The sequence below is a fragment of the Podarcis melisellensis genome, assembly GCF_964234715.1.
Source record: "Podarcis melisellensis genome assembly, chromosome: 17".
Taxonomy (NCBI): Eukaryota; Metazoa; Chordata; class Lepidosauria; order Squamata; family Lacertidae; genus Podarcis; species Podarcis melisellensis.
In genome coordinates this window covers 6,218,415-6,289,009 of record NC_138534.1, presented here as the reverse complement: position 1 = coordinate 6,289,009, position 70,595 = coordinate 6,218,415, and the positions used below count along the sequence as shown (strand labels likewise).

At 44.1% G+C, this 70,595-nt stretch overlaps 5 protein-coding genes and 1 long non-coding RNA gene across 8 annotated transcripts; 2 read left to right on the top strand and 4 right to left on the bottom strand.

The window, feature by feature from the left end:
- Positions 1-10,558: 10,558 nt before the first annotated feature.
- LOC309360538 (olfactory receptor 1J1-like) lies at positions 10,559-11,494 on the bottom strand (the record flags this gene model as incomplete). Its single annotated transcript, XM_081895097.1, has 1 exon — positions 10,559-11,494. One exon carries the CDS (start codon positions 11,492-11,494, stop codon positions 10,559-10,561), a length of 936 nt encoding a protein of 311 aa, XP_081751223.1.
- A 13,152-nt stretch (positions 11,495-24,646) lies between these two features.
- LOC309360112 (olfactory receptor 1E5-like) lies at positions 24,647-25,582 on the bottom strand (the record flags this gene model as incomplete). The annotated part of the gene is made up of 1 exon (XM_081894704.1): positions 24,647-25,582. The coding sequence occupies one exon, from the start codon at positions 25,580-25,582 to the stop codon at positions 24,647-24,649; it is 936 nt and encodes a 311-aa protein (XP_081750830.1).
- Positions 25,583-29,947: 4,365 nt separating this feature from the next.
- Positions 29,948-31,113, bottom strand: LOC309360117 (olfactory receptor 1L4-like). Its single transcript, XM_081894709.1, has one exon. The coding sequence runs from the start codon at positions 31,069-31,071 to the stop codon at positions 30,145-30,147; it is 927 nt and encodes a 308-aa protein (XP_081750835.1). The 5' UTR covers positions 31,072-31,113; the 3' UTR covers positions 29,948-30,144.
- Positions 31,114-37,663: 6,550 nt separating this feature from the next.
- Positions 37,664-51,139, bottom strand: LOC309359804 (uncharacterized protein). 3 transcript variants are annotated; one of them, XM_081893943.1, is made up of 4 exons: positions 42,771-43,677; positions 41,534-42,190; positions 40,103-40,228; positions 37,664-39,817 (listed from the first exon to the last, which is right to left on the bottom strand). In XM_081893943.1, exons 1-4 carry the CDS (start codon positions 42,772-42,774, stop codon positions 37,920-37,922), a joined length of 2,685 nt encoding a protein of 894 aa, XP_081750069.1. In that variant the 5' UTR covers positions 42,775-43,677; the 3' UTR covers positions 37,664-37,919. The 3 variants fall into 3 exon arrangements, with proteins under 3 accessions (XP_081750069.1, XP_081750070.1, XP_081750068.1); XM_081893942.1 differs by lacking the exon at positions 42,771-43,677 and adding an exon at positions 51,062-51,139 and having other exon boundaries at positions 37,704-39,817; XM_081893944.1 differs by lacking the exons at positions 40,103-40,228; positions 42,771-43,677 and adding an exon at positions 51,062-51,139 and having other exon boundaries at positions 37,703-39,817.
- LOC309360469 lies at positions 51,071-52,811 on the top strand. The gene is made up of 2 exons (XR_014164179.1): positions 51,071-51,151; positions 51,546-52,811. It is a non-coding gene; the product is annotated as an uncharacterized lncRNA (long non-coding RNA).
- A 10,031-nt stretch (positions 52,812-62,842) lies between these two features.
- Positions 62,843-67,885, top strand: LOC309360098 (olfactory receptor 1L4-like). Its single transcript, XM_081894681.1, has 3 exons — positions 62,843-62,999; positions 63,611-63,792; positions 66,281-67,885. Exon 3 carries the CDS (start codon positions 66,290-66,292, stop codon positions 67,253-67,255), a length of 966 nt encoding a protein of 321 aa, XP_081750807.1. The 5' UTR covers positions 62,843-62,999; positions 63,611-63,792; positions 66,281-66,289; the 3' UTR covers positions 67,256-67,885.
- The last annotated feature ends 2,710 nt before the right edge of the window (positions 67,886-70,595 follow it).

Here is a 70,595-nt window from a genome sequence, read left to right as displayed (position 1 = left end):
CCGTTGGTACTATGGTGTTCTGTTGATGCCTGTTATTAACTGATAAACTGTGGACCTCTTTGGATAACTGGGTTATCTGAGAGGCAATACCTCTACTTTGTTGGAAGATATGCTCAACCGTTCTTGCAACTAGAGTTAATTGGGTGCTCTCCCTACTTGTTATTCCTTCCTCTCTGAGCTGCACAGAATCAACTTGCCCCATTGCTGGATCCAGTTCCATGCTCTCACCTTGAATACTCTCCCCACACTCACAATCATCTTCAAGAGGAGAAAACTGTTTTTTTCTTGGAACTATAAAAGCAGATTTGTTTTTAAAGTCCTCTATTTTAGATTGTTTGGGAACCGGTGAGAGAGCTACATCCTCTGGGTCCCTGTGGCATTTACTAGCAGGCATAGCGTCACCATGGGGAGTAAACAAGGAGAGGTTTCCCCAACCAAAAAAGAGAGAAAAAATAGAAAGTGCTCAGTTTGTTCAATTTAAGAGCTTCTTTGTGTGGAGACTGCCGGGAGTTTCAGGAACAAAGTATAGAAGGGAGTTGGTGGTTAATAGCTAGCAGCTGGCGGCCTGCCGAAGATGCTTCACAGAACTTGCCCAATATGTTTCTCATAGCATAGACAAGAAGGTGCTGTTAGAATCTCAGTAGGTTGGTAAGTTTAAAAGTAGAGAAGTAAAAAAGGAAAAATTACGTCCCTGGGTGGCAGTCAGTGCTAATTACAGTCCTGTTATCTGCAGAGCTCCGAAGCCTGCTTGCTAAGCCATCGCCATCTTGGGTTCCTCCCTCCATGCAACTTGACCAGGCAAGGCTCTACCACTCTCCCGCCCCAGCACTGCTCCCACGGTGGTGTCTAGCTCCTTCTGAATATGAGTGATTTTATCTGCAAAAAACTTTGCAAAATCGTTGCAGGAGATCTTGGGGTCTTTACAAGGCCTCGGTGGTAAAGGTGGTTCCGTTAAATTGCGGACCACCTGAAAGAGTCTCCTGCTACTATTTTCTGCAGATGCAATAGAGGCGGTGAAGAAAGCCTTCTTCGCCATCACTATTACCACTTGGTAGGCTCGACGTTGAGCTCTAACCCGTGTCCGGTCAGATTTGGAATGAGTTTTCTGCCACCAATGCTCTAGCCATCTCAGTGATTGTTTCATCGCCCTCAGCTCCAAAGAAAACCATGGGGCTGTCCGGGCTCCATGCAATCGGAGAGGGCGCTTCAGAGCCAGACAGTCGATAGCCCTGGTTAACTCCACATTCCAGCGGGCCACCAGGGAATCAGCTGAGAGGCCATCAACATGGGATAAAGCATCCCCTAGCACTCTCTGGAAACCATTTGGATACCTTAAGTGGTGGGGGCGGACCATTCGAATTGGTCCCACCTCCCTGCAGAGGGGAAGGGTCACAGAGAAGTCCAGTTGCACCAGGAAGTGATCTGACCATGGCACTTCTTTTGTTTCATTTTTACTTAGTGTCAGATCACCCACGTCACTAGAGGTGAACACCAGGTTTAAGGCATGTCTGTGACTATGAGTTGGGCCAAACTTATTCAGGGACAGCCCCATGGAGGCCATGCTTTCCATGAAGTCCCGAGCAGCCCCTTGTAAGGTCGTCTTGGCATGGATGTTAAAATCCCCTAGGACAACCAAACTAGGTGTCTCCAGGAGAATATCCGCCACGACCTGAAGCAGCTCGGGCAGGTAATCCTTGGTGCAGTGGGGAGGTCAGTACACCAAAAGGAATCCTGTACTGCCCCTATTGCCCAACTTCCAGAACATGCACTCAGAAAACTGGGGCTTCCCAGTAGGACGCCTGATGCAAGCTAATGACTTATTAAAAATCACTGCAACCCCCCCTCCCCGCCCACATGACCTGGGTTGCTGTGCGTAAGAGAAACCTGGTGGGCAAACAGCGGCAAGGACAGACCCATCTGCTTCATCCAACCAGGTCTCTGTCACACATGCCAGGTCAAATCCTCCATCCACAATCAGGTCGTGGATGGCAGTGTTTTTATTTATCATTGACCTGGCATTACACAGCAACACCTTCAGGCCATGTGGGTTTCCCCTGTTGATTCCAGTATCCCTCCGGAGATATTGAAACCTGACCAAGATAGTTCAGATGTAAAGAATTACAGACCAATCTCACTACTAAATATAGATTATAAAATATTTGCAAATATTCTGGCAAATAGACTGGAAAAGGTTTTAACAGAATATATACCGTATTTTTCGCCCTATACGACGCACTTTTCCCCCTCCATGAAGGGGAAATGTGTGTGCATCCTATGGGGCGAATGCAGGCTTTCGCTGAAGCCTGGACAGCGAGAGGCATCGGTGTGCACTGACCCCTCTCGCTCTCCAGGCTTCAGGAAGCTATCCGCAAGCCTTGGGAGCCCGGCAGGAGTGCCCGCCAGGCTCGCAAGGCTTGCGGGCAGTAGCCTGCAGCCCGAAGCATGGGGCACACTCCGGAGCGTGCCCTGTGCTTTGCGCAGATGTCCGCAAGCCTTGCGAGCCCAGAGGGAGTTCCCGCCGGGTTCGCAAGGCTTGCGGGCAACAGCCTGTTCTGGGGGCTGGGGTCGGGGAAAGCTCGGGCTTCCCCCGCCCCAGCCCAGCAAGATCCGGGAGCGATGGCAAGGTTGCGCAACCTCGCCATCGCTGCCGGACCCCCAGCCCCGAGGCTAAAAACTAAGCCAGGACAGCTAGCGGGATCCATCCTGCTCGCTGTCATGGCTTCTTTGCTCTTTGGAGCTCGGGGGGGGTAGTTTTTTTTCTTCATTTCCCCCCCCAAAAAAATAAGTGCGCCCTATGGGCTGGTGCGCCATATAGGGCTAAAAATACGGTACATAAAGACCAGGCAGGCTTCCTGCCTGGAAGACATGAAAGAAAACATCAGAAATATAGTGGACATTTTGGAAAGATTAGAGGCTAAAAGAGATTGCAAAGCATTATTAATGTTTATTGATGCAGAGAAAGCCTTTGACAATGTTTCTTGGTTTTTCATGGAAAAAAATCTGGAAAGTATAGAGGTTGGCCAATTTTTAAAAATAGTATTAAGGTGATCTATTCTGAACAAAAAGCTAAAATTAATGTTAATAATGTGGTATCGGAGGAAATTAAAATTGAGAAAGGAATCAGGCAAGGATGCCCACTTTCCCCTCTATTATTTATTTTGGTCCTGGTGGTATTGCTGAATATGTTGAGGAAAGAAGAGAAAGTAAAGGGCATTGTAGTAGGATCCAAGAAATATAAATTAAAAGCCTTTGCTGATGATTTGGTTATAACCTGTCAGGGAACTGCCATTGGAGAGTCAGGTGGTGGAAGGGCTCAAGGAGGCTAGGAGAGCCTCGGATGCAGAGGAAGGAACCAGTAGGGGGAGAGGGAGAGTTCCTGCAGAAACTCAATCGGAGGAAGGGCTCCAAGATGTTTCCAGTGAGAATAGCGGGGAGGGCTCAGGACCTCCGCTGGGGACGCCCACTCCGCAGAGGAAACTGTCACGCAGAGAATCCAGAAGAGTTTCCGTCAAGGAACTCTTATGTTGGAGTAAATTCCGGAAACGCCCACTGACGGATTCTGCCAGCGATTGAGGTAGCCACGCACCCATGGCTCCTCGGACTGGGAAAGTTTAGGAACTGATGGTAGAGCTTGGAGGCTTAAAACGCTTACGCACGAGCAGCCCCCTTTTCCCATTACATAACCTTACAAGATCCAGGGACCAGTGCATTGAAAGCACTGGACATGATTCAGGAGTATGGGCAGCTGGCTGGTTTTAAATTAAATAAGAGCAAAACCAAAGTATTGGATAAAAATTTAGATAAAGATGAAAGAAAAACCCTTGTAGAAAAAACAGCCCTGGTATTCACGAAGAAGATTAAATATTTGGGTGTGAACTTAATAGCGACGAATTTGAATTTATATAAAGATAATTATGAGAAAGTATGGAATGAAATAAAAAGAGACTTAGAGATTTGGTCAAATTTAAAATTCTCACTTATGGGTCGAATATCGATGGTTAAGATGAATGTATTGCCGAAAATGTTGTTTTTGTTTCAAACTTTATCCATTATTGATAATGTCAAATGTTTCAAAGACTGGCAGAAGGCCTTGTCCAAATTTATTTGGCAAGGGAAAAACCGAGAATTAAGTATAAATTACTTATGGATATAAAAGAAAGAGGTGATTTTCCCCTGCCTGATTTAAAGATATATTTTGAAGCTGCAGCCTTCTGCTGGATTAAAGATTGGATTAATTTAGAAAATGAAGATATTTTGGATTTAGAGGGATTGGACAATAGGTTTGGTTGGCATGTATATCTTTGGTATGACAAAATAAAGGCCCATAGTGGTTTTAAGACCCATATAATTAGGAAGGCACTTTATAATGTGTGGAGTAGATAAAGTGAATTGGCTTCACTATTACCAAATTAATGAACTATTTAAGATTGACAAGAAAAAAGATTTTGCAACTGAAAAAACCAAATTGGAAACGGAGTTGTTAGATACTAATGTTAAGAACATGTGTGAGATGTATAGTTTGTTACTGGAGTGGCATACAAAAGATGAGCAAGTAAAGTCGGTTATGATTGATTGGGCACAAGATGTGGAACATAATATAATAATGGAGGACTGGGAAAGACTTTGGAAGAAAGGGGTTAAGTTTACTGCATGTACAATGTTAAAGGAAAATATTATGAAAATGATGTATAGATGGTACTTAACCCCTGTTAAGCTGGCGAAGATCTACCACAACTGTGATAATTTATGCTGGAAATCTAAAGAAAAGGAAGGTACCTTTTATCATATGTGGTGGACTTGCTCCAAGGTAAAAGACTTCTGGGGGAAAAATTATAATGAATTGAAAAAAATGATGAAATATACATTTATGAAAAAACCAGAAGCCTTTCTCCTTGGAATAACAGGTTCTGAATTGCCCCCCAAAAGATGTAAAAGTATTTTTGTATGCCACAAATGCTGCACGGATTTTACTAGCCAAAAAATGGAAAACACAAGAACTACCAATGGTAGAAGAATGGCAGATGAAGATGAGGGAGTTTATGAAGCTGGCTGATCTCACCGGGAGAATCCGCGACCAGAAAGAAGAGGAACACCAAGAAGATTGGAAGAAATTTAAAGACTATTTGAATAAATATTGTAATATTAAAGATATGTAACCACTTGAAAGAACTAATTAGGCCTAGGATTAAATTAGGATTAAATAAATAAATAAGAAAATGTATGATAGAAAAGTTAGGAAATTTGATTGACTGTAATATGGTTTTATGAAATAATGATATTGGAAACTGCTACATTTAATGACAAGGAAATTCAGATGGAAGAGATTAGAGGAAGTCAATTAATATGTTTATGAAGATGGATTTTAATGTAACTAATCGAGTCTTAGTTTATGTGGTTATATATGGGAACTTTGAAGTATTTTATGTTTCATATTCTTTCTTTTTTATTCTTTTTCTCTTATTATTGTTTACCGGTATTCTCTTTTTTGTTATGCTTTTGTATGAAAAGCACATCTGAAAAACATAGTAAGTCTCCCCCCCACCCCAAGAATTCTGAGAACCATAGTTTGTTAAGGGTGCTGGGAATTGCTTCTCTGTGAGTGGTAAAATACAGTTCGCAGAATTCTTTGGGGCTAGTCATGTGTTTTAATTGTATTGGGTGAATTCAGCAGATACTGATTAGTAACCATTAAATAATCCTCAATAGGTTTCTTGGATGTTAGAAGCTTTTAAGTGGGTAACACATTGCTTCACCAATCTATGAGCAGTGAGAGATTCCAGAGGTACCAGGCACGCTTACCAGGGTCTGTGTTTACTTTTGGAACAATGAGGCCAAGTGGAGTGCGTGATCTCTTTATGATACAGGGTTTATTTACATATCTATGCAACCCGTGTCTAGATGGAGAGAGATCAGAGCATCCACATCCCAAGAGGGTCCTGTTTCTTCCATTGCTGCAGCCTCAGATTCCAAGAGACTCCAAATATCATGTCTGACCTCCTCTGCAACTTGAAACGGACTGCCTGCTTCATGTTTTGCCCCCCTCCAGCTTCAAAAAGTGACAATTCTTTCCTGTTTGCTTCCCTCATTGCCCACTGCAGTTCTGCTCCCCCCTCCTGAAACTCGGTCCTTTTGTCTCTGTTAATCATCTCTTACCTCAGCGAGGGCTTTCCCCATTTTCTCTCCAGCCCAGACAGAAAATGGCCTTCTTAATGGGTCTTTCCTGGACATGGAAAAACCACTTTAAACTCAAGCCCCCATTAGGCCCGGGAATTTAGGGGTTTCCTTACATTCTAACCCTTCACTGAATCCAGACATTTAGGGGAGTCTTGCTCCCACCCAAAAACATAACAATATTCACACTTACTTAAGTAAAGGCACTTCCTGTTTGCTCTCTTGCTCCTGTCAGTGTGAAGAACAAAGAAAGTGGACTTGCTCTGCATAGGAGGAAACTGGCCTCCTTCATCTGCCGAGGAGATTAGCTCTGTCTTCTCTGATGCAAGGGAAGCTTTTGTTCTTCTCTGCTTAAGGGTGGTGATCTCCAGGGTCCAAGGAAGACTCAACCAGGTTCCCCCTCCAGAATTAATAGAATGCAATAGCACAAACTCTGGAGAATGATCATTCAGAGACCCAACCCATCATTCAGCTTAACAAATTAGCTCGTCCTCATTAATAAGTGTTAGGAAAGTTTTTCCCTTTGAGTATGGATGTTGGAGGATTCTGGTTTGCTCCACAACTGGGAACAAGTATGAAATATACTCGGAGTCAAGTGTGAATTTTATGCTCTTTATTCAACTCATAGTAGCGATGAATGAAACGTTCCCCCAAATATCTAGCTATATATACAGTAGTACCTCGGGATGCGAACGGGGATCCGTTCTGGGGCCCTGTTTGCATCTTGAATAGAACATAAGACGCGATGGCGCATCTGTGCGTGCGCGGGTCGCATTTTGCCGCTTCAGCGCATGCGCGTGATGTCATTTTGGGCGTCTGAGCATGCGCGAGCAGCAAAACCCAGAAGTAACGCGCTCCATTACTTACGGGTTGCTGTGGAGCACAACCCGAAGGCGCTCAACCTGAAGCAAATTCAACCCGAGGTTGAGAGCTGATGCAACAGGCTCATGCAATCAGCCTCCAATACTTTCTATGGAGGTGCTGGGTCAGAATGACTGAGCAGTAATGTGCTGACAGTTGATTGGCTGTCATCGGTTTAAAAGGGAAACCTGTCCAGCAGTAAGGTGGTGGGGTAGAGGAGTGTGGTCAGAGAGAAAGAGTCTTCGATATTTGCCTTAAGGTGCAGCCAGGTACTCTGTCTGACTGTATGAACTGCTTCTGTAGATATTTGTATAAAAAGCTCACAATAAATAACACTGCACTGAAGAACCTGGAACTCTGAGCATTTCTGCTAAAGCACCGCGAAGAATTTGCGACAGGGTTACGGACCCAGGACACTTCTGCTGCGCAAGAGTACAGGTGGCAGTTATCTAGCCGTGGGTGCTGGAGGTGAGCTGCAGGTATGGAGCAGTCCAGAGCTGGCATGTTGGTGAAGAAGCTGATGGCCATGAACTACAGTATCTGGTCTGTCTGCATGCAACACTTCCTGAAGCGTGAGGGCCTGTGGAAAGTGGTGGAAGGTCCACCACAGCCCCCTGAGGAGGATGAGAAGGTTGAGAAAGCCTTGGCTACGATAATCCTTGGAGTGGACGATAGCCAGCTGGTCTACGTAGCAGATAAGATGACGGCAAGTGAGGCATGGAATGCGCTCAAGGCTCTCCATGTGCGATAGACAGCTGGCTCGCTGATAACACTGACCAGGAGAATGTACCGGTGTCGGAAGAAAACGGGGGACTCCCTGGTAAACCACCTAAAGTTCCTAACAGGCTGTTTCCAGGAGCTAGCCTTAAGAGGGAGGCCTGTGGGGAAAGAGGACAAAGTCTTTATAGTCCTGAGTTCCCTTGACGACAGCTATGATATGCTAGTCAATTCCCTCGAGTTGGTAGAGACTGATAAACTGACTCTGGAATACGTTACCGGACAGTTGTATGCAGAGGAGGACAGGCGTGCAGAGAGAAAGACGACCTCAGCCCAGCTGTCGGAGCATCCCAGAGGGAACAACAGCTGGGAAGAGCAGAGGTGTTGGGAGCCGGAGAAACAGCCAGGAGGAGCTGCTGCAGACCAGCCGGTGGTCAACAAAGTAAAAAGGTGGTTTTGCTGCAAGTCCAGTGGTCATCTGCTTCGGAGCTGTCCGAGAAAACAACAAAAACAGCAGAAGCACAGGAGGCAGCAGAGAGAGTCTACCGCTTGGGTGTCTGCAGATGGCCAAGAAAATGAAGAGCTGTGGGTTCTGGACAGCGGAGCTTCTCAAACTTTTTGTAAAAGAAAAGCATTGCTGACTGATGCTAGGGCTTCAGACAAAAAGCATGTAAGTCTTGCTACAGGCCAGAAAGCTAATGTGGTCTGTGAGGGTGAGATTGTGTTCCCACAGCTGGGACACACATTCAGGAATGTGTTGTGTGTGCCTAGTATGCAAAACAATCTCCTGCGTATTCCTGACGGCAAAAGCAGGCTTTGAAGTAAACTTCATGGGAGATCAGTGCCAGATAAAGCAAAATGGGGCAGTGTTGGCAAATGCTAACCTTAGAACTAATATGTATGTACTATGGTGTGTGTCTAAGGTTGTGAATGTGCAACCCACGATATGTGTATTCATGTCCTGCACAGGCGTCTGGCTCATGCTAGCTTTAAGGTGCAGCCAGGTACTCTGTCTGACTGTATGAACTGCTTCTGTAGATATTTGTATATAAAGCTCACAATAAATAATACTGCACTGAAGAACCTGGAACTCTGAGCATTTCTGCTAAAGTGCCGTGAAGAATTTGCAAAACGCTGGGATCCGATCTTACGGGAGTCAGCCATTTCCCACCGCCGGAAACAGGAAGCTCAGTTTGAGGGTCTTCAAAGCCCATGACACCTTTGGTAAAGGCGGTTCTCCAACTGGAGCACTCACAGGCCAGTGTTTCCCAGTTTTCAGTGTATATACTACATTTTTTAAGATTTGACTTGAGACAGTCTTTAAACCTCTTCAGTTGACCACCAGCATTACACTTTCCATTTTTAAGTTTGGAATAGAGTAGTTGCTTCCATAGACATCTGAAGGCAGACTTGTATTGGGAAGCATTTAATGTGTGATGTTCTGATATTCAAAACTTGCTACACACACTCTAGCTGGCAAGATGTTCACACTAGGGCTGGCCCACCCATGAAGCAAGGTGAGGCATGGAAGATGGAGCAAGCCTGTTTTATCCTACTCCAGGGGGTACAATCTGAACCAATGGCTTCAAGTTACAAGAGATTCCAGCTAAACATCTGGAAAAACTTTCTGAAGACAGTGGAACGAACTTCCTTGGACGTGGGTGGCCTCTTCTTCTTTGGAGGTTCTTAAGCAGAGGTTAGATAGCCATCTCCATGAATGATTTAGTTGAGATTCCTGCATTGCAAGGGGTTGAACTAGATGACCCTCAGGGTCCCTTCCAACTCTACATTCCAGCAATTCTATGATTCCATGATTCTAAATGGGTGCTGTCTTGGGCAGGAAGATTACACATATATGGGCAGCAATGCAATCATTAAGTCAGTGTTTCTCAAACTTGGGTCTCCAGCTGTTGTTGAACTAGAATTCCCATCACCACTGACCACTGGTCCTGCAAGCTAAGGATTGTGGGAGTTGTAGTTCAACAATAGCTGGAAACCCAAGTTTGAGAAACACTACATACAGCACATATACACAACTTATATCTAAAGGGTAAAATAAGTCCCCAGTGAACCAAACGCCCCACCTAAAGCGTTGGTGTAACAATATGCCACAGACACATGCTAAAAAAAGAGAGAACAAGGGAGACGGTTATTTTGAATCCAGCTATACCCTATAGAGAAGGGGGAAACTTCCTGCGTGAGTGAATCATGCAAAGACCGTTTGGTTGCCTATACTATTACTGAATCATATATCTACTCTTGACAGATTTAATTATCTATTTGAAGTCTGGTTACTACTTACAGGGGAGTGATAGTTAATATAAGGCAAATATAAGATTATGATGCTGATCTTTACTGTAAGTATTAGGATTAAGATATTTGCTTATGGTAGTTCAGCTAATCCTAGCACATGCAGGCCCCAAATACCTGAAAGACAGATTGCAGTCCGTTTCTCCATTACAGATACCCAACATTTGGGCCCAAGTTTAAAATAGCCCTGAAAGCACACACTCCATCTGTGTGCTCTGCTATCCAAGTGATGTTGGCTCCCACTTCTGCTACTATAAGGCGTGACCCTGGGAGGTAGTGATAGAGGCTTCTTTTAGACAGGCTCTGAGTTCATTCTTATAGTTGATACATTCTTTATCAAACCAATTATACTTATTTGAAGGGTTTTTTTTGCTGAACTGGAGATTTCAAAAGGAAGAAAATAATTCCTGAATTAGTATTAGGGTTAATATCTTTGTTCTGCTATCCAAGTGATGTTGGCTCCCACTCCTGCTACTATAAGGTGTGACAGCAAAAGGCACTAATGAAAATGGCGCCTAATGAGCCTCTTCATGGCTGCTTTCATTTCACTATTCCTGAGACTGTAGATGAAGGCATTCAGCATAGGGGTCACCATGGTAAACATGACAGCGGCCACAATTTTCTTGGGATCTAAGTTGTTGGAACGTGGCTTGAAATAAACCCAGCTCACAGAGCCATAAAACAAGACAACCACAGCAATGTGGGACCCACACGTGGAGAAGGCCTTTTTCTTGCCAGAGTTGGATGGAATCTTCAGGATGGTGTAGAAAATACCCATATAGGAGATGACAACCAGCACAAACGGCCCCAGGATCTCCACCGACCCTTCAGTCGGAATCAGCATTTCTATGACACTGCGGCCTGAACAAGAGATCTCCAATACAGAGGGAAGATCACAGAAGAAATGTGGGATCTCTCTAGAGTCACAGAAAGAAATGCTGGTCATCAAAATGGTATAAAGCAGAGAGTGGGCAATAGGGATAGCCCAGGACACTGCTGCGAGGAAGTGGCAACGCTTACGGCTCATCAGGGCAGAATAACGCAGGGGGAAGCAGATGGCCACGTAACGGTCGTAGGCCATGGAAGCCAACAGGAAGCTGTCTGAATTGCCAAAACACATGAAAAAGTACATCTGGACCAGGCAGGCATGATAGGAGATGGTCCATTTCTGAGACAACAAGTTTTCTAGCACTTTGGGGATGGTGGTGGAGATGAAGCCCAAGTCAGCTAAGGCAAGGTGGCTGAGGAAAAAATACATAGGAGCGTGGAGGAGTTGTAAATCAGAACGGATCAAGAAGATGATTGTTGCATTCCCCAGAAAGGCCAGCAGGTACATGGAGAGGAATAGCAGGAAGAGGAGCCGTTGAAACTCTGGCTGGATTGGGAAGCCACGGAGGAATAATTCAGAGAAGTCTGTTGCATTCCCAGGACTCATTAGGCTAAAGAAGAAGAAGAAATGGTTAGGTTAGTAAATTCTCCACCCTCACAAAAAATCAGAACTGTGGGAGAGAAAGAGAGATATCTGGAGAAAAACACAAAGGAACCTGGCTTGGAAAGTTCTCCTCCTTTGGGTGTCGGGGCAGGAGGCCCCTAAATAATCAAGATGTCCTTAAAAATTTACTCCTGGAATGTTAATGGTTTAAATTCTCCGAAAAAAAGACTCCAAGTTTTTCATGTTTTGGCGAAACACAATTTGGATATTATTTGCCTACAAGAAACACATGTTACTAGACTGCATAGAAAAATCTTACAGAAAAAAAAACTTGGACAGGATTTCATCTCATCAGACAAGATAAAAAAAAGAGGAGTGGTTTTTTATAGTAAAGAAAAATGGAACCCCAAGTGTTGTTTAAGGATGAGGAAGGGAGATACATTGCTGTAGAAATTACAGCACAAGGCGATAAATACCTTCTATTGGGAATTTATGCACCAAATGATGGAAAAGTGGATTTTTTTAGAAACTTGGACTTAAAGCTCAATGAATATCTGGATTATAAAATAATACTAATGGGGGATTTGAATGGAGTAGTCTCTACACTTATGGATAAACCACAAGAGCAAAAAGTACAAAATGCAGGCAGACTTCCAAAATTGTTTTTTGACATGGTGGACAAATAAGATCTGTCAGATATATGGAGACTATGAAATCCTACAGAGGAAGATTACACTTTTTTCTCAAATTCGTCCCAAACATTTTCAGGATCCGATTACTTATGGATTTCCAAAGATTTAGCTCCAAGGGTATCAAAAATTCAAATATGCCCTAGGACATGCTCTGACCATAATGCAGTGTTATTGGAAATGAAATTGTATCTGCAGGGTTCCTTCAGATGGAGAATGAATGATGGGCTGTTGAGGAATGAACAGGTGGTGGGAAAGACCCAAAAGACTCTAAAAGATTATTTTAAACTAAACATAAATACAGAGGTAGAAACAAGAGTCATTTGGGATGCTAGTAAAGCTGTTATGAGAGGTTTCCTCATACAAAAGAATTCCATAAAGAAAAAGATACAAAATGAAAAAAAGGAAAAAATTCTATCTCAAATACAAAAAGACAAAAAGCTCACAAGGCTTGCGGGCAGTAGCCTGCAGCCTGAAGCATGGGGCGCACTCTGGAGCATGCCCTGTGCTTTGCGCAGATGTCCGCAAGCCTTGCGAGCCCAGAGGGAGTTCCCGCTGGGCTCGCAAGGCTTGCGGGCAACAGCCTGTTCTGGGGGCTGGGGTCAGGGAAAGCTCGGGCTTCCCCAGCCCAGCAAGATCCAGGAGCGATGGCAAGGTTGCGCAACCTTGCCATCGCTCCCGGACCCGTTCTGGGGGCTGGGGTCAGGGGAAGCTCGGGCTTCCCCCGCCCCCAGCCCCCAGCCCTGCAAGCAAGGTCCGGGAGCGATGGTGAGGTTGTGCAACCTCACCATCGCTCCCGGACCCCCAGCCCCGAGGCTAAAAAGGAAGCCAGGGCAGCTAGCGGGATCTATCCCGCTTGCTGTCATCGCTTCTTTGCTCTTTGGAGCTCGGGGGGGTGTAATTTTTTTTCTTTATTCCCCCCCCCCAAAAAAATAATAAGTGCGCCCTATGGGCTGGTGCGCCGTATACGGCGAAAAATACAGCACATAAAGACCAGGCAGGCTTCCTGCCTGGAAGACATATGAAAGAAAACATCAGAAACTATTTAAGATTGACAAGAAAAAAAGGTTTTGCAACTGAAAAAACCAAATTGGAAATGGAGTTGTTAGATACTAATGTGAAGAACATGTGTGAGATGTATAGTTTGTTACTGGAGTGGCATACAAAAGATGAGCAAGTAAAGTCGGTTATGATTGATTGGGCACAAGATGTGGAACATAATATAATAATGGAGGACTGGGAAAGACTTTGGAAGAAAGGGGTTAAGTTTACTGCATGTACAATGTTAAAGGAAAATATTATGAAAATGATGTATAGATGGTACTTAACCCCTGTTAAACTGGCGAAGATCTACCACAACTGTGATAATTTATGCTGGAAATCTAAAGAAAAGGAAGGTACCTTTTATCATATGTGGTGGACTTGCTCCAAGGTAAAAGACTTCTGGGGGAAAAATTATAATGAATTGAAAAAAATGATGAAATATACATTTATGAAAAAAAACAGAGGCCTTTCTCCTTGGAATAAGAGGTTCTGAATTGGCCAAAAAAAGATGTAAAAGTATTTTTGTATGCCACAAATGCTGCATGGATTATACAAGCCAAAAAAGGGAAAACACAAGAACTACCAATGGTAGAAGAATGGCAGATGAAGATGATGGAGTTTATGGAGCTGGCTGATCTCACCGGGAGAATCCGCGACCAGAAAGAAGAGGAACACCAAGAAGATTGGAAGAAATTTAAAGACTATTTGAATAAATATTGTAATATTAAAGATATGTAACCACTTGAAAGAACTAATTAGGCCTAGGATTAAATTAGGATTAAATAAATAAATAAGAAAATGTATGATAGAAAAGTTAGGAAATTTGATTGACTGTAATACGGTTTTGTGAAATAATGATATTGGAAACTGCTACATTTAATGACAAGGAAATTCAGATGGAAGAGATTAGAGGAAGTCAATTAATATGTTTATGAAGATGGATTTAAATGTAACTAATCGAGTCTTAGTTTATGTGGTTATATATGGGAACTTTGAAGTATTTTATGTTTCATATTCTTTCTTTTTTATTCTTTTTCTCTTATTATTGTTTATTCTCTTTTTTGTTATGCTTTTGTATGAAAAATAATAAATTTTATTGTGGCGGTGAAGCATTTAAAGCACATCTGAAAAACATAGTAAGTCTCCCCACCTCCCACCCCAAGAATTCTGAGAACCATACTTTGCTAAAGGTGCTGGGAATTGCTTCTCTGTGAGTGGTAAAATACAGATCCCATAAGTCTTTGGGGATAGGCATGTACTTTAATTGTACTGAGTGAATTCAGCAGATACTGATTAGTAACCATTAAAAAAATCCTGAATAGGTTTCTTGGATGTTAGAAGCTTTTAAGTGGGTAACACATTGTTTCACCAATTTATGAGCAGTGAGAGATTCCAGAAGTACCAGGCACGCTTATCAGGGTCTGTGTTTACTTTTGGAACAATGAGGCCAAGTGGAGTCCGTGATCTCTTTATGATACAGGGTTTATTTACATATCTATGCATCCTGTGTCTACATGGAGAGAGATCAGAGCATTCACATCCCAAGAGGGTCCTGTTTCTTCCATTGCTGCAGCCTCAGATTCCAAGAGACTCCAAATATCATGTCTGACCTCCTCTGCAGCTTGAAACAGACTGCCTGCTTCATGTTTTGCCCCCCTCCAGCTTCAAAAAGTGACAGTTCTTTCCTGTTTGCTTCCCTCATTGCCCACTGCAGTTCTGCTCCCCCCTCCTGAAACTCGGTCCTTTTGTCTCTGCTAATCATCTCTTACCTCAGCGAGGGCTTTCCCCATTTTCTGGGAGTCCATTTTTGGGAGTCATTTTGGACTCACAGCTGTCCATGGAGGCACAGGTCAAATCTGTGTCCAGGGCAGCTGTTTACCAGCTCCATCTGGTACGTAGGCTGAGACCCTATCTGCCTGCGGACTGTCTTGCCAGAGTGGTGCATGCTCTGGTTATCTCCTGCTTGGACTACTGCAATGCACTCTACGTGGGGCTACCTTTGAAGGTGACTCGGAAACTACAACTAATCCAGAAAGCGGCAGCCAGACTGGTGACTGGGAGCGGCCGCCGAGACCATATAACACCGGTCTTGAAAGACCTACATTGGCTCCCAGTATGTTTCCGAGCACAATTCAAAGTGTTGGTGCTGACCTTTAAAGCCCTAAACGGCCTCGGTCCAGTATACCTGAAGGAGCGTCTCCACCCCATCATTCTGCCCGGACGCTGAGGTCCAGCGCCGAGGGCCTTCTGGCGGTTCCCTCATGGCGAGAAGCAAAGCTACAGGGAACCAGGCAGAGGGCCTTCTCGGTAGTGGCGCCCACCCTGTGGAACGCCCTTCCAGCAGATGTCAAAGCGATAAACAACTACCTGACATTCAGAAGACATCTTAAGGCATCTTAAGACATCTTAAGACATGTTCAGGGAAGTTTTTAACGTGTGATAATTTACTGTATTTTTGGTTTTTATGGAAGCCGCAACAGAGTGGCTGAGGAGGCCCAGCCAGATGGGCGGGGTATAAATAATAAATTATTTATTATTATTATTATTATTATTATTATTATTATTATTATTATTATTATTATTATTCTGTCCAGCCCAGACAGAAAATGACCTTCTTAATGGGTCTTTCCTGGACATGGAAAAACCGCTTTAAACTCAAGCCCCCATTAGGCCCGGGAATTTAGGAGTTTCCTTAAATTCTAACCCTTCACTGAATCCAGACATTTAGGGGAGTCTTGCTCCCACCCCCAAAAATAACAATATTCACACTTACTTAAGTAAAGGCACTTCCTGTTTGCTCTCTTGCTCCTGTCAGTGTGAAGAACAAAGAAAGTGGACTTGCTCTGCATAGGACGAAACTGGCCTCCTTCATCTGCTGAGGAGATTAGCTCTGTCTTCTCTGATGCAAGGGAAGCTTTTGTTCTTCTCTGCTTAAGGGTGGTGATCTCCAGGGTCCAAGGAAGACTCAACCAGGTTCCCCCTCCAGAATTAATAGAATGCAATAGCATAAACTCTGGAGAATGATCATTCAGAGACCCAACCCATCATTCAGCTTAACAAATTAGCTCGTCCTCATTAATAAGTGTTCGGAAAGTTTTTCCCTTTGAGTATGGATGTTGGAGGATTCTGGTTTGCTCCACAACTGGGAACAAGTATGAAATATACTCGGAGTCGAATGTGAATTTCATGCTCTTTATTCAACTCATAGTAGCGATGAATGAAACGTTCCCCCAAATATCTAGCTATATATACAGTAGTACCTTGGGATGCGAACGGGGATCCGTTCTGGGGCCCTGTTTGCATCTTGAATAGAACATAAGACGCGATGGCGCATCTGTGCTTGCGCGGGTCGCGTTTTGCTGCTTCAGCGCATGAGCGTGACGTCATTTTGAGCGTCTGAGCATGCGCGAGCGGCAAAACCCAGAGGTAACGCGCTCCATTTCTTACGGGTTGCTGCGGAGCGCAACCCGAAGGCGCTCAACCTGAAGCAAATTCAACCAGAAGGTAAAGGCTGTTCTCCAACTGGAGCACTCACAGGCCCGTATTTCCCAGTTGTCAGTATTTATACTACATTTTTAAAGATTTGCCTTGAAACAGTCCTTAAACCTCTTTTGCTGATCAGCAGCATTATGCTTTCCTTTTTTGGAATAGAGTAGTTGCTTCCATATGGAGGTGAGAGCTGGACCATAAAGAAGGCTGTTCGCCAAAGAATTGATGCATTTGAATTATGGTGCTGGAGGAGACTCTTGAGAGTCCCATGGACTGCAAGAAGATCAAACCTATCCATTCTGAAGGAAATCAGCTCTGAGTGTTCACTGGAAGTTGAACACTTCCAGTTCACTGGAAGTTCACTGGAGTGTTCACTGGATCATGAAGCTGAGACTCCAATACTTTGGCCACCTCATGAGAAGAGAAGACTCCCTGGAAAAGACCCTGATGTTGGGAAAGATGGAGGGCACAAGGAGATGGGGACGAGAGAGGACGAGATGGTTGGATAGTGTCTTCGAAGCTACAAACATGAGTCTGACCAAACTGCGGGAGGCAGTGGAAGACAGAAGTGCCTGGCATGCTCTGGTCCATGGGGACACAAAGAGTCGGACACGACTAAACGACTAAACAACAACAACAAGTTGCTTCCATAGACATCTGAAGGCAGCCTTGTATCGGGAGGCATTTAATTTGTGATGTTCTGATATTCAAAACTTGCCACACACACTCCAGGTGGCAAGATGTTCACAGTAGGGCTGGCCCACCCATGAAGCAAGGTGAGGCGATTGCCTCAGGCAGTAGGATCCACGGGGCAGCAGATCTGGCCTCCAATGAATGAATTGGCCACTGCCGCCACCGCTGCCACAATGGTTGGCAGTTGTGGCACACACCTTAAGAGACCAGATCTGCTGCCCCCCCCCCCCCCCGCTTGTACATTGGCCTCTTGATGAATACGAGGCACTGCTGGTCTCTTCCAATCCATATATTTATTCCCTTTCCTTCCTGGTCTAAATCTTCACTCATTCCTTCTTCCCCAGAGGGGGACACCATTTTGTGGTTTACTTCACGTGCCCAAAGGTCTTGCACTAGCCCTGGCTCACGCATTACAAATATTTTAATTGTACAACTCTGAGAAGTTTGGAATCTTTTCTGTGAAGTTACTGCCTGCATCCATTTAAAATGGGTGTATACTTTTACCCTCATGCCCAACAAAGAATTTACACACCAGGAAATAGAGGAAAATTGGTTTATTACAGAGAAATGAAAGCAGTGCCTAGCAATGCAAGGAGGGAGCTGAAGAACAAAATAGGAATACGGTAAGTCTGGGAACACCTAGCTACTTGAAATGAATTCAAATCTCCAGGGAATGATGAGCTGCACCAAGGGTCCTAGAAGGAGCTCGAGGATGTAATCTCAGAACCTCTGTCTATAATCTTTGAGAATTCTTGGAGAACAAGTGAGGTCCCTGCTGTGTGAAGGTGAGCAATTTTTGTCCCCATCTTCAAAGTGGGGTGGGAGGAAGACCAGTCAGCTTGACATTGATACCAGAAAAGGTCCTAGAACAAAGAATTATCATACTTGATCAGTCTGTGAGCATTTAGAAACGGATGCTGTGATTACTAAGATCCAGACTTATCAGATAAATTACAGGTTGTTGTTTTTTGCAAGATCAGCAACTAGTGAAGATCCCAAAGCGCTGCATCATAATCTGCTGAAAGAGACAAGGTTTCATAAATTTTATAGACCTTATAACCCATTACTGGAATAGCATTCCTGCTGCCTCTGGAAGAGTAACATCTAGAGAGAACTTAATAGTACATAATATTATTGCATTGTACATTATTAATTGAAAATACTCCCCAGCTCTTCTCCTATTATTTATATATACTTTTCGTATTTTCTTTCCCCTCTTTATTCCTTTACAATTTATAAATAGCATTATTATTATTACTTTCTCTTGCTTTATTTTTCTTTTACCCTCCCATCTTTTTTTTGTTTCTTTCTTTTGTAATTTTCTTTTTGGTTGTTTTTTTTGCTTTGTTTGTTTCGTTTCTGTTTTTCATTTTTGTTGTTTTTCTGGTTATGTTTTTGTGTGGTCTTCGACTTGTGTGGTTTTGTCTTGTGTTTTCCCCCTTGTTTTTTGTTTTTGTCTTTTGTTGCTGTTTTTCTGTTTTTGTTTGTTTTTCCTTTCGCCATCTATTGGTAGCTGATATTAGCATCAGATGGCATTAGTTTTGTTGTAAGGTGTTGTAAGGTGCTGATTAATTGAGCCGCTAGCCTGTTTAAAGATTTATATATATGATCTATCACCCTGAATGAGCAAGTGAACACAAGGATTGCAATCATTTATTGTATTTATTTGATCTGATGAATTTGTGATATTGCTGTATTGATGATAGGCTGTAACTAATAGATAATTGTTCATAATCAATTTTAAATATATTTAGTGAACTGGTGAATATAAAGAATTAGTGAATACATAGGCCGGAGATTATTATCAGATTGGTAAAATTGTTGTGATTGTATTAAGAAAGATTGAATTTAATTGATATCCAGTCTGTAAGACAGAAAGAAAGAGAACAAATTACCTTGTGAGCTAATTGAATTTCATAGTGATGTTTGGTAAAAAAACAACTGTGTCAGGTTCTGCGGCAGTTTCAGCCTCACAAATCAGGAGAACTTTTGTAATTGACATGGATCAACCGCTAGATACGAGAGAATTAATTTTATGTTTGAAGAAAGATATCCAAGATTTTAAAAACAATGTAAATGAAAAGGCAAAAGCAACAGAAGAAAAACTTACTTCAATGGGAGTTAAAATAGATGTGAAAATAACAGCTGAGTTATCAACTTAGGTCAACAACTTAGTACAAAAAATTCAGAACTGACGAAAATAGTGCTAGACCTTAAAGGTAAAACACAGACTCTAGAGGAAGCTCAGAAAAAATTACAAAATGAAAATAGAGAGTTGAGAAGGGAATGCGATAAGATAAGGAAAGAAACAGCAGTTCTGAAAGTACAGCAGGATTCAACTCTGGATTCTGTTGTGATATTGCAAATGCAGAGAAGGGAGAATACCCTAAGATTCAGAGGATTAACAGAGGATGCAGAGGAAATAACTGGAGGGAAAATCTCAAAAGTTCTAGCAGCTTGGTTAGACCTAGAAGAAGCAGAAGTAGCACAAAAAATAGAAAAAGCATTCAAAGTCAAATCTAATGTAGCAAAAGCAAATAACTGGCTGGCTGATAGTTTAGTCTCTTTTAACTATGGATTTCAGAAACAGAATTTTACAAGCTAGTAACAAGAAGAAATTCCAGTCGGAAAGAAATGATATTATCGTCCACAAGATCAATTGATAAAAAAGAGAGAAGCTTAGAAACCTCTGGCCGAGGCACTAAAGGCAAAGGCAGTGGACTATAGGTGGGAGTACCCTGAAGGCATCTCCTTTTTCTTTAAAGGGAAATGTAGAAAGTGCTTGTCGGCATTAGATGCGGACAAGTTCTGGAGAAAGTACCAGAAAGAGCTCGGAGGAAAAAGGCAATTGTTGGGAGAATCAGAGGAAATTGAACAAACAGTTGAGAGTTAGGAGACAGATCTAAGAAGGGAATTTATTAAAAGTATATTGAGACCTTGAATGTGTAATTTATTTATTTATTTATTTAACCTGTTGACTTATCATAAGAAATAAAGTATGGATTATAAATCTATTACTTGGAACATAAATGGTTTAAATGAAAAATCAAAAAGGAATAAGGTGGAACATATTCTGGTTAAAAATGTAGCCACAAAAGAAAAGGACAACTTAGAAAAAAATATTGGGCCTGAAAATCTCCTCAAAAGCGAAATACCTGGGCATTTGGATCACCCCCAAGAATATAAACTTATTTCAGGATAATTACACCAAAAACTTGGTTAGAGATTAGAAAAAAGTTTGAAACCTGGAGTAAATTAAAATTAACATTTCTGGGTAGGATTTCCATTATAAAGATGAATGTGCTTCCAAAATTAATCTTTTTATTTCAAATGATTCCAATACTGGGCGAAGCGGGTTGTCTCAAGATATGGCAAAGAGAAATTTTCAAATTCCTGTGGGAAGGGAAGAAACCTAGGATTAAACACCTGATCTTAATAGACATAAAAGAGAGAGGAGGCTTTTCTCTACCCGACCTAAAACTTTACTATGAGGCAGCCTGTTTCACCTGGCTAAAAGATTGGTGCATGTTGCAGGATCTGGACCTCCTGGACCTGGAAGGTTTTGACAACCATTGGGGATGGCACGCCTACCTGATATATGGAAAAGCGAAAATTCACAAAAAATTCACCAACCATATAATAAGAAAGTCACTCTTTGCTGTATGGGAAAAATATAAAGACCTGGTGGAGCCTAAAGTCCCGTGGTGGACTTCTCCAATAGGAGCCATAGCAGTAAAACAGAAAAATACCCAGGGAAGCTGGTCAGCATATAAAACACTTCTAAAAAATGAAGATAACCAAATAAAATTTAAAAACTTCGAGGAAATAAGAGAACATATCTCAGACTGGTTCCAATACCATCAGTTATTTGAAAAATTTAAATCTGACAAACAAAAGGGGTTCTCAACAGAAATTTCCTGATCTTGTAAATTCTAAAAGAAAAACTCTTTCCAAAACTTATTGACTCCTCCTTGATTGGACTATAAGCTTCTTGCCGTGCAGCAGAAAATAGGGCGTGTCCCCTACAACAGAAGAAAATGAGCGATTCTGAGAAAGTGACGCGCAGCGCCAGGCTTCAGCCCAAAAGTGCTGTGGGAGCCCAGAATCAAACAGCATAGCAGCCATGGCCTCTTGCAGTGTTCTGTTCTTGCCTTCAGCAACACCGTTCTGTTGAGGACTGTGTGGTGCTGTCAACCTGTAACCAATACCCTTCTGGCGGAAGAAATTCTGCAGCGCAGACCCAGTAAACTCCACCCCTCTATCACTCTGAACGTTGCGGACCTTCGTAGAGAATTGCAATTCTACAGCAGAGACCCAGTCTTTCACCAATGCAGCAGCTTCCCCTTTGTGTTTCATCGAGAAGACCCAAGAGTTCCTAGAAAAATCATCCAAAAGAAGCAAAATAAATTTTGCCCCACCCAGACTGGCTACTGGCATAGGGCCACACAAGCCTGCATGCACCAGCTCAAAAGGCTTGGCTGTTTCTCTGCTAGACTTGGGGTATGTGCACGTTTTTACCTTGGACTGCTTACAAGTTCTGCAATCTAAAAACTTATCACATGCCTTCATTTTACACCCCTCTGTACACCCCGGGGCCCTTGTGACATAATTCCAATTCAAATGTGCCATCCTGCAATGCCATAGGTGGGAACAGCCATCATGTGTTGGGACATTTGCACACTGCACCTGTGCTACCTCTGTGGGCTGTTATTTGCAATAGGCATTTCCACCACGAACAGCCTGTTCTTGCATTCAACACTGAACAGTTGTCTCCCACCCCTGGAAAAAGAACACGTTATTCTCTTTTTTTATAATCATGTTTTATTAATTTTCCATACAATCATTCCACAATACAATTTCTATTAAACTTTTCAATTTTTTGACTTCCTTCGGCTTTTCTGACAATCATTCAAATTTAGTTTCTTTAAATGCACATTTCCAAATTTGTATATTGCCTTTATATCTTCCCCCTCTTATATTTTACTTTTTTACAATATTTCTTATTTTATCACAGAGCTTCTCTAAATGCCACTAACGTTATTTCATTATCACTTAAACATTCCCAATAATCTGTTAATTTCCCCCAGTCCTCGATGAACTTTTGATCTCGTTGATATCTGATCTTCCCAGACAGTTTATCCAGTTCTGCATAGTCCATCAGCTTCGTTCTCCATTCCTCCAACGTTGGTAAGTGTTCTTGTTTTCATTTCTGAGCCAAAGAACACGTTATGCTCAAAACAAATGCTGAAGCCGTCAGCGACTAATGCAGAGACAGACAAAAGACAGCTGGACATTTCTGGAACCACATAGGCTTGAATCTCGTGCTCCAAGAACGGACAATAAAGAGTCCCAGCATGACAGTTCGACCATTCTTAACAGCGTTGCAATCCCAAAGAAGCCCAGCAGATGGAACCAGAGAACGCGTTGCTCCACTGTCAATGACGAAGGTCAGCCCAGCTTCCTGTTTACAGCCTTTAACCGTTGCCATGGAAGCTGCAAGGTGATACTGAGAAGACCTATCTTTGCTTTCACCTCGGTTGGAACTTTTGGACATCTTCCCTCGCCTCGCTGCTGTGGAAGAGCCCCTTATCTGTATCTGTTGCTTGACCTTGCATTCCTGAGCCTCTGCCGGACAGTCTCTCATGAGATGGGAAGGGGACCCGCAGCAGTAGCAGCGTCTCAAAGCAAAGGCTTTTACAGACTCCTCATTGCTTCTTGCTGCACCCCCACTCCTCCTTGGGGCACATCCTGCATCTGCTGGCCCAGCTCTCAGTCTCTTCTCCTGTTCATCAACTAATCTCCCAGTAATATACTCCAGAGAAAGCTGGTCCAACAGCATAGTCTCCATCGTCAGAACCAGGTTCTCATAACTCCTGCTCAAAGAGCTCAGCAGGGTGTATGCCTTGAGCTCATCAGGGAAAGGTACATTCAGCTGACGCAGCTTAGTGAAAATGGACAGCATCTGTGTGATGTGATCTTCTCAAAAAGATAGTGTATCACATGGATCTTGGCACCAGCTGTGGTTCTTTGATGCATTCTGACCAAAGCCGTCCAAATCCCATGGCAAGACAATAACCCATCAATGTGAGGTAACTGAAACGCCTCAAGAGCCATTACAATATGGGACATAGCTTTCTGGTCCTTCTTAACTGTGGCGTTAACGCTCTCAATCTTAGCAGCGTTTGCCCCAGCAGCTGCCACTGGCGGCTCATTTTGGGTGCACTCCCAGAGTTGCTTGCCCAACAGCCAATATTTGATCTGCTTCGACCAGTCCTCCCAATTGTGGTCATTCAATTGCTCAAAAGGGACATTGAAAGTCTCGTGCGATTGAGATGGATTTTGCTGCACCATCTTCCCGGGGCTATAAGCTTACTCATGCTTTCTGCCGGCCAGTTGCTTCAAAGATGCTTCCTGCAGCAAGCTCCACTTTCACCAGCGAGATCACGACTGCCTCTGCCCCTTTCCCAGCAGCAGGCAGGATCTCAGAGCTGGACTCTGCTTTGTCTCATCCTCACACTCAGCACAAACGTGGCCTGGGTCTTCCATAACCTGTTGGACAGCTGACTGGGTCCAGTACGTTTCCACTGCTCCAGAATTCCCAGCCAGTAGCAGAGCTGCGCCATGTGCTTGATGTGTAAGTGAAGAGAGAGTCCATACGCTGTTTCTTTCTAATCTAAACAGCTTTATTTACACAGACAGATAAAATAACAAACACCGTCCGAGACAACAGACATTGCGTGTGTCTCTCTTTCTTCTCCGTTGAGAAATGAAAGTAACTCACAGACAAAGAACTGAGCTCCCGGATGTAGGAAGCTCCTCCCCAGGTGCAGGACACATAGAGGTTAACCTTATAAGCACCAAACCTCACACAAAGACCATTTGGTTGCCTATACTATTCCTGAATTATATATCTACTCTTGGAAGATTTAATTATCTAATTGAAGTCTGGTTACTACTTACAGGGGAGTGATAGTTAATATAAGGCAAATATAAGATTATGATGCTGATCTTTACTGTATTAGGGTTAATATATTTGCTTATGGTAGTTCAGCTAATCCTAGCACATGCAGGGCCCAAATACCTGAAAGACAGATTGCAGTCCGTTTCCCCATTACGGATACCCAACATTTGGGCCCAAGTTTAAAACAGTCCTGAAAGCGCACACACCATCTGTGTGCTCTGCTATCCAAGTGATGTTGGCTCCCACTCCTGCTACTATAAGGTGTGACAGCAAAAGACTCTAATGAAAATGGCGCCTAATGATCCTCTTCATGGCTGCTTTCATTTCACTATTCCTGAGACTGTAGATGAAGGGATTCAGCATAGGGGTCACCATGGTATACATGACAGCGGCCACAGTGTCCTTGCGATCCGAGTTGTTGGAACGTGGCTTGAAATAAACCCAGCTCACAGTACCATAAAACAAGACCACCACAGCAATGTGGGACCCACACGTGGAGAAAGCCTTTTTCTTTCCAGAGTTGGATGGAATCTTCAGGATGGTGTAGAAAATGCCCATATAGGAGATGATGACCAGCACAAACGGCCCCAGGATCTCCACCACCGCTTCAGTCCGAAGCAGCATTTCTATGACACTGCTGTCTGAGCAAGAGATCTCCAACACAGGGTAAAGATCACAGAAGAAATGTGGGATCTCTCTAGAGTCACAGAAAGACATGTGGGACATCAAAATGGTATAAAGCAGAGAGTGGGCAATAGGGATAACCCAGGACACTGCTGCGAGGAGGAGGCAACGCTTACGGCTCATCAGGGCAGAATAATGCAGGGGGAAGCAGATGGCCACGTAACGGTCGTAGGCCATGGAAGCCAACAGGAAGCTGTCTGAGTTACCAAAAGACATATAAAAGTACATCTGGACCAGGCAGGCATGATAGGAGATGGTCTTTTTCTGAGACAACAAGTTTTCTAGCACTTTGGGGATGGTGGTGGAGGTGAAGCCCAAGTCGGCTAAGGCAAGGTGGCTGAGGAAGAAATACATAGGAGCCTGGAGGAGCTGTAAATCAGAACGGATCAAGAACATTATTGTTGCATTCCCCAGTATGGCCAGTAGGTACATGGAGAGGAATAGTAGGAAGAGGAGCCCTTGAAACTCTGGCTGGATTGGGAAGCCACGGAGGAATAATTCAGAGAAGTCTGTTGCATTCCCAGGACTCATTAGGCTAAAGAAGAAGAAGAAATGGTTAGGCTAATAAATTCCCCACCCTCTGCTTGCTAGCTGCCCAAACTGAACTATGCGGAAATCTCTCTTTCCTCTCCTCATATCATATTCTCCATGTCTGTTTTTGAGATACTGCCAGACATTGACCTAGCAAGGGACTTTAAGACTCTGGATTAGAAGCTGAAGGGCCTTAGGGTACAGGTGTTTTTTTCATCCCTGCTTCCTGTTGAAAGTTGTGGCCCAGGAAGAGAGGGGAAGATACTGGGGGTAAACCAGTGGCTGCTCAGGTGTTGTTGTCAGGAATGATTTGGCTTCTTGGACCATGGTTTCTGCTTCCTTGAGGATGGACTTCTGGCAAGAGATAGGTTATACCTCACAGTGGTCAGCAAGAATGTGTTTGCTCATCAGGAGAGCTTTAAACTAAATCCTAAGGAGGAGGGAGACAATATTACAGACGAAAGGAAAACACCTGGTAGTGGGGTTAATAGCTTTGTTGATGTACAGGAAACTGAGGTGGTGCTACAGAAACCTGCTAAAGGGCAGGAAACTACAAGAAGGAAGCAGCTGGACGGAACATCTTGTGGTTTCAGTTGTCTCTATACAAATGCACAGAGTATAGGAAACAATGAAGACGAATCTGAACTCTTAATAAAGGGTGGCAGACATTGTTGAAAGCTTATAGACATTATTGAAAGCTGGCGGGATAAGACACATGATTGGAATGTAGAAATTGAGGGTTACCGCCTATTCAAATGGAATAGACCAAACAGAAAGAGTGGAGGGGAGGAGTATTATATGATGTCTACACTTGTGAAGAGATCCATGACCTGGAGCATGGAAGGCAAGTTGAGAATATATGGGAGGAAATTGTAGGAGAGAGGAACAACAGTGACCTTACTGTGGGTGTCTGTTATAGACCTCCACTTATAGAGACTTGGATGATGCAGTCAGCAGTATGCTTAAGCAGAGATATCTGCACAAAACATCCAGCCCCTGGCATTTATTTCTTTTTGCTATGAAAGTTTTAGCAAGCTATCTCCATCATCAGAAGATGCCAAGAGGTCATATCCACACCAAGCATTTAAAGCACTTCTGAAAAACATAGTAAGTCTCCCCCCACGCCAAGAATTCTGAGAACCAAAGTTTGTTAAGGGTGCTGGGAATTGCTTCTCTGTGAGTGGTAAAATACAGATCCCATAAGTCTTTGGGGATAGGCATGTGCTTTAATTGTACTGGGTGAATTCAGCAGATACTGATTAGTAACCATTAAAAAATCCTCAATAGGTTTCTTGGATGTTAGAAGCTTTTAAGTGGGTAACACATTGCTTCACCAATCTATGAGCAGTGAGAGATTCCAGAGGTACCAGGCATGCTTACCAGGGTCTGTGTTTACTTTTGGAACAATGAGGCCAAGTGGAGTCTGTGATCTCTTTATGATACAGGGTTTATTTACATATCTATGCAACCTGTGTCTAGATGGAGAGAGATCAGAGCATTCACATCCCAAGAGGGTCCTGTTTCTTCCATTGCTGCAGCCTCAGATTCCAAGAGACTCCAAATATCATGTCTGACCTTTCCCCATTTTCTGTCCAGCCCAGACAGAAAATGGCCTTCTTAATGGGTCTTTCCTGGACATGGAAAAACCGCTTTACACTCAAGCCCCCATTAGGCCCGGGAATTTAGGAGTTTCCTTAAATTCTAACCCTTCACTGAATCCAGACATTTTAGAGGAGTCTTGCTCCCACCCAAAAACATAACAATATTCACACTTACTTAAGTAAAGGCACTTCCTGTTTGCTCTCTTGCTCCTGTCAGTGTGAAGAACAAAGGAAGTGGACTTGCTCTGCATAGGACGAAACTGCCCTCCTTCATCTGCCGAGGAGATTAGCTCTGTGTTTTCTGATTCAAGGGAAGCTTTTGTTCTTCTCTGCTTAAGGGTGGAGATCTCCAGGGTCCAAGGAAGACTCAACCAGGTTCCCCCTCCAGAATTAATAGAATACAATAGCATAAACTCTGGAGAATGATCATTCAGAGACCCAACCCATCATTCAGCTTAACAAATTAGCTTGTCCTCATTAATAAGTGTTAGAAAAGTTTTTTCCTTTGAGTATGGATGTTGGAGGATTCTGGTTTGCTCCACAACTGGGAACAAGTATGAAATATACTCGGAGTCGAGTCTTTATTCAGCTCATAGTAACGATGAATGAAACTTTCCCTTAAATGTCTAGCTATATATACAGTGGTACCTCGGGATGCGAACGGGATCCGTTCCAGAGCCCTGTTTGCATCCTGAATAGAACATAACACGCAATGGCGCATCTGCGCGGGTCGCGTTTTGCCGCTTCCGTGCATGTGTGTGACGTCATTTTTAGCATCTACAATGTGCAAGCGGTGAAACCCAGAAGTAACCTTACTTCCGGGTTGCCGCAGAGCACAACCCGAAAGCATTCAACCTGAAGCACATTCAACCTGAGGTATGACTGTACATTATTTTACGCAATGGGCCCCGCGTGATTGGCTAATTCCGGGCTGCTCCTGTAGGCCAATCAGGACCAATCATACTGCTCCATTCTGGATCCTGTTTTTCTAGGACTCAGCTCAGTACACAACAAAACATAATCTCTGGGGGAGGTCTTTGCAAAGATCAGAGCAGATGTGAGGGATAATCTATAAATCGATACCCAAAGGAGATTGACAGCACAACAGTACACAATGGTCTAAGGGCTGCATCCTTTTTAAACATTTTACATTGGCAAGATTTTGATTTGGAACAGGAGATGGGATGGACTGGAACGGACTGGGCCCCAGAAAGAAGATTCTCCATGTACCAGAGAGGAAGCAACTAGCATCCTGGAATTGTGTTTGAAGCAGCTACAGAAATTGTCAGCAGGTGTTCAGCTTCTGCACTACTCAGTGAGTTTTGAGGGATACAATGGAGATCTCTTCCATGACTTGCATAAAGGAAGGAGTAGAGAAATGAGAAGAGAAGACTGGGGGATATATCACCCTCCCTCTTACCCAGTGGTGTGCGGTCATTGGAATAGGGGGACTAGGCTAGTTCCCTAAACGTTTCCCTTGCACCTCCTTCCTAAAGCCTGGGAAGCTTCTGCCTGGCTTAGGAAGAGAGGTGCGGTGCTCCGAAGGGTCCAAGAGCCCTCCCGCCACCTTCCCAAAGCCCACGTAGCTGTAGGAAGGAGGCAGCAGAGCTCCAGCATCCTGTTAGAAGCCTGGTGACTCATTCCCAAAGCCCAGGAAGATTCTGCCCAGCTTAGGGAAGGAGGCACAATGCTCATGGTCACAACATCAACACCCCTCATCTCCCTGGCAAGCTGGTGCCCCTACGAAAAAATTCACCGCACGCCACTGCTCTTACCCCAAGTATAATTGGAGCCACATTTTTCACCAGCTGCAGCCTCTGGACCATCTTCAAGGGCAGCCCCACATAGAGTGCATTAAAGTAGTCCAAACAGAATTGTCCATTAGATAAATTTTGTGCCCAGCTCCATTTTTTGCAAGACTTGAAATAAATATCTCCATTCTACTCTATCAAACACTTTTTCTGCATCTATAAATAACAGTCCGTATGGATTGCATTGTTTTCTAATTATATAATTAATATTCAGCTAATATTCAGTTAGATGCCATTTTGATGTTCATAAGAAATGTTGTCTGATCATTCTTTATAGAGTTGTCAAAAAATGTAAATCTTGCCACCAAATACCTGCCCAGTGTTTAAAATATTGGTTAAGTTATATGATAGGCTGTAAGACTAAGCTAAAACTCCATATATCCCTGGTGTGGCAATCTTTGCTTTGCTTCCCCCTCCCCCATGACTGTATTGAGAGATTTTAATAGATGATTAATAAAATTATCTGGAAAATTCTCATAATACTCAGCTTTAAAGTCATCTGGGCCTCAGCCAGGAGTTTTGCTGCCCCTTTGTCTTTTAATCAACTGAGTTAATTCTGCTATTGTAATTAGGTTTTTAAGAATTTTTCTTTCATCAAAAAAGATTTTAGGTAAAACATTTTCGTTACACAGAATATTCATTATTTCATAATTGATATCAAAAAGTACTGCTTCGTCAAATCTGCACAAAATAAATGAAGTCCAATTTTGCTATTAAAAAACTTGGGTTCTTTTCTCTTGTAATTGTCATAGCTAGTAATTTTATTCAGTAGGATGGTGTTCCAGTTCCTTCTCAACCACTGATTGGTTAATGACTCATAACATTTTGTTGTATCATTAAATGTACAATACAAATTTTCAAAAGCACACGCCTGAAAACCAACCGATGCAACATTGGTCCATGATTGTCAAAGATTGACTTCTACCGTTTTTTCTTCTTATTTCTGAAATCACACGTCATGGTCTAAATCTGAATGCACTTTTAACTTCTGATGAACTCTGAAAAAGTCACACTACTGCAGGTGTTCTAAAGGAAGGGATAGATGTCTCGTGGACTTTTGAAATTAAATTTGCTTGGACTGCCGTGCTAAAACTATTGATAATTAACATCTTTTGGGTTGAGTTTTAAAGACATCTGGGGATTTCAAAGCTCATCTTCCACCTTTAATCCCTAGATACTTCCTCAGAGACTGCTGAATCTCAGAATTCCTCAGGCTGTAAATGAAGGGGTTCAGCATGGGAGTCACAACTGTGTAGGCCACAGACATCACTCGGACCTTGGAGCCAGAATAGGTGGAGGACGGGCGGACATACACAGCTATAACAGTTCCAAAGAACAAAATGACTGTGGTGAGGTGAGCGCTGCAGGTAGAAAAGGCCTTTCGCTTCCCAGCAGCTGATGGGATTTTGAGAACCTTGGAGAAAATGAGGATGTAGGACAGAAGAGTGACCATGAAAGGTCCCACCATGGTCACAGTGCCCTCAGTGAGGGTCGTCATCTGGATTGCTGAGGTGTCTGAGCAGGAGAGCTTGATCAAGGGATGGAGGTCACAGAAGAAATGGGGGATCTCCCCGGAGGCACAGAAGGAAAGGAAAGACATCATCAGGGTGTAGAGCAACGAGTGGAGAAAGCCTAGGACCCAACAGCCTGTAGCCAACAAGAGGCAGTGTTTTGCGTTCATCAGCACAGCATAGCGAAGTGGGTGGCAAATGGCTACAAAGCGATCATAAGCCATGGAGGCCAGGAGAAAACTTTCAGTGTTTCCAAATCCCAGGAAGAAAAACATCTGTGTCAGGCACCCTTGATAGGAGATGTGCTTGGTATGAGTCAATAGGTTCTGCAGCATCTTAGGGACAGTGGTGGAGGAAAACCCCATATCGGCTAGTGAGAGATGACTGAGGAAGAAATACATGGGGGAGCAGGAGAGCCGGACATCGCGGTAGATGAGCAGGACAATCACTGAGTTGCCCAGTAGAGTCAGCAGGTACATGAAGAGGAAGCCAGGGATGAGGAGACACTCATATCCTGACTGGTTGGAGACAAGACCCTGCAGGATGAATCCATCAGGATATGTCATGTTGCCCCGAGGCTGAGAAAGAGTGGGGGAAACAGAACTGACGGCATGTTCCCACTGTACACTTGATAGTAACAAGAATACAAGAGGACACTCCACAGAAGGAATGACCCCTTTCCCCATGCTTCCAATGTCAGCAGTGGTGAGGAGGCAGGTGAGTTCCCCTGGTGTGTTTGCATCTCCCAACTGCAAAAGCCTGGGGACAAGAAATGTAAAATAATTTGTGTTTTCCTCTCTCAATTTTTCTGAGGAACACACCTAAATCTGGAAGTAGGGTTTGAGTAAGAGGTTCTCCTAGTCCCAATTGTGAAAAAGGTATATATTAATCAAATGGCACACTTGTAGGTCACACCAAAGATGGTAGTGTGCATGGGAGATCACACTCGGTATGTGCAGAATAGCAGGAAATGTGGTGATGGGGCACTTCAGTGATTCTGGGGCCCAGAATCATTGATACTAGGGCCCGTCTATAGATTCTGGGGGCCAGAAAATGTCTAGCCTTGCCCACTGCTGGTGCTGGTCACTTCTGAAGTTGCGTTGGGGGGAAACTGGTATAAAACAGGTGGGGCCAGGATGGCTAATAAACAGGTATGATGGGGTTTGTAGTGTAAGAGCATCTGGAGAACCACAGGCTAGCTGCCCCCTCCCCGTTTTATAGCAAAGTGAGTTTGGGGGGTTACTTTTTACCACAAATGGACCACACAGGAAAGGCAAGCAGAGGCTTTCCAACCCCCCATTTTCTCTCACCGTGCACTCCATTGCATGCAGCACTTTTTGACCCCATCCCGCAGCAATTTCTGGGATTGGGTCAGGCTGGGAGGGTTGGGACTTGGGAGTCTGCAGCAAAGGAATGAATGGGGGTGGAGGAGATCCTAAGCAACCCTGTTGAGGTCAAGCGCCAGCCTCCTTCCTATTTTAGATGTGAATGGGGAGTGGGAATATGAGAAGAGCAAGAATGGCTTCCGCCATCCGTCTCAGGTAAGCGATTCAGAGCTTTCCCATATTCCAAGAGAATATTAAAATACAATAGTCTGTTAAACATTAGAAGCTTCCCTAAAGAGGGCTGCCTTCAGATGTCTTCTAAAAGTCTGGTAGTTGTTTTTCTCTTTGACATCTGGTGGGAGGGTGTTCCACAGGGAGGGCGCCACCACCGAGAAGGCCCTCTGCCTGGTTCCCTGTAACTTGGCTTCTCACAGCGAGGGAACCACCAGAAGGCCCTCGGCGCTGGACTTCAGTGTCCGGGCAGAACAATGGGGGTGGAGACGCTCCTTCAGGTATACTGGACCTGAGTAATAATATTTTACACCAGCAGTTCTATGCAGCTGTTTCTTTAGTAGCCAGCCAATTTAATGATTGCTCTGTATTGCTTTTCATGGCTTTTAAAAAGATTTCACATTACTGAGGACTTCCCTGATTATTCTATGAGAGGAAGGTATATAAATATTTTAAGCAGACAAACAATTTTTCAGTTGAAGTTAAAGTGTTTCAAAAATCAGAATTATTAATCATTTATGCTTATTAGAACTAATTAATCATGCTTGATTTGCTTTTGTACTAATTGCTTGCTTCTAAGTATATTTTTTCTAAAGCACAGGACAGTCATAGAGGGAATGAAATGCAGGCTATGTGTAATCAGATAATACCAAGAACAGAGCTGGCAGAACCAGCTAGCAGAACAAGGGTTTGCAACAAATATGGCTGGCAGAGAGGAATTGGCAGTGCAGTGCAGGATAGATAACATGGCAAATACTCCTTTGTTTAACACTATTTCTCTGGAATGCATTTTTTATATATAAACTGTGATTTCTTTCTGTACCACGCAGACCCTTTTTCTGACCTGAGAAGTCAGCGGTCTGTCCCTTCTTTGGGTAAAGGTAAAGGGACCCCTGACCTTTAGGTCCAGTCATGGCCGACTCTGGGGTTGCGGCGCTCATCTTGCTTTATTGGCCAAGGGAGCCGGCATACAGCTTCCAGGTCATGTGGCCAGCATGACTAAGCCACTTCTGGCAAAGCAGAGCAGTGCATGGAAATGCCATTTACCTTCCTGCCAGAGCGGTACCTATTTATCTACTTGCACTTTGACGTGCTTTTGAACTGCTAGGTTGGCAGGAGCAGGGACCGAGCAACGGGAGCTCACCCTATCGCCGGGATTCGAACCGCCGACCTTCTTATCGGCAAGTCCTAGGCTCTGTTGTTTAACCCACAGCACCACCCGAGTCCCTTCTTTATTCAGCTGAATAAACCTGAGTTCTGCCTCGAAGAAGTCTGACTCCCTTTCCTTGAGTGGAAAATCTGGAACACCTATCCAAGGGAAGAACAGCATAGATTTCTGCAACAAAGGATTTATAGTGTGATCCTAATCTCCCAAATATACCAGCTGGGAGAGTTTAGAGTGTGGGGTGAAATCTCCCTTGATCCTGGCCACCTTCACTTGCAGAGGAGATCTGCTGGTGGATGCAACCCCTGACATAGCTGCCTCCTTAGGTTTGTTCTGCAATGAAACATTTTGGGGAGGTTAAGATAATGGGACTCACCAGGGCAGGAGACGTTGACATGGTCAAACAAGTAGTTCCATCACATCCTGATGTTGTGATCTGTGCAAAGAACAGAGATTTTGGAGGGGGAAACTAGGTTGAAGCAAACCGTTGACAGTGGCAAGAAGGGAGGATTCCTTTGCTGGCTGTGATTTTTGATGCCTTAATTTATAGTGAATCGTCCTGAGAGAGCCCTGGGTATAGGATGGTATATAAATTCAATAACAGTAATAATAATAATAATAATAATAATAATAATAATAATAATAATAATAATGGAAACCTGGTAACTTTTAAAAACTAACCATTTCAGAGGCTTCATAAGTGAGGAGTATTCCTACAATAATGATATTCCCAACTGGGAGAGGAAACATCCCTAAGTTAATATATTCAATGTCTATTGCAAGAAGTGATCATTTCATGGCAAGATCACTCTGTTGGTTTCCCTGTTCTAATGAATCAGTGGCTGCAGCATGTCTTTCTCCTCCTTAGTTCTCTGGTCAGCAGACTCCTTTTACCCTCTTGAGTCCCAGGTGGATTAGAACATGACCAGAGCCCTGCTGGATCAAGCCAAAGCTCTTTCGAGTCCAGCATCCTGTTCTTAAAACATCCTATCAGATGGCTGGGGGAAGACGACAAAGAGCAGGCTCTGAATGTAACTGCACTCTCCGCACCAGTAATCTCCGGCAACTGGTATCCAGAGATACATGACTGGTATTCTGAGCCGGACCATTAATCCATCTGGTTCAGTATTGTCTACACTGACTGGGTGCAGCTTTCCAGAGTTCGAAACAGAGAATTTCCCCAGTCCTACCTGGAGATGCTGGGGACTGAACCTGGGATCTTCTGCATGCAAAAGAGATGTTCCACCACTGAGCTATTGCCCTTCCCTTAGTTGTGTGAACCTGTCGCTATTTCAATAGTGTGGGAGGTTTTCTCCAGAGGCAGCAGCAGGTGCCAGCTGGGTGCATGTGAGGCTTGTTAATCAAACCACTTCTCCCCTCTAGAGAGCTGTACTTTCTTAGATAAACTCAAGAGAGGGCCCAGACATAGCTGTCAACTTCCAGATTTGAAAATAAGGGATCAGCAGCCAAAATAAGGGGTTTTGCTTAGCTTATACATAAATCCGCCACTGATGGAGCCATGCTGCTTTTGCTGCGACTGACTGTGTTTTGCAGTGGGTTGGACTAGATGATCCGAAGAGTCCACAACTCCAACCAAAGAAGAAAGGCACACAAAACTGATGAACGATGTCGACATGGCAAAGCTTACAGGCAAACCAGGAAGACGACCTTTTTAATAAAGAATGGGGAAAGTTTATAATTTATTTGAAAAGCTATTGTAAAGAGTTTCATATATTGGTTGGATTGACAGGAAACTTGTAGTAAAAATTTGAACTATGGGTGGACAAATGATTTATAAAAATAGAGTTATGAAAGGGATGCAGAGGGGGAAATCACTACATTAAGATGCTGCACAGGTTGGAGGGGATGCTAAGCAGCACGTCGGGGCTGCCATCATCCTGGAGCGAGGAGTTCCATCGGCCCTTCCCTGCCCGAGAGAGAGGGAGGGAGGGAGGGAGAGAGACTCTTGCCCATGCTGCCCACGAGCCCGGCATGAGGCGGTTACGGCACTGCGGCGGTCACTGAAGCGCCGCCCTTCTGCGTCCCTCCCCATCCCCTCCTCTTCCTCCTCCCTCAGGCCGCCTCCTCAGCCACCGCCTCCGCCTCAGGCTTCCCCTGGCAGCACGGCGGAAGTGTCGCAAGAGAGGGGCTGCCTGCCCACCCGCCGCCACCCGTCTCCTCACAACACACCCCGAGGGGGAAAAAGGAGAGATGGAGACGTGGCAGCTTGTGCCCATGCTCTCTCGAGACGGAGGACCCTGAGCCGCTGCTTCCCTCCCGAGCCAGGCGAGCATGAAACCCGGGAAATTTAAGGGACATCATCAATCCGGGACAGCAGTGGGAAACGGCGCTGGGATAAGGGAGTTTCCCGCAAATAAGGGACGGTTGACAGCTACGGGCCCAGATCAGAAGGTTTGTTATCACCAGTGATGCAATTTTGCATGCACTGGTGATGGGATGCAAAGATGCTTTGCATGGAACCTCCTCTCTCAGGGCAGCCTCTGAGCTATTGCTGAAGGCAACCCCCCCCCCCAATTTATGTAACTGCTATTAATTTGAACAATCCTATCTTCATTGTGGCCTTTCCTAGCCTATTCACATGCAACAAGTGCTCAAGGCTGCTGGCTTATGGGAATTTCCTGGAACATTAACGCCAGCTTTTCCTTTACTTAGTTCCAAGGTGAATTTTTTAAAACCACGTTATTTAGTCCTCCCACATTGATTGACATATAGTCTGATTCAGCTCGAGTTGTCAGATCCTGTGTGTTGTAGTTGCTAGTGTTGAACGAGAAGCTGGGAGAGCAGACAATAGAACACACATGGCCAAAAAACAGGTAGTCAAACACATTTACAGCTTTAAGCCAACACAAGGGCAGTAACAGCTTGTTCCTTTCAACCAGGTTTTCAAGCCACCTGGATCTCTTCAGGCATTGCCCCTCTTCCTTCTTGCGCACTCCCAGTCACTCTTCTGTATCCAAGATGCTGACCCCATCCTTGGCATGCCCAAGATGAGCTTCCAACACGTTTAAGCCTAGATGTAAACCTAGGAATTCTAATCTAGGAATTAGAAAGGAGTTCAGGCTTACAGCCTTACCCCCACCCCAAATTCATAACAATATATTTATTCTGAGACCATCTGGTTAATGTGAGTGTTCCATAATGTTACCTGATCCAACGGGGTCATAAGAAGTGTCCGTTGATGTTAATATGTTATAAATGACCACTGTGCTATGTCAAATTTGTATTTCTTCTTCTTCTTCTTCTTCTTCTTCTTCTTCTTCTTCTTCTTCTTCTTCTTCTTCTTCTTCTTCTTCTTCTTCTTCTTCTTCTTCTTCTTCTTCTCCTCCTCCTCCTCCTCCTCCTCCTCCTCCTCCTCCTCCTCCCCCCCCCCCAACCACTTAGTTGTGATATGTTCTGAAAGTGCTACATACTGTATTCTAACATGCGAAACTTTCACGATGAATCCTTTAGATCAGGGGTGGGCAACCTAAGGCCCAGGGGCCGGATGCAGCCCAATCACCTTCTCAATCCGGCCCGTGGACGGTCCAGGAATCAGCCTGTTTTTGTATGAGTAGAATGTGTCCTTTTATTTAAAATGCATCTCTGGGTTATTTGTGGGGCCAGCCTGGTGTTTTTACATGAGTAGAATATGCGCTTATATTTAAAATGCATCTCTGGGTTATTTGTGGGGAATAGGAATTTGTTCTCCCCCCCCCCAAAAAAAAATAGTTCGACCCACCACATGGTCTGAGGGACGGTGGACTAGCCCACGGCTGAAAAAGATTACTGACCCCTGCTTTAGATAGGGCACGTTAAAAACCATGTCTGAAGCACAGTGTGTTTGAAGAGCATGCTCTCCTTTCTTTTTGAAATGCGATCGTAATAGCCAATGAATTTATTTATTTTTAGGGTTAAAGGATTTGTGCCTTTGGCACCACCAGGGGAGATTCCACTTCCATGGGCTGTGATTTGAATGAAGAGAGAGATCCTGGGTAGATCCTTTAGAAGACTCACATAGAAACAGTCACTGTGCTCCGAAGCCCAAATTGAGTATTTATGAAGTGTACAAAGAGCTACTCTGATTTTCTCTCTCTCGTTTTTAACCCCCTGAAAGCTCCCTGGATATTGACTTCAAAGAGTGGGATCTTTGCTACTCAGGATGAATGCTTTTTAAAAAACGAGAACAGCCATAATTTAGTATGTAGAGCAGACTAACAATGATGAACACCCCTGATACCTTCATATTCATCCCAATTTCTTCCCTTCCTGATTTGATAGCTATGTAGCTTATTCTTTATATATGTCTGTTCATTATAAATGACCCAGCTGCTAAATGAGCACCTTTTTTACTTGATTTATAATATTGCCTTATTCTTTATATATTTCTATTTTTATTTTCATATATAAATTCATTGCTAGATAAACAAAATATAATTACATTTTTCAAGTTAAAGCAACTGGCAAGTTGCACTGTAAACATTTTTATGTTTAAATAGAGTAACTTAATTTAATCTAATTAAATTAAATTAGAGCAATACAAACTATAGTAAACTCACACTGTGGAAGCAGTGAGGTTGCTCTAGAATAACCTTACACTTATTCCTAAAAAACATATGTTGGGGCAAAAAGTAAACACTACTTTCATCAATAGTCTCTGACTTGCCTTATTCAATGGAGGGAACCTCTACACCCCTCAATGACGCCATGGATACCCATAGCGATTTGAAATGTTCATTTCTTTCTCCCTCTCCACAAAATACTTCACCCTCCCTATGGAAGTCCAATGTGATGCCTCCTCCCTCTCTCTCTGAGCTTGCCTTTTCATTGCCTCCCGGATGGGCCGTTGTTCTTCGGTTATCGGCAACGATTCCTCGAGGTCATCTGGAGGTGTCCTCCAGGGAATAAAAGTATCCCCTCGGTATGGCGGAGAGGCTGGTGGTTGCAAGGGCTGAGCTCTTGTTACAGATGGTCGGATGTTGCTTAGGAACCTGGAGCTTTGACGTGGCACAGCTGGTGGGTGAGGTCGGGTGGGCAGCCTCCCAGCATTGGTGGGATGTGGTCTTAACCAGCTGGTGTGGGAAAGCTGTGAGGTGGGTGGCCATCGTTCATATGTAGCTGGTGGCTTTGGCAAGGGTTTGGGCAATGGATGTTCACAATGGGTGGGCAATCTCTGGGAAGAAGAAGAAGAAGAAGATTGCTGCCTAGGCATGGAGAAGGGTGCCAGCCTCCGCGCCAAGTGGGGTGCTGCCCTTGGCAAGGAGGGGGGCTGGGTAGTGGGCACTGGCTTATGCAGGGACTTCAGGAGAGGTACCTCCTGTGGAGCCTGTGAGTTCCCAGAGCTACTGCTGGTGGCAGTTAGTGGAGGGAGAGTTCTGGCCGCCATGGATGTACTCTTCTTCTTCCCAAGGGGATGGAAGACTTGCACAGACTCCATCATGTGCCAAGCCAGATTGGTCCTTGGGATTGGCACCAAGGGGCGCTCTTCCAATTTGATCTTTTTCCCTTTAATACCTGGTGTGCTCCCTTTCACTGTGGTCTTCTCTTTGGTTTCAGGTCCCATCTCATTTTTCTCCAACCCTGTCTGGCAGTGTTCGGAGTTTCCTCTATCCAGATTGTCCTCTTCGTTTTTTAAACTTCCCTCCTCTTGAAATGGAAGCTTTCTCTTTTCCTTACATTTTTTCTCCTGACTAGGATGACTTTCCTTAGAGCCCGTTATGCTTGTTCCCTCTATGCTCAGAATACACTTGGGAAACTTGGGGGAAACTTCTGCCTTTGTCGAAATGCCTTTCCTTTTCCCCTTAATCTCTGGTAATGCCTTTGGCTTCATGGACTTTTCATGGGTGGGCTGGCATTTGCTAGAACCCTCTGGGATAGGTTCCAGAGTGATTCTGGGGAGCTTGATCAACGTCTGGGACTCAGCAACACCCCACTTTCTTCTCCCTGTCATGCTGATGGGTTTGCCTTCAATTTTCCCATTCCCCTCGTGTTTGCCTTTGCTTTGGGTGGCGTCACATTTTGACTTCTGGGTTTTCTTCAAGGATTTGGGTCTCAGAGGATCTGGTGGAAATGGAAACCCGATATCTTTTAAGATGTAAACTGGGCGCTGGATCAGTGGATTGCCCGAGGGCTTATTCAGTTTTGTATCCTGCTCATCTGTTGGAGGAAGTGATGCCTGTCCTTGTGTTGCTGAGCCCTTTCTGAGTATGGCCACCTCTGTGCCCTTGATGTTTAGATCTTTCACAAAGGAATGTGGGTGCAGGGCTTTTGGCACCTCTTTGCATGGCTCAGGGGCATCCGGGATTGACCTTGCCTCTACTCTGAAAGACCTTGTGGACACTGGTGTTAATGACTGGTGGCTCCCCAGGGCTTCCTCTGGAAGGCAGGCCTCCGCCAGCATTCCTTCACTGCCTTTGGTTGTCTCACTGGAAGCAAGAGGTGGAAAGAGGCCTTCTGGAATAAGCGGCTCCAGTGAAGCAATCAGGGTCTCTATCTCGGGATACTTGGAGAGGAGGTCCTCTGGCAGCTGGAACTCGTCTCGGAGGAGACTTTCTTCATCGGCTGGTTGGGGAGGTGGCGGCGGATGTTCCACCACTGAAAGAAAACAAATGAAAAGCATAGCACTGACTGTTTGAAGACAAAGAATCTACTCCAGTTGGCTGAGACAAGCTTGAGGAAGTCCAAGACTCCCATGACTATGTGTTAGAGCATCTCCATATTAAATAAAGTTAAAAAGTGGCATATGGATCTGGATCCATGTTTATCATGTGTAGATTCTTAACTGACCTATCAGAAGTGCTAGATCAGGCCATGACATCTAGCCCGGAAAGTCCACTTGGAAAGCACATGGTCTCAGTCACTGTATGTTCCCACACTTACCATTCAGCCCAGCATTGTTGAGCTGGGTTCCTTCCAGTTTTTCTTGTGCGATAGATGCACCTAGGACATCTGTCACTTGGGCACTGACTGCTCCTGTCCCCTGAAGTCCATGTGGGACTTGTACCACTGAAAGAAATTAATCAGGAGGGATCAGTGATTCTACAGCCAAGGAAGACCATTAAATATTTAATTCAGTTACTCTTTCTTCTGTCCAGAGGAAGGTAAGTGAAGGCCTTGTTCTCTGTCCTAGGGAGGCTCAGCAGCCATAGACTTTCCAACTAGATAATGCACACAACTGTCTAAAGGTGGGCAGGCAGGCTGCCTGAAGGTGGGTTCAGGGGCTAAAGTGGCCTAGTTGCACTACTGGGCTCAATGTGTTATCAGTGATATAAACTGGGGTCCATTTTTATATACCTCAAATTTCAGTGTTCAGTGATGAAGTGAAAGCGGGGAAACTGAATAGTGTAAAGTACCCTGAATCCAACATTGTCCCAGAGGATTATGGGTGGAGGAATATGGTGTGTGGTATGCTCACATGACACCCTCTTTTGGATTAAGAACATAAGCCTATGAGAAGAGTCCTGGCTAAAGGCCCATCTCGTCCAACATCCTGTTCTCAGAGTGGCCAAGCAGATGCTACAAGGAGGACCTGCGTGCAACAGTGTCTTCCCTACTTGTGATTCTCAGCAACTGAGAATAGGGAAGGCAGAATATGGCAGGTTGAGGCCAGTAGCCATGAATAACTTCAGCTATGAAATTGGATTGTTTTTCTATACAAACTTGTCTCTCTGCTGCGATAAGAGGTTGTCCCTTGCTATCATAATCTTGCCGGAATTGTGCACTGCACAGTATTCCAAATGTGGTTGCACTGTAGATTAGCATAACAGCTTTTGGATATTGGAACTTACTTTGTTCCATAAGAATATACCCAACGCTCACCCACATTGCAGATGCAGGTGGCGCCATGGATTAAACCACAGAGCCTAGGGCTTGCCGATCAGAAGGTTGGCGGTTTGAATCCCCGCGACGGGGTGAGCTCCCGTTGCTCAGTCCCAGCTTCTGCCAACCTAGCAGTTCGAAAGCACGTCAAAGTGCAAGTAGATAAATAGGTACCACTCCGGTGGGAAGGTAAACGGCATTTCCGTGCGCTGCTCTGGTTTGCCAGAAGTAGCTTACTCATGCTGGCCACATGACCCGGAAGCTGTACGCTGGCTCCCTCGGCCAATAAAGCGAGATGAGCGCCGCAACCCCAGAGTCGGTCACGACTGGACCTAATGGTCAGGGGTCCCTTTACCACCCACATTGCAGGGCCATGTGGAAATGGTACTAGGAAATGGTACCTACTGAGGCTAGGTTAACTGCCTGATGAGTTAGAGGGTCCCAGACACCCATTAGAAAGCAAATGATTCCTTTACAAAGATGAGCACAAACCTTGTGAGGCTGGAAAGTACCCAGTGGCTGGGGCAGGTTCCAGGGTGGGCTGAGGTTCCACCTGCTGGAGGACCAGGAGCATTTCATTGTTTGCAGCTGGTGGCATAGGGACAGTGCTACCAATCCGGACGATCGGGTTCCTCTGCTCCAGTGGGATGGGAGCTAATGTTCCATGGTGGTAGAGGCCCATCCCGTCCTGGAATGTGGTTGGGCGAATGGGTCCAAGACCAGGAGGCTGCACCTGAACCAGCTGGAGGTGAGGTTGTCTATATAATTGATTCATAGGTCTGGCTGTTGCAAAGTCCCTGTGCTGCGTCTGCAGTGGTGCAAACAAAGGCACTGAGAGATGTCCAGTTGTGCCCCACCCATGGAGAGAAGGACGGAGAGCTATTGGGGTGAACATCTGCTGCGGATCATTCTGTACACCCTGCAAGAGAGGTATTTCACCATGAAGGTATCCCTGGGTGGTGCTGCTGCCTTGGTTTGGTTGAAAGGGCAGAGCTGATCCTTGAGCCTGCAACCAACCACAGTTCTCACATGGTGCAGATGAGTGGGAGATGCTGTGTTGACATTCTCCCACTGTGGAGCTGGTAGTCACTTGGGTGCTCTGAGGCTGGCTGTCGCCCCCTTCAGTCCGCCTGCTGTTCGGAGCCTGATCTGCAATGCAAACAAAGTGAGCAGGAGTGTAAAGATCCCTTCAGTTCCTGATCAGCCTTCGCAAGAATCAGCCCTTCCTTAGCAAAGTGGTTTTCTTATTGTTAGGTCAGCCTCTTTACCACTTCTAATTGTTAGGTATTTTAGAGACCCTTTTCTCCAGTTCCTTCTCTACTCTTCAGTTGCTGCTCTCCATCCCTCCTTCCTTTGGGCCTTAACCCCGCATGAATGCATGCTGTGCTCAATAACGCACACCTTGTTTGACTTTTCCCCAACTCCTGTTGCTGGAGGTTCTAAACTACTGGATCTTTGAAAAGGGTTGTGTAAAACGCTGATGAATGGCCTTCTTTTGCTGCCTTGAGGTCTTCCTGCTATTCTATTATCCCCTAGTATCTGGTTGCTTATAATCCCATTGGGGAGGAATCTGTTCCCCATCCTATTTCCCTCCCTCTTTCTTCCATGGAGAAATAGTGTGCCACCCTGCTGATGTTGCCATAACACATTCTGTCTTTCGTGATGCTCTGCTATGTCCCCCCCCCCCCCGGGTAAACATGAGGGTAAATTTTTCCCCAGTGTTCCTCACCCATGCTCAGTGTCAATTCTAGTCAGCATCCCTTAGGGTGAACCTATGGATCTGGGATCATTTGAACCTGTTTACTGCTGTCACCACAGTAACCAGCAAGATTCTAACTGGCCAGAGAATGTTATGATGCAAAAGGCAGAGCAGAGTCATGGGCAGTTGGCCTGAACTGAAGGTGGCAGGAAAACAAAGATGTCTGTTAGGGGAACTGAAGAGTAACTGAAGTTATGGCCAGTTTGAGTCATATTAAGCCCTACCACACTCTCCACCCATTGTAGGCATCCCTCCAGTGTGACCAGGTTAATCTGGATACCTAGTGAAGTGACGGGCACCAGCTACCATAAATCTTACACCCTTTAAAGCTACCTGTTTATATAACTTGCCGAGATAGGGGTCACAACAGCAACAAAGAGCATCATTCATCTAAGGACGCCGCTCCTCTCAAAGAACAATTGCTGTTTCTGGCTCTCAGATGAGAGCAGAATCAAACCAAACTTCATTTGGCTCTGGATCAGTGGATAATTTATGGATATGTACTTATTGATCTATAAAAACCCGTAAAAGAAATGGAGTGGCCCTCATAGTCAACAAAAGTGGTGAAAGGTGTACTGGGATGCAATCTCAAAAATGATAGAATGATCTCGATATGAATCCAAGGCAGACCTTTTAACATCACAGTAATCCAAATTTATGCACCAACTACTGGTGTTGAAGAAACTGAAATTGACCAATTCTATGAAGACTTACAACACCTTATAGAAGTGACACCAAAGAAGGATGTTCTTCTCATTATAGGGGATTGGAATGCTAAAGTAGGGAATCAAGAGATAAAAGGAACAACTGGCAAGTTTGGCCTTGGAGATCAAAACAAAGCAGGGCAAAGGCTAATAGAGTTCTGTCAAGAGAACAAGCTGGTCATCACAAATACACTTTTCCAACAACACAAGAGATGACTCTACACATGGACATCACCAGATGGGCAGCATCGATATCAGACTGATTATATTCTCTGCAGCCAAAGATGGAGAAGCTCTATACAGTCAGCAAAAACAAGACCTGGAGCTGACTGTGGCTCAGATCATCAGCTTCTTATAGCAAAAGTGGTGGACAGAGTGCCTGAAGAACTATGGATGGAGGCTTGCAACATTATACAGGAGGCAGCAACGAAAACCATCCCAATGAAAAGGAAATGCAAGAAAGCAAAGTGGCTGTCCAACGAGGCCTTACATATAGCGGGGGAGAGAAGGCAAGCAAAATGTGAGGGAGATAGTGAAAGATACAGGAAATTGAATGCAGATTTCCAAAAAATAGCAAGGAGAGACAAGAAGGCCTTCTTAAATGAGCAATGCAAAGAAATAGAGGAAAACAACAGAATGGGAAGAACCAGAGATCTGCTCAAGAAAATCGGAGAAATGAAAGAAACATTTCGTACAAAGATTACCATAATAACAAGGCTAGTGGAAGTGATGGTATTCCAGCTGAACTATTTAAAATTTTAAAAGATGATGCTGTTAAGGCGCTACACTTAATATGCCAGCAAGTTTGGAAAACTCAGCAATGGCCAGAGGATTGGAGAAGATCATTTTACATCCCAATCCCAAAGAAGGGCAGTGCCAAAGAATGCTCCAACTACCACATAATTGCATTCATTTCACACGCTAGCAAGGTTATGCTTAAAATTCTACAAGGAAGGCTCAAGCAGTATGTGGACCGAGAACTCCTAGAAGTGCAAGCTGGATTTAGAAGAGGCAGAGGAACCAGAGACCAAATTGCAAACATGCGCTGGATTATGGAGAAAGCTAGAGAGTTCCAGAAAGACATCTACTTCTGCTTCATTGACTATGCAAAAGCCTTTGACTGTGTCGACCACAGCAAACTATGGCAAGTTCTTAAAGAAATGGGAGTGCCTGATCACCTCATCTGTCTCCTGAGAAATCTCTACGTGGGACAAGAAGCTACAGTTAGAACTGGATATGGAACAACTGATTGGTTCAAAATTGGGAAAGGAGTACGGCAAGGCTGTATATTGTTTCCCTGCTTATTTAACTTATATGCAGAATTCATCATGCGAAAGGCTGGGCTGGATGAATCCCTAGCCGGAATTAAGATTGCCGGAAGAAATATCAACAACCTCAGATATGCAGATGACACAACCTTGATGGCAGAAAGTGAGGAGGAATTAAAGAACCTTTTATTGAGGGTGAAAGAGGAGAGCGCAAAATATGGTCTGAAGCTCATCATCAAAAAACCGAAGATCATGGCCACTGGTCCCATCACCTCCTGGCAAATAGAAGGGGAAGAAATGGAGGCAGTGAGAGATTTTACTTTCTTGGGCTCCATGATCACTACAGATGGTGACAGCAGTCACGAAATTAAAAGATGCCTGCTTCTTGGGAGAAAAGCAATGACAAACCTAGACAGCACCTTAAAAGTAGAGACATCACCTTGCCAACAAAGGTCCGTATAGTAAAAGCTATGGTTTTCCCAGTAGTGATGTATAGAAGTGAGAGCTGGACCATAAAGAAGGCTGATCGCCGAAGAATTGATGCTTTTGAATTATGGTGCTGGAGGAAACTCTTGAGAGTCCCATAGACTGCAAGAAGATCAAACCTCTCCATTCTGAAGGAAATCAGCCCTGAGTGCTCACTGGAAGGAAAGATCCTGAAGCTGAGGCTCCAATACTTTGGCCACCTCAAGAGAAGAGAAGATTCCCTGGAAAAGACCCTGATGTTGGGAAAGATGGAGGGCACAAGGAGAAGGGGATGACAGAGGACGAGATGGTTGGATAGTGTTCTCGAAGCTACCAGCATGAGTCTGACCAAACTGCAGGAGGCAGTGGAAGACAGAAGTGCCTGGCGTGCTCTAGTCCATGGGGTCACGAAGAGTCGGACACGACTAAACGACTAAACAACAACAACAACACTTATTGATCTACTGCTTTTTGTGAGCTGCTTTGGACAAAGTGCAATGGACCTTATTCTACAAAGTGCAATGTAGGTTGACAGTGGTTCTGAAATAATTCTGTGATTTTGAAGGCGCCTGATTTTCCTCCTCTCTAAGCAATTCTTTATATGTTGCCCAGTCTTTTCTCAGATTCAGTTTTTCCACACAAATTGCTTCTAGTGACGATAACCACCATGGCGTTTTTTGTTCTAACAGATTTTAATATTTATCCCATACCACATATAGGGACTTCCTTATTACATGGTTCAGGACTCCTGTGTACTTTAACTTTTTCATACCATAAATACACATTGGGCAGCTGTTTTGGCATTGAATACTTTAATGGCAGGTGGAATATATTGACCTCCTTTAGTAAAGAAGTAGCACAGTAGCCGACTGACAGCCTGTGCTTTCTGGAGGACTGCAGGTCTATGGGTGGGGCCATGTCGTGTGATGGAATGTCAGCCCCAGGTATTGGAAGCTTCTAATCTAATCGAGGGCATGCCCAACTTGTGACTATTTGCACTGGGAAAATGTCTTCTCAAAAACCAAGATTTTTGATACCCCAAAGTTAATTTTTAGATCATTCTGTACACCATAAGACATGAACCTCCTTAAGCTGGTAAGGTAGACCTGGTCTGGAACATGAGAGAATGGCTGTGTCGTTAGCATACAGTGGAGTCCTCCTGACCCCAAGTCTGGGCAGGTGGCCAAGTGGGTTCATTAGGGCACCCTCAAAGTCCTTTAAAAATATGTTAAAGAAGGAGGGTGCAAGAATACAGCCGTGTCTGACATTGATATTTCCCTCAAAAGCTGTCCCTGGGGACTAACAAGGGCCTTGATGAGGCAGAAAAGTATTTTGTCAACCAGAACCTGGTCCTACTTTCCCCGTAACTTGGCTCTGGAGGTGAAAGCAAAGACTGATTTTAGTTCCATAAAAGCTACATGCAGTTTGCCTTGTAGAGGTTTTGAATATATCTTGGCAAGGTGGAATAGAACTAAACAGTGATCAGAAGTTGAGTAGTTCTCTCTAAATGCAGCTTGTGCCTCAGTAAGAATGCTATTCACATTCAGAAAGGCAGTCAGTCTATTGCAGAGGTAGCAGGAATACTTTTCTCCCATTATTGGTAACAAGCTAATGGGTCTATAGCAGGGCGCAAGGCGCGGGGACTCGCCGAGCGGACGACTCAGTTTGAGGGCAGCTTGTGGGCCATTTAAACAACCCCCGTGGGCCACAGGTTGCCGACCCCTGGTCTATAGTTCTCAGGGTCACTGAGTTGGCATTTCTTGGAGTCTGGGACCGTTTGTGTGGGATGGAAAGGTGAACTCAAGGAAGAGGATCTTTAGTCACATGATAATGAGTTTATTGGGGTAACAATAGGGTTGGAGATGGGATGAGAGTTCTTTCTTTGCAGGACATGGAGGCAGTGGATTGGATCAGCCATGTCTGGCACCCTCAAAGAAGCTCAGTGGGGTGATTAAGGCCAAAATGTCTTTAAACAGCAAATTGCAGCTGTACTGGTGACTGGGAGCATGGCTTTCAACTATTATTGAGAGGAAACCTATTTGGAATAAGGGATTTTCACTTTAAAAAAGGGAAACGTTGACAGCTATGACTGGGAGCGGCTGCCGGGACCATATAACACTGGTCCCTAAAGGATCTTCACTGGCTCCCAGTATGCTTCCGAGCACAATTCAAAGTGTTGGTGCTGACCTTCAAAGCCCTAAATGGCCTTGGCCCAGTGTACCTGAAGGAGTGTCTCTACCTCCATTGTTCTGCCCGGACACTGAAGTCCAGCGCTGAGGGCCTTCTGGCGGTTCCCTCCCTGTGAGATGTGAAGTTACAGGGAACCAGGCAGAGGGCCTTCTCGGTAGTGGCACCCGCCCTGTGGAATGCCCTCCCATCAGATGTCAAAGAAATAAACAACTACTGGACTTTTAGAAGACATCTGAAGGCAGTCCTGTTTAGGGAAGTTTTTAATGTTTGATGTTTCGATATGATTTTATGCTGTATGCCACCCAGAGTGGCTGGAGAAACCCCACTACTACTACTACTACTAAATAAAAGAATATAAGCTTTACCACACAACCCCTCGCCCCTCTTTTTCTTCCCAATCCTATGCAGCATATAACACTAATATCTTACATCAAATGTAATTGATCAGTAGAAATCACAACCTGAAAAAAAGAAACAATGCACTTTCTTTTTAAACTAAGAAAATATTTAATAAAAACAAACTGTTCAACTACAAAACTGTTAAAAGGCTATGAGACTATTAAAAGATAATAAAACAATAAAAGCAAGACTTGCAAGCAGCATTACAGCAACCTCAGCTATAAAATTGGAGGCTTCAACAAAGCTACTGCTGCCAACACCATTTTCAGCTCCTCGCTTGACATGCTATGTGACCCGGACAGCAGGAGCAGCAGCCTATGCCAATGGTGAGTAGGCAAAGAATCACCTTAGTCAATGGAGGGAACTCCTAGACCCCTCAGTAACGCCATGGATACCCATAGCAAGTTGAAATGTTCGTTTCCTTCTCACGCTCCACAAAATATTTCACCCTCCCAACGGAAGTCCAGTGTGATGCCTCCTCCCTCTCTCTCTGAGCTTGCCTTTTCTTTGCCTCTCGGATGGGCCGTTGTTCTTCAGTTATTGGCAAGGATTCCTCGAGGTCGTCTGGAGGTGTCCTCCAGGGAATAAAAGTATCCCCTCTGTATGGTGGAGAGGTTGGTGGTTGTACTTGCAAGGGCTGAGCTCTTGTTGCAGATGATTGGATGTTGCTTAGGAACCTGGAGCTTTGACCTGGCACAGCTGGCCGGTGAGGTCTGGTGGGCACCGTCCTAGCAATGGTGGCCAGTGGTCTCCAACGTCTGGTGAGGAAAGCTGAGAGCTGCATGGCCATCCTTCATGTGGATGTGAGCCTGGTGGCTTTGGCAATGATTTTGGCAATGGGTGTTCCACATGGGTTGGCAGTCTTTGGGAAGAAGAAGATTGTTTCCTAGGCAACGAGAGAGTGTCAGCCTTCGCACAAAGTTGGGTGCTGGCCTCAGAAGGGAGGGGCGATCGGAAGGGGGATCTTCATTAATTCCTCGGACTCTGGAACACCCCAGTTTCTTCTCCATTTCCCTTCCCATTTGCTTCGGGTGAAGTCTGGAACAAAAAGAAGAAGGAGGTGCAATCATTATTTTAGATGCAGCTAGTTTGTCCATAATGGAAAGTCTTAATTTATTCCATTGTATTATATCCATATTTATACCTTTCCAAGCTGACTATAATTAAACTGACCCAACTTGTTCAACATTGCTGTAAAAGTCTGCTATATATGTGGTGATGTATGAAAAAATGTTACCTCTGCTTTCTTAAAAGTAACTTGTAATCCTGAGACCCTGGAGGAACTGTTCCAGTTCTGTGCATAATATTTTGCCTGCTCTGATAGGGTCAGAGGTGCATAAAATTATATCATCTGCAAAGAGGTCTGATTTTTGTTCATTTCTGTTTATAACCACTCCTGTACCTTTGTGTGTGTGTGTGGGGGGGGTATTTTAACTATAATTGGTAGGGTGGAGAGAAAAAAATGTTTATGCATGCTACCATTGCTGCTTAAATGATTTATGCCCAAAGATGGAAGAAGGAAACAGTTCTGACAGAAGAAGATTGGCAATATGGAATATGTAGAAATAGCAAAACTAATCAGAGGAATAAGAAATCAAAACATTACTGGGACCGATATAAACACATCAATCAAAACATTACTGGGACCGATATAAACACATGCAGTAAGAGTTAAGAAAGGGGGGAGGAGGAAAATAAGAGGGAAATAGTAAATATATTTGAATTGGACATGCAGTAATAAAAAAATATAAAATAACCGCAGAAAGGAGAGGAGGGAAGTCGAGCGGAAGGTACATGAGATCTGTAAAGATTTTGGGTTTTTTGTTAACATATTTATAAAAAGTGTAAATGGAAAATAAATATTTATAAAATAAAAATGTTTGCAACCATTCCTGGACAAGAGTGGGCATTGCATACTTTGATTGCAAATGGTTCCAAAATTAATACAACCAACAGGGGTGACAGAGAACATCCTTCCTTCTGAACTAAAAGGCCCCAAGCTTTCCACATGAGGAAGTTACTCCAACCCCTGGATAATTTTAATTGCTTATGATCCCATTGGGGAGGAATCTTCTCCCCATCCTATCTCCTTCCCTCTTTCTTCCATGGAGAAATAGCGCCACCCTGCTGCTGTTGCCATAACACATTCTGTCTTTCGTGATGCTCTGCTATGTCCCCCCCCCCCCCGGGTAAACATGAGGGTGAATTTCCCCCCAGTGTTCCTCACCCATGCTCAGTGTCAATTCTAGTCAGCATCACTTAGGGTGAACCCATGGGATCATATGAAACTTAGGGTGAACCTATGGATCTGGGATCATTTGAACCTGTTTACTGCTGTCACCACAGTAACCAGCAAGATTCTAACTGGCCAGAGAATGTTATGATGCAAAAGGCAGAGCAGAGTCATGGGCAGTTGGCCTGAACTGAAGGTGCCAGGAAAACAAAGATGTCTGTTATTGGAACTGAAGAGTAACTGAAGTTATGGCCAGTTTGAGTCATAACAAGCCCTACTACACTCTCCTCCCATTGTAGGCATCCCCCCAGTGTGACCGGGTTAATCTGGATATCTAGTGACAGGCACCAGCTAAATCTTACACCTTTTAAAGTCACCTATTTATATAATTTGGTGAGAGCAACAAAGAGCATCATTCATCTGAAGACGCCACTCCTCTCAAAGAACAATTGCTGTTTCCGGTTCTCAGATGAGAGCAAAATCAAACCAACTTGCCTTTGGCTCTGGATCAATGTGGATAATTTATGGATATGTACTTATTGATCTACTGTTTTTCCTCCCAAAGTGAATGTTTTGTGTTGTTGCTCCCTGGAAACTCTTGGCTAGTAAGTTGCTTTGGACAAAGTGCAATGTACCTTATTCTACAAAGTGCAATGTAGGTTGACCGTAGTTCTGAAACAATTCTGTGATTTTGAAGGTGCCTCAGACTTGATCGGCACATCTCGTGAAAGTTATATTCAAGACTAAGTCCCATTGAAGAAAACTGAATAGTTGCTGGGACTCTGACTACCTGGAGTGGACTGTGCCTGGTAACTTTTGAAAGGAATCCCCCTTTCTCCCCATTCTCTTGCTTCCACTTCCATGTATGTTGCCTTCTCTAAGTTGTCGAAAGATCTACACCATTCCCCTGCTATAATCCCTTAACTTCTCAGATGGCTTCTCTGTCTGCTTCATGGGACAATAAAGCAGAACATCTGAACATTAAATGGCACCATTTCCTACCTGCCATGCCGATAGGAGCGCTGAAATAGCATGAACAAAAAACCAACCAATGGAGAGCAGTCCTTTCACTTCTCATGGATCCAGCGTCTGGTAAGAAGTGGGCAATGGAATAGCGATGGCATAAAATTGTTTATTGCTGTCTCTATTGAAGCTGACCAGATTGGTCCTGGGGACTGGCTTCAAAGGGCGTTCTTCCAGTTTGATCTTTTACCATCCTTCATGTCGATGTGAGCCTGATGGCTTTGGCAATGGATTTCCCACATGGGCTGGAAGTCTTTGAGACAAAGAAGAAGATTGTTGCCTAGGCAGTGAGAGAGGTGCCAGCCTTTGCAGAAAATGGGATGCTGGCCTCAGCAGGGAGGAGGGATCAGAAGGGGGCACCAGCTTAGGTAGTGTCGGAGAGGACCTGGGATAGGCTTCAGAGGCCATTCTTCAAATTTGTTCTTGTTCCTTCTAGTACCTCATATTCTCTCTTTGTTTTCAGCTCCATTTGCTTTTTCACCACACCTTACTGCTGTCACCACAGTAACCACCAAGATTCTAACTGACCAGAGAATGTTATGATGCAAAAGGCACCGTGGAGTCAGGGGCAGTTGGCCTGAATTAAAGGTGCCAGGAAAACAAAGGTGTCTGTTAGGAGAACTGAAGAGTAACTGAAGTTTTGGCAAGTTCATTGAACAATTCCCAACCTGCCATGCTGATAGGAATGCTGAAATAACACAAATATCGAAGCTGACCAGTGGAGAGCAGTCCTCACACTGCTTACGGAACGAGCGTCCGGTAAGAAGTGGACAACGGAATGGCGATGGTACAGAGTTGTTTATTGCTGTCTCTACGGTAACCCTGCAGAATGTGAGGAAGGGGCTGGAGAATATTCGAATCAGAAACAGATGATGTCATCATGGAAGGTGGAAGAGCAGCCCAGGGGTGAGAAAGGGGCCATCAGTTCACCATACCTGGTTGACAATTCATCTTCCCAGGCTCCTCACCATTTTTTAAACATGGTCATATGAATTTTCCTTTGGGGGTTTGTTTGAATGGAAGACCAATGTATTATTATTATTTCCTTATTAAGTGCTTGCTCCATATTCTGTTAGGATCAAGGCACTTGTAGCTGAGTCCCATCATGTTAAGTATTTCTCCCTTCCAATCCACTCTTGTACACAGCTGTACTTGCATCCACAAAGATCTCACACATTCACTCAGTTGACACTCTGTTTGTTGTTAAGGCGGTCTAAGAAAGTAAATTGAGGGAGTCTGAGTCAAACAGTCTGAGAAGAACAGGAGGAAGAGGAAGAGGAGCCTCTCTCCTCATTTCCTGTATTGTTTTGCTTTTTGCTTTCTTGCTTCCTGCTTCCACCAGGGTAATACCATCTGTCAAACACTGTAGGAATTTCAGCCTTTTAGCTCTTGTGATTCTGGAGGTACTGTATTAAGATGCAGCACTGCTCTTTTTGTAACCTGGGAAATAAGATACTGTACTGCAAGGAAGAGGTACATATGAGCTCCTAAGAATCAATGAAACAGCTAGAGGAATGGAACACAACGCTTTGTTGTTGTTGTTGCTGCTGCTGTTGCTTTTTTATAGAGTACACCACTGGTCCACACTCTCTTCGTATTGTTAGTCTCCAGCGTGACCAATGGTCACAGATGATGGGAGCTGTGGCACAATGACATCTGGGTGGCACCATGTTGACAACCCCTACTCTACCTTCTGCGCTGTCTTCAAAACATTAAATGGCAAAGTGAAGCAAGCTGGTTGTCAATTCTTCCAGCAGCAACTGATCACTAAATTCTACTGGTATTCTGGGGCCGCAACTAGTAGTAACTCCAGCTTCTAATAGTAAAACGGTGGTAAAATCACCAGGGCAAATCCCCGCTCTCCCCCTCCCCAGCCTCCAAGTCCATTTTAAACAACTTCTTTGACATTTACTTTTTCCTTGTAGAGTTGGAAGAGGGAGCTTCATTGTCCAAACGTGAATGCCTGGTTGGAAGAGGTCATATCCAGCAATGTTAAGGAAGAATCACTCTATTGTACCCTTTTCCCATTCCCTATCCAGAGGTCACTTAAGGGATTTAAGAGCCCATTGTCACTTGGGAAATAGACAATCTGAGTTAATCATCAATGCTTAGAACTCCAAGGAGGCCATTTCCTATATTTGGTTTTAGATTTAAATATCAGAAGGAGTGATAAATCACTAATCTTGGGGTTCCTGGAGAGATTTTATCTCTCATTCCTTGCTGGACAGCTTTTGTAAGGGAGGCATGATAGTTTATTGATAGAAAATATTGTTTCTATTCCAGATGATTCCAATTGTGGGGGGACGATGACAGGATGCTTCAGGGAATGGCAGAGGGGGCTATCAAAATTCATTTGGAAAGGGGGAAAACCCAGGATTAAACATAAATTACTAATTGATATTAAGGAAAGAGGGGTTTTTGCCTTACTAGATCTGAAGCTTTACTATGAAGCCTCCTGTCTTTGCTGGAACAAAAGAGTGGATGATCTTGCAGAATACTGACTTATTGGATTTGGAGGGATGGGACAATAGATTTGGGTGGCACACCCATTTAGGCCATGAAAAAGTAAAAGCACACAGGGGTTTTCTAAATCATATAATACAGAAATCACTACACATGATGTGGGACAGGTACAAAAATCTATTGGAACCAAAAACACCCTGGTGGTTATCTCCTCTAGAGGCCATCTCAATAAAGAGGAAAAACATGGGGGGAAATTTGGGAACCTATAAAGAAATTATAGAGGAGGAACAAAACCAACTCAAATTAAGAAACTTGGAAGAAATCAGACATCACCTCACAGATTGGTTGCAGTACCATCAACTAAATTATATTTTCAAATTAGAACGAAAAAATGGGTTTGCAACAGAGGTATTGAAAAAGATATATTACAGAATAAGAATAAAATACTATCTTAAAGGTACAGACTGCTGCTAGATTGGGAATTAAAAAGAAGAAAATGTGAAGGATGTGGTGATTAAATGGTCAATATACTTTGGTTACTCCGTTCAGGTGGCTGCTTGGGAAAAATTATGGAATAAAGATCTAAAGTTTACTGCTTGTTATACACTAAAGGAAAACGTTATGAAAATGTTTTATAGATGGTACATGACCCCAAGCAAATTGGCCAAAATGTACAAAACAAATTCAAACATATACTGGAGGTGCAAGAAAATGGAGGGAACAATGTGCCATATGTAGTGGGGCTGTGAAAATTTTTTTGGGATATTGTCTATGAGGAACTAAAAAAATGTTTAAACAAACATTTGTGGAAAAAACTGGAAGCCTTCATTCTGGGCTTTCTGACAAATGATATTCCAAATGACAAGAGGAGGGTTTTCCTGTATGCAACAACAGCAGCAAAAATGTTGATTGCCAAAAACTGGAAGGGGAAAAAAATTCCAAGGAAGGAAGAATGGCAAGTTAAATTATGTGAATACTTAGAACTAGCAAAGATGACAGTGGCAATCAGAAACAAAATAAAACAAAAATTAAAAACTGAGTGGGAGTGTTACAGAGTGTATTTAGAAAAACATTGTCCCGAAACAAAATCTCTAATATGCTTTGATTAATTTTTGCAAATTACTTAACAGACAGATAATGTACGCCATGTGAGATCAATGAATTAAAAGGTGAAATAGGACACAGTTAAAGAAGTAAGGACCCGCAATGAGGTGGAGGGAAGTCATTTTCAAAAATGTTGAATTATTCTGGTTTTTCATTATGTCTCTTATTATATTTTGAAGAAAGAAATGAATAACTGTATTATTAAACAAACTCAATAAAGAATATTGGCGGGGTGGGGGTAAGAGATATGGATAGAAAATGAGACACATATTTTTGAAGCCTGGTTTTTACTCCATCTCGAATCAGCATGTACAGGTCACAGTTAAAATAGTACGAGGTTCAGATTTCATGGGAAATATATTACGCTATTCCATATCTTATACTCCAGGAGTGGGGAACTTGTGACCCTACAAATAATACTGGACTCCAGCTCCTGTTGGTGCAGAAAAAAATATAGAAAAGAGAATTCCTGGGGCAAGTAATCTTTGGTGAAAGACCCCCAGCAGAGATTTAAAGTTACAAAATATGCAGCAAAGCAAAGCATGGAGCTCTAAACCTATAAAACGTGCCCTTCCAAGTTGTTCCCAATTTTCCTCTTCCTCCAGCATAGGAAAAGACCACATATTTGGCAAGCTAAAAATTGGTGTATTTATAAACTCTTCAAAGGTCTGCTTCATGTCATTTTCCATATATCAGTCAGAAAAGTTGCACAAGCAGTGAAACGTAGCTTAGTTACAAGGTGGTGAAAGTTTCTAAATAATTGGTACAGGAACTCAAGAGAGACTGGTGAGAGCCATGCAGGTTTGCTGGAGCAACCCACTCTTCACACACTGAGCTTCTCATTCAACCTGGGTGTTGAGCAAAGGCTTGATTACCTATTTCATCCCAAAGTAAGAGGAAGTGACATACCTATGCCTGGCAAGACAGCTTACTCTATGGTTTTAACCCCTACCTGCATTAATTAGACTTAAGAATGTTGGTTATGTGATGTTGATTATCTCACAGTTCTCATCAGCCAATAGTAGGGGATGGTGGGAGCTGTAGGCTGCCAGGCACACTATACTGTTAAAGCATATTCAAAGCACATTTCCCAACCTCAAACTATTCTGGGCATTGTTGTTTACCCCTCACATAGTTACAATTCCCTCTCACTTTCCCAGGTACTGGCAGCAACCTCAGTACAGTGGTACCTCTGGATGAGAACAGGATCCGTTCTAGAGCCCCATTCACATCCTGAAGTGAACATAAGATCCATCTGCGCGTGCGCGTGTTGTGTTTCGCTGCTTCAGCGCATGCACGGTACATCATTTTGAGCGTCTGCACATGCGCGAGCGGCGAAACCTGGAAGTAACATGTTCCGTTACTTCTGGGTTGCTGCGGAGCGCAACCCGAAAATATTTAAGCTGAAGCGTATTCATCCCAAGGTATGACTGTATTGAGAAGCCAGGTAAGCAACAGCGTCCCACCCCACTCTATCTGGCTGGCTGCTACCGTCTAAGTAACCTCCAAGTTCACTTCCAATTCTAAATTCTATGACCCTATTGTGCCAGGCTATACTTTGGATCCTACCCAAACTGCTGGGCTCCTTCTATTGCTCACCCCCGACCCAAAATACAGTGCTTCTCTCAGAAACCATCCCAAAGAGTGTGCCCACACTTCAAATTATGGGACTCCTCTCTGGGGCCATCTGAAATGGCTGGGCCCAACCAGGACAAAACAATGGGCTCCAACTATATATTCATAACCTTGGCCTCCTGTGAGCTCTGTTTCCCTACCAAGGGGCTCTATAGGCAGGCCCTGCCCAGACACATGATTTATTTCCTCCCAAAATGCATTCTTTGTCAAACACTTTATGTCTTACAACATGTATTGGAACATATTCAGAAGACCACGGTTACCAGAATAAAGGTTGAGGGTTGCTTCCAGTTAAATGGGACACGGCACCCCCAAACCAACACCATTAAATTTTGTAAATATCCCCATAAACCCACCACAGTTTTGCTACATTGTATCTTGTTCAAGGTTACATAGTATTCACCTTTCCTTTTACATCAAAACCTTCAAATATTCATATACAATCAGGCCTATGTCAGACTGAGCCAAATTCATTTTACTCAGAGAAAAGGGGGACTTGGGAAACTGGTAAAGAAAGCCATAATCTTTGAAACCTGGGCTCACATACACAGCAGCCTCTTGCACAAGAGATAATCACTGGCATCCTGGCAAATTGGTGCCAGACAGGTAGTCATCCCATGGACAATAGCAGACCATCCAAGAATGGATGGTGCTCTAGTTCAGGACAAAGAAGTGTGATTACCTGAAGGGAAAACCAGGAACTTGTAAATATTTCCATTGTATCACTTGATGGGTGTGCTGTAGGGGGCAAGGGAGGGTTGGGGGCAAACTTGATAAACCGGATTCTGCCACAAACCCCTCCCTGTTTGTGACATGTATGGTGTATTTATGATATATGCATGATGCTTCACAAAAGCTGTTTGTTGTGGGTCAAAGAGAAAACTTTTTTTTTTAATGGGAGCCATCCTTTGTTCTAGGCTTTTTTCCTGTTTCTTGCATGTGGTGGGTGGAAGTCCTGTTGCAACAGTCTTTTGAATGAAGATCAGGCCTACAGGCTGCTGTTTTGCTCCTATATACCTGGCAATCCAAGCGAGCCCAAGGGTTTTCCTATAACACCACTGTATTATGAGGAGTTAGGGGTGATGCTCTGCCAGCTGAGCAAAAACACACAAGATGCAAAGCAGGGCCAGTGCAGGGTGTGACCTGGGGAATGTTTCAACATCAGACAGAGAGGGGTTGGTAGGCCATGTTTGTCTAACAGTCCTGTCCTAAACTGTCTTAGAAACTATGGTTCTCAGGTGCCTGAAACTGCCTGGTTGAAGACATAAGATTTCTCACAACTTTTTTTTTAAATATAATTTTTTATTATTTTCTCCTTAAACAGTATTTCCAACCATACAATAACATACATAAATCCTTCCGCTCTGCCGAGCCTGTGGCTTCCCTCCCTCCCTTCAGTAGGTTTTCTGCTTTCAAGTCTTTGTCTCGCACTTTGGCTCCCACAACTTTTTTAGATCCCTCTCTAAAGTATATAATAAGCAGTATCATGTCCACACACTGATTAATAACATGAGTAGCCCCCTGAGTTTTACCCCTTTGACTCTTGGATTTGCTCACACAGTTGAGGCCAGCATTCTTATCACCACCACTGATTCTGAGTTTTTCTGTTTTACTAAGTTAAAAAGACTCTCCAACATCTAGCATCTAAAGAACAAGCTCTTAAAGGGCCATTCTATGCTGTCAAATACCTTAATATGGTGATTGGATGCTTGCAAAGCAAGCAAACATTCCAGACCCTGATGATGGACTCTGCCAGCTGATGTCTCGGGATAAAGCCTGTTTTGGTTCTCTCTCTGGCCACCTGTAGGTCTCTGGTAGCCACTTTGGTTCTGGTTGCTGCTTAGAGGCCCAGTTCTACAGCCATATTTGTTGCTTTAGCCATTTCCCCTTCTTTGTCCAATACAGTGGTGTCTCAGGTTACATACGCTTCAGGTTACATATGCTTCAGGTTACAGACTCCGCTAACCCAGAAATATTACCTCAGGTTAAGAACTTTGGTTCAGGTTGAGAACAGAAATCATGCTCTGGCGGCATGGCGGCAGCAGAAGGACTCATTAGCTAAAGTGGTGCTTCAGGTTAAGAACAATTTCAGGTTAAGAACAGACTTCCAGAATAAATTAAGTTCTTAACCAGAGGTACCACTGTACTCAGTTTGGCTTCTAATGCGGACAGCCCATTTATAAGCACTGTCTTCAGTCCCTACTTCAGTCAATTCAAATCAGACACATTTGATTTAAAGGAGGTAGGTAGTCAGTTTCCAAACTTTCAGTACATCTGCACACACACCTTTCAGCACAACAGCTTCTTCATCCTCATTCAACTGCTCCAAGTGGCCAAACTATTTTTTTGTCATTAAGCTTAATTTTGGGGAAATCACTCTCAACCTATCTCCTGTATCACCTCTTTGGTGTTTTATGAAGAATCAATTTAAGTGCCCATGTAAAAGCTAACAGTGCTATTTGTTACTCATAAAGAGGGGAGCTCTTGAATTACGTTTGTCCGACTGCTGGCAAGCCACATACACCTCCCAAGACCCCAGGGTTTTAAAATTTTCAGATACAGTTTGATGACCCTACTTATCAGTCAGAATTAAGTATCCAGCCATACTGTCTGCTAACATCAGCTATCAGCTCCCATGGATGTGTCAGGCAGGAGAGGAGGTAGATATCTATCAGCAAGCCTAACCAGCTATATAGTTTAGTTACCTAGTTTTATTTTAAAAGTTTTAGTGATTTTACATATACCTGTTTTTAATAGTTTTTGTGGATTTCTGATATGATTTATCTACAATTTTATTATATACACGGCTTTGAGAGCTCTTTAATTAAGTTCTTTCTAAATCATATACCCACTGTTTCTCAATACCTACTGATGATGTGAGCTTTTGCTCTGGAGTCGCATGCCACAAAAAAGCTAGCTTTTAATGTTCTTTGTTTTAGACTTACAAGAGGATATTTGCCAAGTGATGCTACACTTAACTTACTGGGGAACCATCAGACTCTAACCATCAGACTTAGTCCCCTGCAGATTTGCTACAACAGACACACATGTCTCATCACGGAGTGCTGGAGTCAAAACAAAATCTCTATTAATTAACCCTTATGGAATTGCTCATTAATAAAACTAATGTTCTACCCGATTCCCCATAGGAGACACCCTCTGCTGTCAGCCAATTATGACAAGTAAACAAATGAAAAAGTTAATGAGCAAACTTTTTAAAAGTAAGGTTACAGTTGTTCTACAGTGAACTTAAGTAGCCTTAGGGGAGGCAGGCCCTAATTGGGTGTTGAGAGCAACTGGGATATACAGTTACTTTATAGCAAAGGAAGTTTAATATGAGTTGCCAGAAAAAAAGAAAATCTCTTAAACTAAATGACAAATTTAGAAAAGGAGACCTTGGGCCACTTTTATATATTCAGTGGAGAAGAGCGTGGGAGCTGCATCAACAAGTTGAAATCTCACATTGTGGAAGAGTAAAGTGACCAGAATCAGTACTTGCTGAAAGAAATGATACTAGCTGGGCAGGAAACTAATATTACTTTACCTCTAATCATACATTCACTTTTTTATTGTTTCCATGAAAGACCCTGATCAAACACAACACATGGTCCAGTCTAAAGTCCAATGAGCGTGGGAAGTGGAATTCCATCAAGGCCACTCCATTTTGCTAACATGTCCCAAACTGGTGTGATGTACTCTGTAAAATGGGGAAAATAAGCAGCGAGTGGCGCTGTGGTCCAAACCACTGAGCCTCTTGAGCTTGCCGATTGGAAGGTCGGCAGTTCGATTCCCAGTGACAGAGTGAGCTCCCATTGCTCTGCCCCAGTTCCTGCCAACCTAGCAGTTCAAAAGCACACTAGTGCAAGTAGATAAATAGGTACCACTGTGGCTGGAGGATAAACGACATTTCCATGTGCTCTGGCACACGTCCTGCTGTCCCATTGCGCCAGAAGCAGTTTAGTCAAGCTGGCCACATGACCCAGAAAGTTGTCTGTGGACAAACACTGGCTCCCTCAGCCTGAAAACAAGATGAGTGCCACAACCACATAGTTATCTTTAACTGGACTTAGCCCTCCTGGGGTCCTTTACCTTTTACCTCACTCTGTAAAAAAAAAAAAAAAAAGCAACAAACTGTTGTGTTCCATGCCTCTAGCTGCTCCATTGATTCTTAAGAGCTCGTATTTGCTTCTTTATCCCAACCAGTACGTTTCCGAGCACAATTAAAAGTGTTGGTGTTGACCTTTAAAGCCCGAAACTGCCTCGGTCCAGTATACCTGAAGGAGCGTCTCCACCCCATCGTTCTGCCCAGACACTGAGGTCCAGCACCGAGGGCCTTCTGGCGGTTCCCTCACTGCGAGAAGCGAAGTTACAGGGAACCAGGTAGAGGGCCTTCTTAGTAGTGGTGCCTGCCCTGTGGAACGTCCCCCACCAGATGTCAAAGAGAAGAACAACTACCAGACTTTTAGAAGACATCTGAAGGCAGTCCTGTTTAGGGAAGCTTTTAATGTTTAACAGACTACTGTATTTTAATACTTAGTTGGAAGCCGCCCAGAGTGGCTGGGGAAACTCAGCCAGATGGATGGGGTATAAACAATAAATTCTATTCTATTCTAACTAGGGACTTCTCTGCAATTTGTTGTAGAGACAATGACCAATTTATACGTGTCCAATTGACATGCAACCCAGAAGTGGCCAGGAAAGGGTGTGGGGCCTAATGGGGTGGGCCAGTTGATGCACACTCCACCATCAGGCGCAATGACCTAGAACTCAACCCCTGTTCAAATCAGTGCCTGTACATGTCACCGCTTTCCCCACTGCCACTCAACAAAGTTTCTCCTTGTGATCTTTGTGAAATGACAGAATTATCTTGAGCACGAGGTGTAGTGAATTGAGAGAGCCTGGTTCTTGCATCATCCCAGAAGCCACAGGGGTGGAAAAGAAACACGTTCCAGGAAAGACCTCATTCTCAAGACAGTATTGTAAAGTGAAATTGTGTTTATTAGCTGCAGGATTCTGGTCTATTTCTGGCTTACTGGGCTTATGATGGGTTGCAGTTGTTTCAGAATGAGCCACTAGAGAGAGATATTGCACTTCTGGTGTCCCAAATACCAGCTGGAGATGTGGAGAACCAGGTGGTACCATGTATCATTTGTGGTGGGTGTGTAAAAAGATCAAAGTCTTTTGGAATGATATTTATTTAGAACTTATTTTTTAAAGTTCTAAGCACCTCTGCTTAAAAAACCAGAATCATTCTTACTTGGTATTACGGGCCCCAATATTCCCTGGAATGCAAGAAGGATCTTTCTTTATGCCACAGTAGCTGCGAGGATACTCATTGCTACATATTGGAAAAGTGATAAAATCCCCTCTAGATCACAGTGGCTAATGAAGCTTGTAGAATACTAGACAATCTTTCAGAAAAGACCAAAAACAAGCCTAAGCAAGAGTTTATTTCAAACTGGGAAACTTTCAAGAATTACCTCAAGAACAGCAGCCTTTGAACAACCTCAGTAAATAATTCATGTAAAAGGAAAATGACAAAGATATCTTTACTTTATTACCAAACGAGTAAGATATGTTTATGCAACAGATTAAAAATGCATGAGATATGGAAAGGACGGGAGGTCAGACACTTTGGAAGAAAGTTTATTGTTAAAATGTCTGATATTTTATTTTATGAGTTTTTTATTATTTAGTCTATCGACAACAATGAATTGAAGTCTATGGTATACAGATGTAAATAATAATAATAATAATAATAATAATAATAATAATAATAATAATAAATTTATTATTTATACCCCGCCCATCTGGCTGAGTTTCCCCAGCCACTTTGGGCAGCTCCCAATCAAGTGTTAAAAACAATACAGCTTTAAATATTACAAACTTCCCTGAACAGGGCTGCCTGCAGATGTCTTTTGAAGATAGGATAGCTGCTTATTTCCTTCACATCTGAAGGGAGGGTGTTCCACAGGGTGGGCACCACTACCGAGAAGGCCCTCTGTCTGGTTCCCTGTAACCTCACTTCTCGCAATGGAGAAGCTGTCCCGGTTTCTGATCTGATCCTTTTCCCATAGGAATAGGATGCCCCTATTTTCATTGGAGAAATGTTGGAGGGTATGGAGTTATCTGACCCCTGAGCCATCTAAAGACAATCCTGTATAGGGACGGGTTTTAAAAAATATATTTAATGTTTGATTTAGTTTTTATATATGCTGGAATCTGCCCAGAGTGGCTGGGGCAACTCAGAAAGATGTGTTGGGTATAAATAGTAAAATTATCCTTATGGAATGGGACGTCTCTGTTTTCATCGGAGAAATGTTGGAGGGCATGAGGTAAGTGAATTACAACCAATCACTCAACAGAGGAGAAAGGAAGATAAATATTCCCCTTGCCTGTGGTGACCCCAGACTGCCCCACCAAACTGTCCTGAATTGAAACTCTATAGACCCTCTGAGGGTATTAACAGTGTGGCGTGAATGAGCTGTGGGTTCTGATCTCTATTTCTGTGTTGCAAAGAGTTGCTGATAGCCTCCTTCCCTGGTCCAATGGGCGCCTTGCCCTTCTCCTGCTCCCCAATCCCACTGCCGCTGAAATCAATCTGTCTCCTTCTAACATCAGGCTCTCTCTCCCTCAGCTACTCCTGAGAGGTGGGAATCCCATGCATCAAGATGGAACCAGGGAGAGAAACCTCACAAAGAGAAAATACCCAAAGGTGATGGTCCAGTGGCTATGGACAGCCAAGGAACCAGGCATCAAATTGCAGTTCAACAATAGACTCGTTTGAGTGGCCTTAGAGCTCAGTTCACCTTCTCCAAAAGAGAATAAGTGTGAGCTACCCCAAGGCCAGGAGTGGGGAACCTTCAGCTCTCCAGACGTTGCTGAACAACAACTCCCATCAGGCCTAGGAGGCACAGTGAATGGCCATGGATGATGGGAATTGTAGTCCAGAAGCATCTGAAGGGCCAAAGGCTCCAACCTCCCCCCCACAACCACACCATAGAGTTATTGTAAAGGGAAACATGAAAATGAGTGTATAGCATTTTACAAACTTAGGAAAATGACAGAGAGTCCTGCAGGATTTCAAGACGGTGTTTCTCCACTATTTTGAACATACATGGTCCGATCTGAAGTCCAAAAAAAGTGCAGAACTTGGGGAGTGGGATTCCACTGAGGCCACCCTATTCTGCTAACAAGTCCCTAGCTGATGTGATGCACCCTGTTAAAAACAACAACACAAAAACAAAACCCTGTTGTGCTCTGCATGCCACTAGCTGCTGCTTTGACTATTAACAGCTCATATACCCCTCCTTATTCCAATTACAGTATTCTCTGCTGAGGATGCATCATGCCCTATGACGTTAGGAGAAGGCTGAGTCTCCACTACAGTATCTGCTCTCCCAGTTACAGACAGAGAAGCAGTGCTGCAACCACCACCTTCTTAATACCATCAGGATCCCAAGGGCTAAACAGCTGAAACTCCTACAGTATTTGACAGGTGGAAGCAGGTACGGGGGGGGGGAGCCATAGGAAATAAGGAGGGAGGCTGAATTAGGACCCTTCTGTCTTTCTCAAACTCCCCAATCCTTCTATTTACTTTCTTAGCCCACTTTAAAAATGGGGTGAACATATGAGACCTTTGTGGGTACATGTACAGTTGTGTACAAGAAGGGATTGGCATGAATGGCTATACGGGTCTTCTTTCCCAAGACTCAGAGCTCATCCACACTTTCTTTTTGCCCCATGCTTTCTAGACTATGCCGGTCCATGTCCAAGGACTTTCCCCCCTTTGCCTGAGAAATCCTGATCTTTACAGCTGAATCAGAACAAATAGCAATTGGGGTTTTCTGTGGATTGCTGTTTGATCCGATTCAGCAGTAAAGAGCAGGTTTTCACAAGGAAAGTTCTGGGCCAAAAAGAAAGTGCTCAGACATGGGTCTGGAAAACCCAGACCTGTGCCTAGCAATGCGGGGCAAAGAGAAGTGTAGATGAGCCCTTATATACTAAAAGGTAAAGGTACCCCTGCCCGTACGAGCCAGTCGTGTCCGACTCTAGGGTTGTGCGCCCATCTCACTTAAGAGGCCGGGGGCCAGCGCTGTCCAGAGACACTTCCGGGTCACGTGGTCAGCGTGACGAAGCTGCTCTGGCGAACCAGCACCAGCGCAGCACACGGAAACGAAATTTACCTATTTATCTACTTGCACTTAGGGGTGCTTTCGAACTGCTAGGTGGGCAGTAGCTGGGACCGAAGGATGGGAGCTTACCCCACCGCGGGGATTCGAACCGCCGACCATACGATCGGCAAGCCCTAGGCATTGTGGTTTTACCCACAGCGCCACCCGCGTCCCTCCTTATATACTGCCTCTCAGTAAAAAGCTCCAAAGGAAAGGTACAATAAAATCAACATAAAAACCATAAAATCACATGCAGGCTCATCAAAACTATAGTAGCAAAAAGCCTGCAAACTGAAGCCACATCAACATGTGAAGTTCAGCCCCATCCCAACCAAACTGCGTCTGGGCTGCTTTAGTTTTTCTCACAGCACTCTGTCTTATTGTTGCCTTTTTTCATCAGCTCCTCAATTCCCTTAAACCCTGCTTGCCCCTAGATGTCAGTTTCCTTCCTATTCAGTTAGGTCCAAACTTCTCAGTCCACTTCCTTTTCTGCACCTCCCCCCTTAAGCACCCTAATCTGTATCTTCATCTCACTCCCTTTCCCTCAATCCTCATCCTGCCCCAGTGATAGTTTCCTATCACTGAACTCTGTACTAGGTTTTTCATCCCAGCCCAGTGTGTAGTTCCCCCCCCCCCATCTGCCACAGAAGCTAAGAAGGTGCACATTCTGTTGCTGTTCCCTCCCTGCGCATTCAGAGGGTTCATGAACATTTTGTGATGTGACAGTTCAGGCAATCAGTGTCAGAGGTCTTACTACTATGTGCAAGAATACAATGTATGTTTCTATTTTACTTAACATATGTGGGGTTTTGTGTCAGTGTTGCTTGTGCAGGTTCTCTGCTGTTCACTTGTGTTCCTTTGGTGGTGAGAGAGGTTGGGGTTGGCCATGGGTGTGGTTGTTCATTTGTGGTTGGCTGTGGTGGTCTTTGTTTTCACCTGTGAGTGGGTGTTTTGGATCAGGTTAGCCATATTGATTTGTATGCTGTTGGTGGATTTTTGTCGTTGTCTTGTTGGGCTGTGTCTACACCACATTGCAATAAATGTTGTAGGTATTTCTACACCACATTGCAATAAATGTTGTAGGTAGGTCCGTGTTCTGTTTTGTATATTTAATAAAATCACCCCATATAGCGTAAAAAATCATCTTGTTTTTTCCTTTCCCCTTGCCACCTTCAGTTTTTGCAAGCATTCCCATCTCACATGTTTGTATGTACCTATGATTTGGCATCCTCTCCAACATAACAGAGAGCTATTGTGCTTTATGTAGGCACCTTAGTGTTAAATAACATTTAGTGAATGTGCCCTAGTAGTTGCTGACAGAGATTTATATGGTGCTTTTATCCATAAATTGTTCCATTTATCCTCTTCAATGTTTATATCCCATTTTAATTCCCACCAGCTTTTTAGACTTTCTCCCAGATAAGTGTATAACAAATCAGCTGATGTAGAGAAGGTATTGTGGGCAAACCTTCATGGGCCAAATTTAGCCTGCAGGCCAGAGGTTCCCCACTCCTGATATAACAATTGAAAATGGGGTCTGTGGTGCAGACTGATCTTGAAGGTCTGAAGAGATCGAAGATGACTAGCCTAGCCTGTCCGACAGTGCCTCTCCAGGGAATAGGGCAGTTCTGCCATCTAAAATTCTTTAGCTAAAGGAGACGCCAGAGGTCAACTTGGGGACAGCTGTCAGGCCATGTGCTTGGGTGGGAGTCAGCGTGGATTACATGATGGTGGCTGGATGGACTGAAGTGAGCTACAGAGTTCCTTATCCTTGCACCCCTCCCAGCTTTCAGCTTATTTTTCTGTGTTTCTCTCTCCCCAGCTCAAACACATGGAAAGTGAGAATCACACCAGCCAGCCTGATTTTATCCTGCTGGGTTTGTCCAGTGGGCAAGAGCAGGACCGCCTTCTCTTGGCTCTCTTCCTCACCCTGTACCTGCTGAACTTGCTGGGGAACCTGCTGATTATCCTCCTGATCCGCTCCGATGCCCAGCTCCTCCATGCCCCCATGTACTTCTTCCTCAGTCACCTCTCCTTGGTGGATGTTTGCTTCACCTCCACCACCATTCCCAAGATGTTGCGCAACCTTCACACAGGCCACAAGAACATTGCCTATGCTGGCTGCCTGGCCCAGATGTACTTCTTTGTGGCCTTCGCCATCACTGAGAACTTCCTCCTGGGCTCCATGGCCTTTGACCGCTTTGTGGCCATCTGCCAGCCCTTGCACTATTCCTTGGTGATGAGCCCCATGCGGTGTCATGTGATGGTGTTCATTGCCTGGCTGCTGGCCCACCTCCACTCCTTACTCCACACCGTGCTGATGTCCAGGCTCTCTTTCTGCTCCCCTCGCCACATCCACCATTTCTTCTGTGACTCCCAGCCTTTGCTGGTGATGGCTTGCTCTGAGAAGAACCTCAATGAGATACTGAATTTCTACGAAGGTGGCAGCATTATCATAGGGAACTTCATCCTCATCCTCATCTCCTATGCTTTTATCTTCCGAGCTGTGCTCCGGGTGTCTTCTTCCGAAGGCCGGAGCAAGGCCTTCCAAACCTGCGCATCTCACCTGACTGTGGTCACCCTCTTCTACGGCTCAGCGATTGGAGTCTACTTCCGACCCCTCTCCAGCTACTCTGGGGACAAGGACAAGATTGCCACCGTCATGTACACCGTGGTGACCCCTATGCTCAACCCTTTCATTTACACCCTGAGGAATGCAGACATGAAAGCTGCCCTTCACAGAGCATTGGAGAAAGTAAGACATGCTTTGGGGAAGCCACACAATGTCAAGCCGTGATGGGAAGGACGGGAACCTGCGATGATCAGTTGTGAGAGATGCATTGTGAGAGACATGAGAGATCAGGCGTGAGTCGGAGAAGCATGGATCTTTGAAGGACACCATTGGTTGGTAGACAGTCATCAAGGCTGTCTTATAAGGCGAGCTGGAAGGGCCTGACCTTATCCAGCTTTCCCGCCTGGATATTCTGTGCAGAACCAGTCAACGTCAGAGGGGTAGAAAGGAACTTCCATAGAAATTCCATTGTTCTCCACAGGAGGGAAGTCTGTCTGGGAGCTGGATGCCAGGGTTTTTACTTGGTGCTGGGTAGCAGAGGCAGAACAGGAATCTTGCTGGTTTATTGATCATTCAGGTGCCAAACAACCTCCCTCACAAAGCTGGCAGTGGCACTCTCTAGTATACTGTTGGAGAACTTCACTATCAATGTCGAATCTGCCTTGCCTGGGCCAGCTCATGACCTCATGGGTGCCATGACAACCACAGGGCTGTCTCAGTATGTCATGCACACAAGACACATGGCAGGTTTCATGAATGCCCTTCCTGGCAAAGTGCATCTGTCTCCTTCATTATTGAAATTTATAAGAAATTTTAAAACATTCCTATTCACCTAGGCATTTGATGGCTGAAATATACTGGATATGACAGCCATAAAATTAATAACTGTGAGGGTCTGTGGTTGCTTTTTTAAAAAATAAATAAATCAGATATTCTAAACATTTTTAGATTGTTTTTAATTGTTTTAAATGTGGTTTTTATTGTACTGATTTAATCTTTTAATGTTTGCTACCCTGGGAGGGACAGGATATAATAATAATAATAATAATAATAATAATAATAATAATAATAATAATAATAATACAGAGCCCTTCAAAATCTGCTATGGACATAATTGGATGGGACTTATATTGGATGGGGCTTATATTTCAAATAACCTGATATTATTGTTTTCCTGTCCAGAGGCAAAAATACCTTTAACTTTAAAAATGAATTACTTGACCTGCATTGATAACACACTGCTATAGCTATTAAAGGTAAAGGGACCCCTGACCGTTAAGTCCAGTCGCGGACGACTCTGGGGTTGCGGCGCTCATCTCACTTTACTGGCCGAGGGAGCTAGTATTTGTCCGTAGACAGCGCACAGAAACGCCTTTTACCTTCCCACCTATATATCTACTTGCACTTTGACATGCTTTAGAACTGCTAAGTGGGCAGAAGCTGGGACCGAACAATGGGAGCTCACCCCATCACGGGGATTCAAACCACCGACCTACGGATGCATTTTAAAAGAAACAACAGAGATACACCTTCAGATATTCTTCAGATACACCTCAGGTGTGACCAAAGCGAAGCCTCAAGAGCAGCTCTTCCTTCCTTCCTTCCTTCCTTCCTTCCTTCCTTCCTTCCTTCCTTCCTTCCTTCCTTCCTTCCTTCCTTCCTTCTTTCTTTTCTCTCTCTCTCTCTCTCTCTCTCTCTCTCTCTCTCTCTCTCTCTCTCTCTCTCTCTCTCTTTTTCTCTCCTTCTTTCTTATAATCTTTATTTGGTTTTACAAATTCATTCACATTCATATTCATCTGTAATAAAAAAAATTACACAAGATTCTTCCGAATCTCAAGACTTCCCTTCTCCCCTCTGTGGGTTCTTTGCGTAACTTTTTAACTGCATATTAAACGTCCATCCAGTTTACAGTCCTCCATTGTGTCCAAAATCTATTTAAAAATAAAAAAAATTCCTTCCAGTAGCACCTTAAAGACCAACTAAGTTAGTTCTTGGTATGAGCTTTCGTGTGCATGCACACTTCTTCAGATTCGTGTTGGTCTTTAAGGTGCTACTGGAAGGAATTTTTTTTGTTTTGACTATGGCAGACCAACACGGCTACCTATCTGTAACTGTATTTAAAAATAGTTATTTAAAACCGACTAAAGAGTTCAAGTGTTTACAATGGTCTTTCAAATATAATATAAATTTGTCCCATTCTTTGTTGAAGTTTTGATCCTCCTGGTTTCTGATTTTCCCAGTTAGTCTCACCATCTGTGTGTAGTCCAATACTTTCATCTGCCAATCCACCCTGGTAGGCATCTTGTTCTCTTTCATCACCCAAATCTCCGCTCCATGGTCGGCCTCAGTCAGGAGTGCAACATCTCTCTCTAGTGGCTCATTCTGAAACAACCTGCAACTCACGATAAGACCAGTAAGCTTCAAACAAGGAGTTACGCTAATACCAGACCATGTTATTACCAAGAAGGCAGGTTTAGTCGTTGTTTGAAGACTATTCCTGCCTCCGGGTCTGGTCCTGACCGGACGGATACTAGAATCAGCAAGGGATACCCACATAACCTGAAGGTGCTGCTGTGCAATGCCAGGTCAATGATTCACAAGACCTCTGTCATCCACGACTTGATCCTGGATGGAGGACTTGACCTGGCATGTGTAACAGAGACTTGGTTGGATGAAGCAGATGGGCCTGTTCTTGCCGCTGCTTGTCTACCAAGGTTTCTCTTACTCACAGCAACCCAGGTCATACGGGGGGGGGGGAGTGTTGCAGTGATTTTTAGGAATTCATTAGCTTGCACCAGTCATCCTGTCGGAAAGATCCAGTTTTTTGAGTACATATTCTGGAAGTTGGACAATAGGGGCAGTACAGGATTCCTTTTGGTGTACTGACCTCCCCGCTGCACCAAGTATTCCCTGCCCGAGCTGCTTCAGGTCATGGCGGATGTTTTCCTGGAGACACCTAGTTTGGTTGTCCTAGGGGATTTTAACATCCATGCCAACACGACCTTACAAGGGGCCGCTCGGGACTTCGTGGAAAGCATGGCCTCCATGGGGCTGTCCCTGAATAAGTTTGGCCCAACTCATAGTTGTGGACATGCCTTAGACTTGGTGTTTACCTCTATGGATGTGGGTGATCTGAAACTAAGTAAAAGTGAAACAAAAGAAGTGCCATGGTTGGATCACTTCCTGGTGCAACTGGACTTCTCCATGACCCTTTCCCTCTGTAAGGAGGTGGGACCACTTTGGATGGTCTGCTCCCACCACTTAATGGATCCAAATGGATTCCAGAGAATGGTAGGGGATGTTTTATCCCACACTGATGGCCATTTAGCTGATTCCCTGGTAGCCCTGGTGGCCCACTGGAATGCAGAGTTAACCAGGGCTATTGACTGTCTGGCTCCACATTCAGCCCGGACACTGAAGTCCAGCACCGAGGGCCTTCTGGTGGTTCCCTCACTGCGAGAAGTGAGGTTACGGGGAACCAGATAGAGGACCTTCTCGGTGGTGGCGCCCACCCTGTGGAACGCCCTCCCATCAGATGCCAAGGAAAGAAACAACTATCCGACTT

What these genes read in the sequence shown, in the direction of transcription:
- LOC309359804 (XM_081893942.1), bottom strand. Translation starts at nt 51,137, where the DNA reads ATGAGAAGTGAAAGGACTGCTCTCCATTGGTTGGTTTTTTGTTCATGC. An exon ending in GTACTTTCCAGCCTCACAAG is followed by an intron (nt 40,229 to 41,533) that starts GTTTGTGCTCAT and finishes AATTTCTTTCAG; the next exon opens with TGGTACAAGTCCCACATGGA. An exon ending in CAACAATGCTGGGCTGAATG is followed by an intron (nt 39,818 to 40,102) that starts GTAAGTGTGGGA and finishes GTTTTCTTTCAG; the next exon opens with TGGTGGAACATCCGCCGCCA.
- LOC309360098 (XM_081894681.1), top strand. Translation starts at nt 66,290, where the DNA reads ATGGAAAGTGAGAATCACACCAGCCAGCCTGATTTTATCCTGCTGGGT.
- LOC309360117 (XM_081894709.1), bottom strand. Translation starts at nt 31,071, where the DNA reads ATGACATATCCTGATGGATTCATCCTGCAGGGTCTTGTCTCCAACCAG.